Source organism: Pan paniscus, chromosome 18, assembly GCF_029289425.2.
Source record: "Pan paniscus chromosome 18, NHGRI_mPanPan1-v2.0_pri, whole genome shotgun sequence".
In the NCBI taxonomy this organism is placed as follows: domain Eukaryota; kingdom Metazoa; phylum Chordata; class Mammalia; order Primates; family Hominidae; genus Pan; species Pan paniscus.
In genome coordinates, this window is record NC_073267.2 from 68,182,067 (window position 1) to 68,253,985 (window position 71,919).

General features: G+C 43.8%; 1 protein-coding gene and 1 non-coding gene across 3 annotated transcripts; both read right to left on the reverse strand.

Annotated features, from left to right (window-relative positions):
• Nucleotides 1–8,230: 8,230 nt before the first annotated feature.
• Nucleotides 8,231–35,277, reverse strand: GOT2 (glutamic-oxaloacetic transaminase 2). 2 transcript variants are annotated; one of them, XM_003823698.5, is made up of 10 exons: nt 35,022–35,277; nt 24,592–24,748; nt 22,996–23,124; nt 20,044–20,103; nt 19,375–19,536; nt 19,044–19,148; nt 17,515–17,665; nt 16,859–17,024; nt 10,502–10,652; nt 8,231–9,393 (listed from the first exon to the last, which is right to left on the reverse strand). In XM_003823698.5, exons 1-10 carry the CDS (start codon nt 35,108–35,110, stop codon nt 9,271–9,273), a joined length of 1,293 nt encoding a protein of 430 aa, XP_003823746.2. In that variant the 5' UTR covers nt 35,111–35,277; the 3' UTR covers nt 8,231–9,270. The 2 variants fall into 2 exon arrangements, with proteins under 2 accessions (XP_003823746.2, XP_063453692.1); XM_063597622.1 differs by having other exon boundaries at nt 8,231–10,652; nt 35,022–35,250.
• Nucleotides 35,278–44,829: 9,552 nt separating this feature from the next.
• LOC112437505 (U6 spliceosomal RNA) lies at nt 44,830–44,936 on the reverse strand. The gene has a single exon (XR_003026102.1). It is a non-coding gene; the product is annotated as a U6 spliceosomal RNA (small nuclear RNA).
• Nucleotides 44,937–71,919: the final 26,983 nt, after the last annotated feature.

Genomic DNA, 71,919 nt, shown 5'->3' on the forward strand with positions numbered 1-71,919 from the left:
TCCAGCTTCCAGGTTCAAGCAATCCTCCCACCTCAGCCTCCTGAGTAGCTGAGACTATAGGCCGTGCGCCACCACACCCAACTAATTTTTGTATTTTTAGTAGAGTTGTGGTTTCACCATGTTGCCCACGCAAGTGATCCTCCTGCCTTGGCCTCCCAAAGTGCTGGGATTATAGGTGTGAGCCACCACGCCTGGCCTATATTTTTTGATTAAAAAAAATTCTTTTTTAGAGACAAGGTCTCATTATGTTACCCAGACTGGACTTAAACTCCTGGACCCAAGTGATCCTCCTGCCTCAGCCTCCCAAATAGCTGGGACCACAGGCCTATGCTACTGCATCCAGCTAGAGAATGGCCTTCCTGTCTGCAGATTCCCCAAACCTACCACCTCACTGGGGACTTGACAGCAAGTTTTTACTGTTTTAAAACGAAACCATGTGGTTTTGTTTTTATCTTCTGCTTATTTCCTAAGCTCTGCCAACTCACTTATTCTCTTTTTATTGTTTTTTTTTCCTTCCTCGATCTCTACTTTACATAATTGTCTTTCAGTGCTTTCAACATATGTGAGAATCTGTGGCCAAAATTTCTATTTTCTTTGTGGCATTATTTTGCTTTCTTTGGTATGCTCATTTGCCTTGTTTCTCCCACTCCTTTTTTTCTCCTAGTATTTTTTAAAGCTTATTTTAGGGCCGGATGTGGTGGCTCATGCCTGTAATCCCAGCACTTTGGGAGGCCGAGGTGGGCGGATCATGAGGTCAAGAGATTGAGACCATCCTGGCCAACATGGCGAAACCCCGTCTCTACTAAAAATACAAAAATTAGCCGGGCATGGTGGCACACGCCTGTAACCTCAGCTACTTGGGAGGTTGAGGCAGGAGAATCGCTTGAACCCAGGAGGCGGAGGTTGTGGTGAGCCAAATTGTGCCACTGTACTCCAGCCTAGCAACACAGCAAGATTTCATCTCAAAAAAAAAAAAAAAAAAAAAAAAATTGAAGGGTAAGACACATATAGCAAAGTGACTAAAATATACTAAATTCAGCACATCCTGATGAATTTTTACTTATGTATTCACTTTTGTAACCATGACCCAGAGCAAGATTTAAAACATTTCTAGCACAGCTCTTATAGCTTTTTTTTTCTTATCCCTATGACAGATTAAGCAATTTTTTTTCTTTTGGAGATGGGATATCACTATGTTGCCCAGGCTGGTCTTGAACTCCTGGGCTTAAGCAATCCTCCTGCCTCATCCCCTCAAAGTGCTGGGATTACAGGTGTGAGTCACTGAGTCTGGCCAGATTAAGCATTTTTAATAGATTTTGTGCTGGTTCTTTAAAAAAATATATTTACTTTTATGTTAGGAACAACTTTACATGTAATAAATTTTAATTGAAATTTTTACAAGTGTTTATACATACATGCAACCACCACTCAGATTGATACAGAACGTTTCCAGCATCTCAGAAGACTCTCTTGTGTCCCAGGTAATATCCCCCTCTAGAAAAGGCAACCACTAGTCTGGCTGATGTCACCATAGATTAGTTTTGCCAGTTCATGAACTTCATATAAATTAAATTATACAGTATTTGCTCACTGGAGTCTAGTTTCTTTTGGTCAATACTATGAGATTCATCCAGGTTGCTCTAAGTAGCTATACATATATACACACACATATAAATATAGCAATATATATACACACACACATATATATAGCTATATATATATACATACACACACATATATACATATATATATATATTCCCCCCATGACTGTGAATTTTAAGAAACTATTCTTTTTTTTTTCTTTTTTTTTTTTTTTTTGAGACAGAGACTCGTTCTGTCGCCCAAGCTGGAGTTCAGTGGCACAATCTTGGCTCACTGCAACCTCCGCCTCCCAGGTTCAAGTGATTCTTCTGCCTCAGCCTCCTAAGTAGCTGGGACTACAGACGTGCACTGCCATGCCCAGCTAACTTTTGCATTTTTAGTAGAGATGGGGTTTCATTGCCATGTTGGCCAAGCTGGTCTTGAACTCCTGACCTCAGGTGATCCACATACCTTGGCCTCCCAAAGTGCTGGGATTATAGGCATGAGTCACTGTGGCCAGCCAGAAACCCATTCTTCTAAGAGAAAAATTCATTCTTCTGTTGATGAATACTTGGGTTGTTTTTAGTGTTGGCAATTGATATAGTTTGGTTCTGTGTCCCCACCCAAATCTCATCTCGAATTGTAATCCCCATGTGTCGAGGGAGGGAGGTGACTGGATCATGGGGGTGGTTTTCCCCATGCTGTTCTCGTGAGAGTGAGTGAGTTCTCATGAGATCTGATGGTTTTATAAGCGTCTGGCATTTCCCCTGCTTGCACTTCTCTCTCCTGCCACCATGTGAAGAAGGTCCCTACTTCCCTTTCAACTTATGCCACGACTGTTAAGTTTCCTGAGGCCTTCCAGTCATGTGGAACAGTGAGTCAATTAAACCTCTTTCCTTTATAAATTACCCAGTCTCAGGTATTTCTTTTTCTTTTTCTTTTTTTTCTTGAGACAGAGTCTCGCTCTGTTGCCCAGGCTGGAGTGCAGTGGCGTGATCTTGGCTCACTGCAACCTCCACCTCCCAGGTTCAAGCGATTCTCCTGCCTCAGCCTCCTGAGTAGCTGGGATTACAGTCGTGTGCAACCACGCCTGGCTAATTTTTCTATTCTTAGTAGAGATGGGGTTTCACCATGTTGGCCAGGATGGTCTCGATCTCTTGGCCTCATGATCCGCCTGCCTCAGCCTCCCAAAGTGCTGGGATTACAGGCGTGAGCCACCGCGCCCAGCCAGTCTCAGGTATTTCTTTATAGCAGTGTGAAAACAGACTATACAGCAATTAAGAATAGGTATTGTGTATGTTCTCATTCATGTCTTTGGGTTGACATATACAAATTTCTCTTGAGTGTATACCTAAGAATGGAATTGCTGGGTCATAGGATAGGAATATGCCATGGTTTTGATATGTGACTCCTCCAAATTTCATTTTGAAATTTGATCCCCAATGTTGCAGGTGGAGCCTAATGGGAAGTGTCTGGGTGATGGAGGTGGATTCCTCTTGAATGGCTTGGTGCTGTCCTCATGGTAATGAATTCCCACTCTATTAGTTGGCAGAAGTTTCCTTCACAGCTGACTGTTTAGAGGAGCCTGGTACCTCTCTTCCCCTCTCTTGCTTCCTGTCTCACCAAGTGATGTCTGCCTACACCAGCTCCCCTTTGCCTTTGCCAAGAGTGATAGAGGCCGGAGGTCCTCACCAGAGCAGATGCTGGTGTCAGGCTTCTTGTACAGCTTGTAAAACCATAAGCCAAATAAACCTCTTTTTATAAATTACCCTTGTCTTGTTTGCTCCGAGAATACTCACTGGCAACGCTTGTGGCTGCAGCATTTACCCTGAGATAAATTTGCCACGAAATATCTCGCTTTTATTATTTTTGTATTGTTCTAGTATATCAGCTTTGGAAACAAAAGACATCGTTCTATTTATAGCATTGTGTTTTTAGCAGTGGTATTTTCATTTACTACAGTAATTGCCTATCATTGAAAATGTCAAATCCTAGAAAATGTAGCATTCCTATGCATGATGTTAACATCATTCTCAAACAGTTGTTGGCCAAAGATTCATTTGATGAATCTGATTTTTCAAAAATAGACAATTCTGATGATTCTGATGTTAGTTCTTTTTAGAAATAACTCCAAGAACAGTTTTTATGTTTTCACATTGAAAATCAATCAGATTTGGTTCAGCCTCAAAGAGTGTGTTTATGTAAAATTCAAATGAGCGCTGGCAGCAAGCTGCGTTTTTTTTTTCTAAATGGGAAAGGGTTAATAGCGACACAAAAGGACTAAGACAGCCTATGTGTAGCTTTAGTAAATTCCGACAGTATTTACTCCACTGGCAAAGTGAGAGTTCTAGTTACACATCTTCACCAATCTTGGTGGTGTTTGTCTTAATTTTAGCCATTTAGGTGGGTGCGTCTAATAGTGGTTTTGTGTTTCCCTGATGAATGATACTGAACACTTTTTCATATGCTTTGAATATGCACAAATTCAAATTTGTATATCCTCTTTTGTGACTTGCCTGTTCAAGTCTCTTGCTCATTTTAAAAACTGGATTGTCTTATTGATTTGGAATAGTTCTGGATATATCTGGATTCTAGTTTTATTTTTTTAAGACAGGGCCTCACTCTGTCGCCCAGGATGGAGCGCAGTGGCACAATCATGGCTCACTGCAGCCTCGACTTCCTTGGGCTCAAGCGATCCTCCTACCTCAGCCTCCTGAGGAGCTGGGACTACAGGTATGCACCATCACTTCCGACTAATTTTGTATTTTCAGTAGAGATGGGGATTTGCCATGTTGCCCAGGCTGGTCTCAAACTCCTGGGCTCAAGAGATCCACCTGCCTAAGCCTCCTAAAGTGCTAGAATTACAGGTGTGAGCCACCACTCCTGGCTTGGATTTTGGTGTTATTTATATGTGCTGTCAATATATTCTCCATCTGAAGACTGCTTTTTCACTTTATTGGTTTCCTTTGTGGAACAAAAATCCTTGATTTTGATGAAGTCTAATTATGGTCAGTGCTTTTTATGTCTTGTTTAAGAAACATTTGCCTAAAGTTTTGAAGATTTTTTTTTTTTTTTTTTTTTGAGATGGAGTCTCACTCTGTTGCCTACGCTGGAGTGCAGGGGCACAATCTTGGCTCACTGCAACCTCCGCCTCCCGGATTCAAGTCAAGCAATTCTCCTGCCTCAGCCTCCTGAGTAGCTGGGATTGCAGACGTGTGCCACCACACCCGGCTAATTTTTGTATTTTTAGTAGAGATGGGGTTTCACCATGTTGGTCAGGCTGGTCTTGAACTCCTGACCTCGTGATCCACCTGCCTCGGCCACCCAAAGTGCTGGGATTACAGGAGTGAGCCACCGCGCCCAGCTCCCCCTTTTTTTTTAAGACGGAGTTTCACTCTTGTTGACCAGGCTGGAGTTCAATGATGGCGATCTCGGCTCACTGTAACCTTCATCTCCTGGGTTCAAGTGATCCTCCTGCCTCAGCCTCCTGAGTAGTTGGGATTACAGGCACATGCCACCATGGCCCGGCTAATTTTTATTTTTTTTTGTAGAGACGGGGTTTTACCACATTGGCCAGGCTGGTCTCGAACTCCTGACCCTCAGGTGATCCGCCCGCCTCGGCTTCCCAAAGTGTTGCGGTTACAGGCATGAGCTACTGCATCTGGCCCTTTTTTCTTTTTTTTAGAGACAGAGTCTCACTATGTTGCCCAGTCTGGTCTTGAACACCTGGGCTTAAGCAACCCTCCTGCCTCAGCCTCCCAAAGAGCTAGGATTACAGGCATGAGCCATGGTGCCTGCGCCTACTTTTTTTTCTAGAAGCTTTATTGTTTCACTTTCCACATTTAAGTCTGTGATGCATCTTGAATAAACTTTTGTATATGTTGTTAAGTAGGGGGTCAAAGTTCATTCTTTCCATTTAGATCATAGTTCACTGCAGCCTCAAACTCCGGGGCTCAAGTGATCCTCCCACCTCAGCCTCTTGGGTAGTTGGGTACAGGCCCAAGTCACTGTGCTCAGCCAAAATTATATTAGTAGTACAATCTCTACCATGTAAATATTTGCACAGAAAAACCAAGGGAAGACAATTCAATACAAACAACTGTTATCTCCACATGGTAGGCATTTGAGGAATTTAAAATTTTCTAAAATGAGCATACCCTACTGTTATCAATAAAAACTACTGTTTTCAACATTTTTATAAGATATCTTGAAAAAGAAACAATTGGTCTTTCAGTTATCATTAGGTATAAATAAACCAATAGGCCGGGTGCGGTGGCTCACACCTGTAATCTCAGCACTTTGGGAGGCCAAGGTGGGTGGATTGTTTGAGTGCAGGAGTTTGAGACCAGCCTGGGCAACATAGCAAGACCTGGTCTCATAAAAAAACAACAAAAACAAAAACAAAACAAAACAAAAAAACCCCCAGTAATTTCTATGAAAAAAAAAATCCAGAAAAAAGGCTTAGAATAAACTCTCAAGTTGGCTGAGTAAGTTGGACTTTGGTTGTTTAGATATATACCTGAAACAGTTCAGGCTGATAGTTCCCCATGGCTGATCTATGGGTGAGCTATATTTGAATCAACTGCAGTTTTTTTTTTTTAATTAAAAGAATAGATTGTCAAGCTTTCTCTTAGACATGCTGAATCAGAATGCCTAAGAGGTGAGGCCAGAGAACCAGTACTTTAAATAAATGATCTAGATTTGGGAACTATTCTACCTTGAATTATAATGAAACCAAGGTATGACTATTCTCTCTGAGCAGGCAAACTACTATCAGATTGGAGAATGTTAACATTTTAGACCCAGACTAGGGAGCTAGGAAAAGGCTGTGGGCCAATGTTCTGACCTTCTCAGTAAACCATCAAGCTGCAGACACCACATGATGAATGGGACTTAGTCCAGTGTAAGGTGGTAGTACCCATGTTTAAAAATAACAAGGTCAGGCCGGGTGCAGTGGCTCATGCCTGTAATCCCAGCACTTCAGGAGGCTGAGGTGGGCGGATTACGAGGTCAGGAGATCAAGACCATCCTGGCCAACATGGTGGAACCCCGTCTTTACTAAAGATACAAAAAATTAGCTGGGCATGGTGGCACACGCCTGTAGTCCCAGCTACTTGGGAGGGTGAAGCAGGATAATTGCTTCAACCCGGGAGGTGGAGGTTGCAGTGAGCCGAGATCGCACCACTGCACGCCAGCCTGGGCGACAGAGTGAGACCAGGGGGTGGGGGTTAAGTTCCTTTCACAATTAGTTGAGGTCTTGGCAACCAACTTTCAACCATTTTTGCTCCAGACAGGGAGAACTTCAGTTTCTCCTAACGTAGGCAGTCAGTACCTTTGCAGAGCAGCGGACTAATATGTCTATTGTTTCCCCTTTTCAGATAAAGACATCCAGTGAACCAGTCCTTTCACATATCCTTTCACCACCTTGGAATGTCCACTAGTAACAGGAACACAGAGAAGCAAAGAGTCAGAGCGACCCCTGACCTGCCATGCAGTGTGTCCCTCAGGAGAAGGCAAGGGGGAAAGAACAAGTTGAGCCTGCTTGCCCATCCCAGCAACCATGGGGACACTGTGGAGGGTCCCTGGGCCTGGCTCCTGCTCCATTGCTTATCTGGGTGGTCACTCTCCCACAATGAAAGGCTCCTTGCACTGAATGAAAGGGACAAAATACCGTAAGCAGGACTGATGCCACACAGGTGCCAGTGCTGGATGTCTGCTGACAGGGGCATGTGACCTACATCAGAGGACACAGACTTGCAGTCTACCATCTGCACCCTGCTTCCAAATCATTTTTTTTCCTTTTTTTTTTTTTTTTTGAGACAGAGTTTCGCTCTTGTTGCCCAGGCTGGAGTGCAATGGCACGATCTCGGCTCACTGCAACCTCCGCCTCCTGGGTTCAAGCGATTCTCCTGCCTCAGCCTCCTGAGTAACTGGGATTACAGGCATGCGCCACCACACCCAGCTAATTTTATATTTTTAGTAGAGACAGGGTTTCTCCATGTTGGTCAGGCTGGTCTCAAACTCCTGACCTCAGGTGATCTGCCCACCTCAGCCTCCCAGAGTGCTGGGATTACAGGCGTGAGCCACCATGCCTGGCCCAAATAATTTTTTAAAAATTGAACCAGTTGCCAACTTTTAAGCACCAACAGATCAACCATAGAAATCAAGATTTCCATTTTTCTTGAAAAATGTAAGACCTACCACCTTGGGCGTTCATCCTCACAGCTCCTGTCACTTCACTACTGCTCCTCAATGCTGAGGATGAGGGTTGATCACCACTGATCATCTTAAATCCAGTTCACAACACTTTTTTATTTACGTTACCTTCTTGGCTCCTATAGACCACTGAAGTTGTCACTTCTCCTCCATCCCTTCTACCCCTTGCCTATATCCACAGGATCCTTCATGGGACTCCACTTGTTCCCCACAAGGTCCAAGGGATTACACCCACATTCTCAGCATCTTCGGACTGGACAAACTGAATGGCAACATGAAGAAAACGACGAATCTTCAGCCAATATTTGGAATAGTGGATACATCTACTGGCTTATGATCAGCTACACGATTCCAAACTCCTACCCCTTTATTTATTTACCCACTCCTACCCCTTCCTCCCATTAAAGAAAAAAGATAACTTAGTAGACAGTAGTTGGGTCTACAGTAATTTTATTGTAACAGAGAAACCAGGCCGCAATAAGTCTACATGGTTAGAGCAGATGGTGGTTCTTTCCAGTGGGTGAAGCCTGAACCCAGCTAGCAGCACACAAAGCCTAGAATATCCTCTTTCCTGGTACCACCCTGCGCCGCTGGACTCACAGTGTGAGATGAGTGGCTGCACACCACATTCAACAAAGGGAGGAGGTTCAACCGGGCAGAGACAACATCCCAACTGGAGAAACTTGCACTATCATTCAAGAGGATGCCGAGATAAAGTACAGTTTCCTACTCTCCACTATTCTTTGCTGAAAAGGGTGAGGGTACAGCATCAGCAGAAAATTATGTTCTTCATTCTTAAATAAATCTCGATAGGATGGAGTTGATGGTCAATCAAGCAGTAGAATGGGATGAAAATCTGCAATAGTTAAAAAATCTTTGTGTGTAAGGAAAAGAACGGCAATGACAAGGGAGAAAAGAGAGCCTTCTCTTTTTCTTAAATAAGACAGGAAACTGCATTATTTCCCTTGCTGGAGTGGCAGCAGCCTCATTGGTTTTCATAAAACATCATTTCTGCAGTGCGGCCTGTTGATAAGGTTGTTCCAAGATGGGAGGACAGACACGAGGCCGACTAATCATGACAGAAGTAGGCCTTCTCTCAAAGCCTCTAACGTGTGCTGTTTCTCACGAGGAACCTGACACTTCAGTTAAAGCTTCTGAAATATTGCAATGGCATAATTGACAGGTTTTTTGGTGCGATGACTTTCTTGCACATGTAAACTCTTTGAGAAAAGTTGGAGAAAAAAGGACAGGGGAGAGTTTGGTTTAATGTTCCAGACGCCAGCCATGGATGCCTCTGCCCTGTGTCACTACACGTTCTTTTCTGAGAAACATTCAAATGCTGAGTGTTACACACTGTGGCTGAAAGAAATGATCCACTCACCACCATCCACCCTCTCTCATTGTCTGTGTGAAGCTCTCAATAGCAGAGGCTGAAGACAGAAAGGTTGTCTCTGTTTCCTCGCACCAGGGACATTACTTGGTGACCTGGTGAATGGCATGGGCAAGGTAGCCCACGTTGCTGGAGGTGACCCCTGCCACAGAGATGCGGCCATCTTTTGTCATGTAGATGGAGAACTCCTTGATCAGCCGCTCCACCTGCAGAGAGGAAAGAACTTGGGTACCTCTTCCCGGTACAGGGGATTCTCCCTGGCCTGACATGGCACAGTAGCCAACTTACCAACGCTCTATTTCCTCGCTTAAAACCTGTTCCCAGAATTTGCTGTTAGCTTGGAATAAAATAAGAATAAAAAGCTACTTTAAGGCTGGGGGCAGTGGCTCACACTTGTAATCCCAGCTATTCAGGAGGCTAAGGCAGGAGAATAGCTGGAACCTGGAACCTGGGAGGCAGAGACTGCAGTGAGCCGAGATTGCGCCAATGCACTCCAGCCTGGGCGACACAGTGAGACTCCATCTCAAAAAAAGAAAAAAAAAAAAGCTACTTTAAAGTAGGATGATGAATTCTGAGGCATAAACAGATGGGGAAAAAGACACCTTTAGATTCAGCAGAGCCAGGATTCAATTATGAAACAGCTATTTCTCCTGTTGCTCTCTTGGGAGAAGCAACAGTGATTATGAACATGATCAAAACAAGCTCTGCTCTTTAGAAGTTTGTGAGTTCATGGGGGATACAGAGAGGTAAACAACTAAAAAAAAAAAAAAAAAGCAAAATAAATGCTAAAAAGTATTACAATACTTTTACCTAAAAGGGCTCCAAAATAACTGTTTTAACTGTTTTTAGGGTAATTTTGAACAGGTGGGTGATCTATGAAGAATCCTTCTGGGGCTGGGCTCAGTGGCTCACACCTGTAATCCCAGTAGTTTGGGAGACCAAGGCAGGCGGATCGCTTGAGTCCAGGAGTTCAAGACAAGCCCGGGCAACATGGCGAAACTATGTCTCTACAAAAAATACAAAAATTAGCCAGGTGTGGTGGCACTCACTTCTAGTCCCAGCTGCTCGGGAGGCTGAGGCAGGAGGATCACTTAAGCCCTGGGAGGTGGAGGTTGCAGTGAGCTGAGATTGCACCACTGCACTCCAGCCTGGGTTTCAGAGCGAGACTGTCTCAAAACAAAAACAAAAACAAAAACAAAACAAAACAAAAAACCCGAAAACATTAAATAAAAAAGAAAAAAGAATAAAAAGGAATCCTTTGGGTTTGCAAAGACTGATCAGCTGGTCTGCTGCAGAGAAATCAGAATCACTCACCTGCTCAGGCTTTAGCCCTGTGAAACAGAACATGCCAATTTGGTCGGTGATGTGTTGCCAGTTGTGGGTGGAACCCTCCTTCTTGAGGTTGGAGACCAGTTGAGTCCGCATGCCAATGATACGGTCGGCCATGCCTTTCACTTCTTGCAGCCTGTAAAGAAACCCCGAGATGCAGCTCATTCTGCCTAAGCACTGACCGATATGCTGGAGTTCACTGCATTTTTACCTCCCTTGAGCAGTCCCCTAGTGTGCCTCAATTCTCAGGTCACGAATGAGTGACACGCTGTCACTGGCCAGGGAAGAAAGCTATTTTATAGCATTCTGTTTTATATTGGAACACTATTTCCATCAGGCAACTGAAGCAGTTAACACACTTGAGTAGAGACAGTCCTTGACTTACAATTTTTCAACTTCATGATGGCACAAATGCAATATACATTCAATAGAAACCATACTTTAAGTACCCATACAGCCATTTTGTTTCTTTTAGTACAGTATTGAATAAATTACATGAGACATTCAGCACTTTGTTATAAAATGGCTTTGTGTTAGATGATTTTGCTTAACTGTAGTTTAATACCTGTTCTGAGCATGTTTAAAGTATGCTAGGGTAAGCTATGATGTTTGGTAGGTTAAGTGTATTAAATGAATTTTCTTTTAATGTAGAGATGGGGTTTTGCCATGTTGCGCGGTTTGGTTACAAACTCCAAGGTTCAAGCAATCCTCCTGCCTAGGCCTCCCAGAGTGCTGGGATTACAGGTGTGAGCCACCACGCCTGGCCCATTTTCTTTTTCTTTTTCTTTTTTTCAGATACAGTCCATCACCCAGTCTCAGTCTATCACCCAGGCTGGATAGTACAATGGTATGATCATGGCTCACTGCAGCCTCAATCTTCCAGGCTCAAGTGATCCTCCTGCCTCAGCCTCCCAAGTAGCTGGGACCACAAGTGCATTCCACCATGCCTTGCTAATTTTCTTTTCTTTTCTTTTTTTTTTTGTAGAGACAGGTTCTCCCTATTTTGCCCAGGCTGGTCTGGAACTCTTGGGCTCAAGTGATTCTCCCACCTTGGCCTCCCAAAGTGCTAGGATTACAGACATAAGCCTGGCCTTAAATGCATTTCTGACTTATGACAGGCTTATTGGGATGTAACCCCATCATAATTGCATCTGTATTAAGAAAAGTGGGCGGGGCACGGTGGCTCACGCCTGTAATCCCAGCACTTTGGGAGGCCCAGGCGGGCGGATCACGAGGTCAGGAGATCGAGACCATCCTGGCTAACATGGTGAAACCCCGTCTCTAATAAAAATACAAAAAAATTAGCCGGGCGTGGCAGCGGGTGCCTGTAGTCTCAGCTGCTGGGGAGGCTGAGGCAGAAGAATGGTGTGAACCCAGAAGGCGGAGCTTGCAGTGAGCGGAGATGGCGCCACTGCACTCCAGCCTGGGTGAGAGAGCAAGACTCTGTCTCAAAAAAAAAAGAAAAGTGAATGAATCACTCTAAAACCTACTAAGATTAAGGTAAAAGCTGTGGGTTAAACAAAAAAAATGACCTTATTTTTGACATGGATGAAATATACATTCCCATCTTCACAATTGAGACAATGTACTATGAATCTACAATGAGCCAAGCTATTTTAGGTGGTGAGGACTGAGACATAGTCCTTGCCTTCAAAAGCTTGCAAGGGGTGCTGGTAACCAAACCTGTAAACCAAGTATGGAATATGGCCACAAAATGTAAAACACATAGGACACTGCTATGCTAAAAGCCCCAAGGAGAGTAAATTCTGTCTGAGGGACTGGAGAAGGTAGTCCTCTGACTGTGCACGGGGATCACCTGATTCTGAATACAACCTTCCCCTTCCTCAGAATCTACCCTTTCCACTCCATTCCCATGGCTCTGGGACATTCTTGGCTCTCACCAATGACATTCCCATTTACAGTTTATCTCCCTGTTCTTAGGTGTTCACTTTCCTAAACCATCTCTCTATAATGATGTTATGCACAGTTAGAAGAGAGATCACAAACTGCCAATTAAAGACCAAATATGGGACCTAGTAATGTTTTACTTCACCCAGTGAAACATTTTTAAATTGGGCACTTGTGCCTAAAAGCTTAAACCTGTAGTTTCTCTTGAAAAATGAGAAACTGATAGCACTGTATTAGCAAAATAATTACTGGCTGGAGCTGAGGAGCCCCTGGCCCCTCCAGTTATGGCATCTGATTTTAAATTTCCTACAGTTTCCATCGTCCAGCTTCATTCACTTTGAGGCCTGGATCCCAAAGATATTGAGTGCATGAACAGGGCTAGATGTGAAGCCATCTTAGCCAAACCCCTCCATCCTCCTTGTTGCCTGGAGAATCAAGTGTTGACTTCCTACAGTATCAACCAGGGTGCTTCACGATCTGCTCCACCTTCTCAGCTTGGCTGCCTCCCACAGTCCTCCTCACATTCGTGTTTTCATCACGAAAACAACTTGGGGCTTTCTACACAAGTTCTGCATAATGCACGTCCCACGCCTATGCACTCACTCAGATCTCTCCCCAGTTTCCTTGTCCGTTTCATTTCCTTTGCAAAAAAAAAAGCCCTTTCCCCTCTTTAACGCACAGCTCACATGCCGCAGTCCTCATTACATCTTCTCTAACTCCCCACTAGAATCAACAGCTCTCCCTTTAGTCATCATTTATTCCATTCTGTCTTATATTAAATATCATGTGTGGCCAGGCACGGTGGCTCACGTCTATAATCCTAGCACTTTGGGAGGCCGAGGTGGATGGATCCATTGAGGTCAGGAGTTTGAGACCAGCCTGGCCAATGTGGTGAAACCCAGTCTCTACTAAAAATACAGAAATTAGCCAGTCGTGGTGGTGGGTGCCTGTGATCCCAGCTCAGGGGAGCCTGAGGCAGGAGAATTGCTTGAACCCAGGAGGCGGAGGTTGCAGTGAGCCGAGATTGTGCCACTGCACTCTGGCCTGGGCCACAGAGCAAGATTCTCTCAAAACAACAACAAGAACAAGAACAACAACAACAACAACAAAAACAAGAAAGTCATGTGTGTATCTTTCTCATCAGATTATAACCACCCTGAGGGTAGTCATTAACACAGTCTGGCATCTTTGTCTACTACAGACTCTCAAATTGTGTATTGAAATGCATGCATTAAAAAAAATCTTCGTAACCAGAGAATATGAAAATATTTTTAAAAACATTGAAAATATTAAGTAAAACAAGCTTAGTATAATTCTAAGTGACAAAACCAAAACCAGTCCTGCACATACATATATAACAGTATGTCACAACTACAGATAACAATGGGTGGCTGGGCGCGGTGGTTCACACCTGTAATCCCAGTACTTTGGGAGGCCGAGGTGAGCAGATCACCTAAGGTCGGGAGTTCGACACCAGCCTGACCAACATGGAGAAACCCCGTCTCTACTAAAAATACAAAATTAGCTGGGCGTGGTAGCACATGCCTGTAATCCCAGCTACTCGGGAGGCTGAGGCAGAAGAATCGCTTGAACCCAGGAAGCAGAGGTTGCAGTGAGCCAAGATTGTGCCATTGCACTCCAGCCTGGGCAACAAGAGCAAAACTCTGTCTCAAAAACAAAAAAACAAAAAACAAAAAAAAACCCACACACACAAACAAAAAACAAATAAACAAAAAACAAACAAACAATGGGTAAGGGAAAAAAAAAGCTGAGTTAGAATAGCTAGAGTTATGGTTAATTTTTTCCCTTTCACAAACTTTCTGAAATATACTTACATGTTAATATCATGCTGCAAAAAAATATAACTTAAAAAGTACTCAATTTTTTGGTAGGTCTAGCATGAACCTATTATACCATAAAGAACTATCCTGAGCTGGGTGCGGTGGCTCACAGCTGTAATCCCAGCACTTTGGAAGGCTGAGGTGGGAGGATGACTTGAGCCCAGGAGTTTGAGACTGGCCTGGACAACACAGTGAGACCTTGTCTTTATAAAAAATCAAAAGGAAAAAACAAAACAAAACAAAACAAAACAAAACAAAAAACAAAAAAAACTATCCTGAACCAGACTCTTAGTATTTACTTTAATCTTCATGAGACAGAGAGACAGAAAAAATAGTTGTCACATGATGACTAGGGGAGGTACATATCAAGTTTCTTAGAGATAGCAAATTTAGCTTTTCTACCCAAGAGCTGCTCAGAGATGTGACCTCTCAACTAAGCAGCTCATATAACAAATATACGATAAACTCATATAACAAATCACACCTTCCACAGGCATCATGGTTTTATGAACTCATAGAGTAGGGTTGGCATTCTTTCTGTAAATGGCCAAACAGTAATTATTTTAGGCTTTATAGGCCATATGGTCTCTGCCTTCTACAACTGCTCACTCGGCCATGGCAGCAAAGAAGTAGCTATACAAAATTCATAAACAAATGGGTACAGCTGTGTTCCAATAAAACTTTATTTACAAGAATAGGGGGCAAACTGGATTGACTCTCAGAACAGTTTGCCAACCCCTTTCTACAGCAGTGTTTTCTAAATTATGTGTCATGACCCATTGGTAGGTTAATTTTTTTATTTTTTATTTTTTTATTTTCTTTTATTTTAATAGAGACACAGTCTTGCTATGTTGCCCAGGCTGGTCTCGAACTCCTGGGTTCAAGGGATCCACCCGCCTTGGCCTCCCAAAATGCATGCTGGGATTATAGGTGTGAGCCACCTTGCCTGGCTTAGTATGTTAAATTCAACTTAGTAAGATGCAGTTGGCATTTAGAAAATATTGGAGTGGAGGCTGGGCTTGGTGGCTCACGCCTGTAATCCTAGCACTTTGGGAGGCTGAGGCAGGTGGTTCACTTGATGCCAGGAGTTTGAGAACAGCCTGGCCAACATGGCGAAACCCCGTCTCTACTAAAAATACAAAAAAAATTAGCTGGGTCTCGTTGTGCACACCTGTGATCCCAGCTACTCGGGAGGCTGAGGCACGAGAATTGCTAGAGCCTAGGAGGTGGAGGTTGCAGTGATTGTGCCACTGCACTCTAGCCTGGGTGACACAGCAAGACTGTTTAAAAAAACAAAACAAAACAAAACAAAACAAAAAACTCGAGTAAAGCACATGAAGCCTTTAGTATTGAGTCTGGAAGACAGTTTCAGTTATATACACATATAAGTATATAATATGTTCAAGGTCATGATGTAAAATATATATTTTTAAAATTTTATAGATGGGGTTTCAGTATGTTGCCCAGGCTTGTCTCAAATGATCTTTCCACCTCAGCCTCCCAAAGTGTTGGGATTACAGGTGTGAGCCACTGTGCCCAGCCTTAAATATATTTCTTATGTGGATTGTGGTCAAAAAGATTTAGTAACACTAATTCAGAGAACAGATGTTGAGAGTCAGATAGTACAGATAATAAAAAACAGGCTGAGTGCAGTGGCTCACACCTGCAATCCCAGCACTTAGGGAGTCCGTGGTGGGAGGATCATTTGAGCCCAGGAATTTGAGGAGACCAGCCTGGGCAAGACAGCAAGACCCTGTCTCTACAATAAAATACAAACATATGCAAAAATACGGATTCAATGCTAGCAATTATTAGGACACAAACAAAAATATGATGTTTTAAAGGAAGTTTTCCTATGTAAGGTACTTAATTTGAAACTGATTTTAGGGGAAAGCAGGTTCTACCTAACATGGAGATGACGGAATAAAAGGAACTACCATTTAAAAATTATGACGGCCTCTTACAGAGAAATACCAATTAACTTGGTTCAAAGTGCTAACAAATACTCGGGAGGCTGAGGCTGGAGGACTGCTTGAGGCCAGGAGTACAAAGTTACAGTGAGTTAGGATTGCAACACTGCACTCCAGCCTGGGTGACAGAGCAAGACCCTGTCTCAACCAATCTATCTATCTATCTATATATATAGATTGAGACGGAGTTTTGCTCTTGTTGCCCAGGCTGGAGTGCAATGGCACAATCTCGGCTCACTGCAGCCTCCGCCTCCCAGGTTCAAGTAATTCTCCTGCCTCACCCTCCCGAGTAGCTGGGATTACAGGCATGCACCACCACATCCGGCTAATTTTGTATTTTCAGTAGAGACGGGGTTTCTCCATGTTGGTCAGGCTGGTCTCGAACTCCCGACCTCAGGTGATCCACCTGTCTCGGCCTCCCAAAGTGCTGCAATTACAGGCGTGAGCCACTGCGCCCGGCCTTAATTTTTTAAAAAAGGAATGCACATTTTTTGCTTCCTTCCCTGCCTTCCGCATATGGAATCTATGGGGTACTGTATATCACTAGAGGTCAATTAAAAACTAGCTTTGAAGGAGCAGTGGTGGGAACAGGTAGGTGGCTGGGGAGTGGCATAAACCTTTACCATTGTTTTCGCAAATCTGGGGTGTTCAGAATGGCAGCAGCAATCCGGGCCCCATTGAGGGGAGGGTTGGAATACATGGGACGGATCAAGATCTTCAACTGTGACTCTACCCTTTTGGCTTCATCCGCATCTTTGCAGACCATAGTGAAGGCTCCTACACGCTCACCTGAAAGACAAAAATGGATCTCGTCTTCTACTTCTACTATCTAATGTGCTAAAGCAAATCATGAGTGTATTTGCTACGTATTATCTGTTTCCATCCAAAGGACCCCAAAATAACTTTATTATAAATAAAAAGCTTTCAACAACCAGAGTGGTGAACTGAGGCACAAGGAAGTTTTCAGTACTCAGAGTATTCAAAGGTATTTTTTATTGTATCTATCTTCTTGGCTCACGGATTTGTTACTTTTTTGTTTAGAGAAGCAGTAATCAGTTTCCTTTGCTGGAAAAATTTAAGGACACCGAAGAATATATGGCTAAGAAAATCAGTAAAATCTACGATACTGGTCTTTCATCTTAGGGTAGGGAGGGACATGGACATGGATGGACACACACACACACACACACACACACACACACACCCCCACAAGCTCTATGCCCTCGTGGCATTCTCTCCCAGCATGAGAGCATGTGTCATGCTGGATGCTGTAGCTTACCATATAAGCCCATGTTCTTGGCATATGATTGGCAGAGACAAACATTAATGCCCTGTTCGATGAAGTGGCGCACAGCCCAGGCATCCTTATCACCATCACCACTGGCAAAGCCTTGGTAGGCCATGTCAAAGAACGCAAAGAGATTCCTTTTCTGAGAAGGAACAAAAGATCGAAGCTTTAGCAGTCTTTCTGAAGAGGCCCCAGATGTTTATAAAAGTCTGAAAGATGTTTATGTGAGGTGGGCATGGTCCCAATAAGCACAATAAGCCTTTTCTGGGGCTAACGTAATCCTGGAAGACTCATCTTATACCCAGGACTCACGAGACAACATCATTAGAACCATTTTATCTTGAAAGCACTCTCCAAATGCTGTTTCTGTCTCATTCTGTTTGCAGCTTAGATTTGACAGAAGTTAAAGAAAGGGAAACTGGCCAGGCATGGTGGCCCATGTCTATAATCCCAGCACTTTGGGAGGCCAAGTTGGGAGGATCGCTTGAGCCCAGGAGTTTGAGATCAGCATGGGCAACAAAGTGAGATGCTGTCTCTATGAAAAATAGGAAGAATTAGCCAGGCAGGTGTGGCACACATGTCTGTAGTCCCAGCTACTCAGGGGCTGAGGTAGGAGGATTGTTTGAGCCCTGGAGGTAGAGGCTGCTGTGAGCTGTGACTGTGCCACTGTGTTCTGGCTTAAGGCGACAGAGTGAGACTCTGTCTCAAAAGAAAAAAAAAGAGAGAGAAAAGAAAGAGAAATGAAAAGGAGTGAAAAGGGAAAACAGGGACATGAGACAACAGGAATAACATTTTCCTCCCTAGGAATTTTGACTAGTGTCTTCTCTGACAGCTGGCTACACTTTGAGAGTGATCATGGCAATGCTGCCAAGGAGAGGACATGAAAAAGTGTTTAAAAAGATCAATAAGCAACCACTGACCAGGGCGAATATAGGCATCAACAGCAGACATCCTGGGGCCAGTGGACAGGTTTTATCAGAGTTCCCTACATCCAGGATGAGGAAAAAAATTATTTTCTTTTTTTCTTTTTTAGAGACAGAGTTTTGCTCTTGTTGCCCAGGCTGGAGTGCAGTGGCACAATCTCGGCTCACCACAATCTCCACCTCCTGGGTTCAAGTGATTCTCCTGCCTCAGCCTCCCAAGTAACTAGGATTACAGGCATGGGCCACTACGCCCAGCTAATTTTATAGTTTTAGTAGAGATGGGGTTTCACCATGTTGGCCAGGCTGGTCTCGAACTGACCTCAGGTGATCCACCCGCCTCCACCTCCCAAAGTGCTGGGATTACAGGCGTGAGCCACCATGCCCGGCCAAAAAAAATTACTTTCAAATACTCATGCGTCATCAATCCCAGAACTGCTAATCACGCAAATGGGGAGCCCTTTTCTGGCAGCTTATCCACCTGTGTGGACATTTCACGCAGGTTCAAGGTTAAGACTCTCTGTTGAGACATTGCCAAATTAAGCCTCCAAAGCTGGTTACTAAACACAGAACTGTCGCCAGTGAGTTCATCGTCCTCACCTTCACCACTGTTGCTATTTCCTTCCACTGTTCCGGACGCGGGTCCACTCCTGTGGGATTGTGGGCGCAGGCATGCAGAAGAAGAACACTCTGCTCTGGTATTTTCTAAAGAGAAAAACAGTCAAGAGACGACTTTGCAGCTTTAAAGGAAACGGTTTATCTGAAATGCCACAGGATCGTCATCATTTGATAAGTAACAAAGGTAACCAGAAGCCTGGGAATCAGCTCTTCCCCAGTATTTTAACTCAGATACTGGGACACGGTGGGAGACATCAAATGTCCACAAGCAAGGAGTTTTATTCACCTCTCTCACCCTGAAAGCCACACTTACTGAAATATCCTCCACAGCGCCTGTGAAGTCAAAACCGCAAGTCTTGGGGTCATAATACCGATAACCTTGTAGCTGCATGCCAGCATCCCTGAAGATGGGTGTGTGGTTTCCCCAGGTTGGTTTGGGCAGAAAGACATCTCGGCTGAACTTAAAAAATCTTTGCTAAAAGATGGGACGAAAGGAAACAGAAAAATGAACAAAGGAGAGGCAAAAAAATGTTGATGTGTTTTATTGAGAGAACATTTTTCTCCGCTGAAACCCAGTTTCTCTCTATGGTTGAGAAGCAGTATTGACTCAGCAGTAAGACTGCCTGGGTTGGAATAGTCTCTGACAGTTATACTGGCCATGTAGCCAAGGACCTTTCTGGGTCTTGCTTTCTTCACTTGTAAAGGGGGTTAATTGTACCTCTCTCATAGGGATTAAACAAATTAAAATGCAAAAGCTCCCTAGTAAATAGTAAGTTCCTAGTGAACTGAATTTATCATCATCACTAATGTATCTTTACTGTAATTTCTTCAAAGTCCTTTCATTTTTTCATGAGAATAGGACATCTGCAAACTTCACGGAAAGAAGAAATCTACTTCTGCATCAACAGTCAAATACACACACAACAGGAAGCCCTGTCATCTGGAATTTATAGTTCTTTCCTGAAGAAGCTTCCAGACTCACCAGAAAACTGGCTCCGATCCTTAAGGCTCCAGTTCCAGAAATGGTCTGCACAGTGACAAACTGAAGGAGAGATACCCACGGTCAGAGATGTGCAACACTCTCTATACAGGCCCAGACCCAGGGCCACTGCTTTGTCCAGGACCTTTCATACTTCAGAAGCTCATTCTTTATGGCCTGTCAGTATCATTTCATGTTACACGGGAAACTTTCAGAACACAAAAATTCCTCCTCAATATGAAAAAGGGGTGAATTATATAAAAGATATAAAAAGACACTGAGAGGCTGGGTGCGGTGGCTCATGCCTGTAATCCCAGAACTTTAGGAGGCCAAGGTGGGTGGATCACCTGAGGTCAGCAGTTCGAGACCAGCCTGGCCAACATGGCGAGACCCTGTCTCTACTAAAACAAAAATTAGCCAGGCATGGTGGCGCACGCCTGTAATCCCAGCTACTGGAAAGGCTGAGGCATGAGAATTGCTTGAACCTGAGAAGTGGAGGATGCAGTGAGCCGAGACTGTGCCATTGCATTCTAGCATGGGCAAAAGAGTGAGACTCTGTCTCAAAAAAAATAAATAAATAAAATAAAAAGACACTGAGAACAGTCACTACATTAAAACATTACTTTAGAACTATACAAAGTAGAATGACTCTCTAAACATCAAAGTTCCTTGAAAAGCAAGTCAACAAGTATACAAGGATAACATTACAACATTTTAAAGGTTTTCTGGCCGGGCGCAGTGGCTTATGCCTGTAATCCCAGCACTTTGGGAGGCCGAGGTGGACGTATCACCTGAGGTCAGGAGTTCGAGATCAGCCTGACCAACATGGAAAAACCCTGTCTCAACTAAAAATACAAAATTAGCCAGGTGTGGTGGCGCATGCTTGTAATCCCAGCTACTCAGGAAGGCTGAGGCGGGAGAATTGCTTGAACCCGGGAGGCGGAGGTTGCGTTGAGCTGAGATCGTGCTATTGCACTCCAGCCTGGCCAACAAGAGTGAAATTCCATCTCTAAATAAATAAATAAATAAAGGTTTTCTAAGAGGTCCCCTTCTATGTGTTTTCATAATCTGAAAATATTCATGTTTTGGGTAATAGGAAGATGCCTGAGGTGAATCTCCTTATTCAAATTGGTCAACTTTAAGGGACAAACAAGAAATTACCGTAGGTTTAAGAGATTTTTGTTTGTTGTTTTTAAAGGCGTTATAGAAGTACAAGGCTCTACAAAGCACAAACGTATTTTTCTGGACTGGGGTGGTAGTAGATTAAAGAGGGAAAAACCCAACTAAAAAATTATTTTAAATAGTTTGTCCTGCAAGCTTTGGCATGATGGAAATAAAAACCTCACTGTAGGTCCGATGATACTATGATTCACAAAGGCACAACAATTTTTTTTTTTTTTTGAGATAGGTTCGTGCTCTGTCACCCAGGCTAGAATGCAATGGCATAAACTTGGCTCACTGCAACCTCCACCTTCTGGGTTCCAGGATTCCTCCCATGTCAGCCTCCCCAGTAGCTGAGACTACAGGCGTGCGCCACCACACCTGGCTAATTTTTGTATTTTTAGTAGAGATGGCGGGGGGGGGGGTCTCACCATATTGGTCAGGCTGGTCTCGAACTCCTGACCTCAGGTGATCCACCCGCCTCGGTCCCGGAAAGTGCTGGGATTACAGGAGTGAGCCACTGCGCCCGGCTGAGGCACAACAACTTATAAAAGACAAGCTGATGTTATTTTAAGGTAGGTCAGTTTCATACTTAGGTTGTTATTTAGATGGAGCAGAGACTAGGCAAAAAAACACATGAATTAAAAAGTACAGAAATTTCCAGGAGGGGCTAACAGGCAGTTGACTGTATGGACAGAACTAAACAAAATTCTATTTGACGTAGGATAATTACTACATAACCCTGGGGTTAAGGTTGTGTGCTTTACTCTGAGTTAACGAATTCATGTGTGGACTTAGACCAGTCTTGTAAATAAAGTGTATTTATTCTGGCTTTTCAGAGGGGGAAGGGGAGAAAAAATGTTGACTTAGTTTTGCTAGTTTGCATGTTTCTTCACTCCCCAGGCTTACCCAGAAAAACATACAAATGCACTCACTAAAAAACATGTTTTTTTCAAAAGAAAGTGAACCACAATGTGCACGAGTTCACATGTGGGGAGCGTGGTCTTCTTTCTGTGTCCATGTGGGCTGTGAAGGGACAGCAGAGGGCTGCCAGACTGGTCCAGTCCCCACAGTCCACCCATGGCTTGTTTCCTGCTTGCTGCTTCTGTGCAAGTTGGAAGCTTAGGACATGAGGGTGTGGGCTAACTGCAGGCTTAAAACTTGGCATAGTTAACATTTCTAAAGCATATTCGATGTAAAATGAACATAAGCAGGTAGAGACTAACAGCAAAAGTAACATCAAATCTATCAGTCAAATGACTACCGCATTTTCAGGATTACTACTAGTACATTTTTGGAATTGGTGTCATGTAAATTATTTTATTTAATGATGGCAATTTACTATCAAATAAGAATTATTAGAAATAGTGTGGCCTCCTCAAAACAATCATTACACACAAAATGAGTTATCTTTTCATATTTCTTAAATTTTTTTTTTTTTTGAGATGGAGTTCTGCTGTTGTTGCCCAGGCTGGAGTTCAATGGCATGATCTTGGCTCACCACAACCTCTGCCTTCCAGGTTCAAGTGATTCTCCTGCCTAAGCCTCCTGAGTAGCTGGGATTACAGGCATGCGTCACCATGCCCAGCTAATTTTGTATTTTTAGTAGAGATGGGGTTTCTCCATGTTAATCAGGCTGGTCTCGAACTCCCGACCTCAGATGAACCGCCCGCCTTGGCCTCCCAAAGTGGTGGGATTACAGGCGTGAGCCATCGTGCCTGGCCTAAAATTGTTTAAATAATTACAAATTTGTTAAAACAGACCTGGGATGATGCCAGAGCCTGCTCAGCTTACCCGGCCACTCTTCAAGACTTCGCTGTTCTCACCCAGGGCTAGTTCTGCAGATGCCTTGCAAAATTCAGCCAGTCCCCCAATGGGCAGGTATTCCTTGTCCAAATTTTTTGCGGCAATCTGGGCCTCTGCCTAGACAAGAGAAAATACATCCATTGAATTTCTTCTCCTTACTTGGAATTACTATGATTAATGTTTAAAGTTTTATTAGTTAAGTTTTGGAGGTAAAGTCTTTTTTTTTTGAGATGGAGTTTTGCTCTGTCACCCAGGCTGGAGTGCAGTAGTGCGATCTCGGCTCACTGCAACCTCCACCTCCCGGGTTCAAGTGATTGTCCTGCTTCAGCCTCCCGAGTAGCTGGGATTACAGGCGTGCACCACCACACCCAGCTAATTTTGTATTTTTAGTAGATAAGGGGTTTCACTATGTTGGCCAGGCTGGTCTCAAACTCCTGACCTCAGGTGATCCACCTGCCTCAGCCTCCTAAAGTGCTGGGATTACAGGCATGAGCCACTGCACCCGGCCAAACCTTTTTTTAAAATTTGAAGTTACTCTCTGAGAAGAAGAGTAGGTAGAATGCTTGATAGTTTATATTGCAGAACAGAAATACTTTCTTTTTCAAATTGTATTTTATTGTTTAAGTTAGGTTTTATGTGAATGGGTATAGTCTCTCTTGGTTACAATTTAACATAAAATGAGATTCTTGGAATGCACAAGACCAAGGTTTAAGAGCAACACCTAAAATAGATATAAGATGATTAAATCAAACTAAATACAAAAGAGAAAGCATGTCAAGCTATATGCCAGTCTAAGAACTTCGAAGTGTTAACAGTAATAGCCACACATCTTCGTGCTTTGGCATTGGAAGCCTGGCTGTCCCTTACAAGTTGTGTTACCCTAGGCAAGTTATTTAGCCTTCCTGAGCCTCAGTTTCCTCCTCTGTTAAATGGAGGAACTATTTCTACCTCTCACAGTGTTGAGGTGAAGTGTGAATGAGGGAATGTACAATAGTGCTTGGTAGTGATGCAGGTTGCAGTAGCAAATACTTGCTGAATAACTTAAAAAATTATTCTAAGGGGATTTGTTATATTATTTAGTTAACAAATAAAGATGCTACTAATAAAAATATAACAAAAGAAAGAGGTGAAAATTGCATAGCTCAGCAGGAAGAAAGGACAGAGCATGCCTGTGTACAAAGGTTTGATTAAAGTAATCACAGTTAGAGAAATGGAAAATAAAAATAGTAATCCACGAAGAGCTATTCCTCTCACCAAGAGACAGCGCTTAAAGTCTTGGTCCTCTTATGCAACTTCAGGATTAAACTAGGCATAGCTAAGCATTTCTAAAGCATATTTAATGTCTGTTTTACAGATGATCACAGAACCATAGAAAGTTCAATCTTGGGAAAAAACAGGTGGTTCCAACCTCTCACCTTTACAGTCAAGGAGACTACAGCCCAGAAAACCCAGGTGATTCATGCCATTAGTGCCAGAACTAAAGCCCAGGGCTCCTGATTCCCGGTCCAGCACTATTCCTGCCACTCTCCAGGGCTCTCTTCAGTTTATTCATCCCATTCAAAAGGAGATGAACAGCAAGCTCACCTTGCGGACGCTAGGCAGCACGTAAGGCTTTCCGTTATCATCCCGGTAGGCACCAACTCCCAGATTCATCTTTTTGCTATTGGTGTCCCTCTTAAAGGCTTCAGTGACTCCCAGAATGGGATCTGGAGGTCCCATTTCCACATGGGTCCACCAGGAGCTGAAATGAGAAATACATTAGCTCAATCCCATTAGCTAGATCCAAGATCCATTTTACTTATTTATTTATGAGATAGACTCTTGCTCTGTTGCCCAGGCTGGAGTGCAGTGGTGCTATCTTGGCTCACTGCAGCGTTTGCCTCCTGGGCTCAAGTGATTCTCCCACTCCAGCCTCCCAAGTAGCTGGGATTACAGGCATGCATTACCACGTCAGCTAATTTTTGTATTTTTAGTGGAGATGGGGTTTCACCATGTTGGCCAGGCTGGTTTTAAACTCCAGACCTCAAGTGATCCACCGCACCTGGCCATATTACTCTTATATATTTAAAATTATGAAAAATACAAATTTGTGTTAAACAAAATTGAATTGCTATTCTGACAAACTTTTTTTTTTTTTTTGAGACAGAGTCTCGCTCTGTCACCCAGGCTGAAGTACAGTGGTGCAATCTTGGCTTACTGCAGTCTCTGCCTCCAGGGTTCAAACAATTCTGCCTCAGCCTCCGTGAGCCAAAACAGTATTGATTTACAGAAAATTGAGCAGATAGTACAGTCCCATATACCCTTACCCCCAGGTTTCCCCTATTAACATTTTACATTGGTATGGCACACTTGTTACAATTAATGAATCCATACTGATACATTATTATTATTATTTTTGAGACAGTTTCCCTCTTTGTCACTCAGGCTGGAGTGCAATGACGTGATCTCAGCTCACTGCAACCTCTGCCTCCCATGTTCAAGCGATTGTCCCACCTCAGCCTCTGGAGTAGCTGGGATTACAGATGACCGCCACCATACCCAGCTAATTTTTGTATTTTTGGTAGAGACGGGATTTCGTCATGTTGGCCAGGCTGGTCTCAAACTCCTGACCTCAGGTGATCTGCTCGCCTTGGCCTCCCAAAGTGCTGGGATTACAGGCGTGAGCCACCATGCCTGGTCCATACATTATTAGGTCCACACATTATTTAGATTTCCTTAGCTTTTACCTATTTCTGTTCCACGATTCCACCTAGGACACCACATTATGCTTAGTTGCATGTCTCCATAAGCTCCTCTTCGCTGTGACAATTTTGGGAATGCTAGTCAGGTATCTTGTAGGATGCCCCTCTACTGGAATTTGTCTGATGTTTTTCTTATTAGACTGGGGATAAGCTTTTGGGAGAACAGTAATTGTATTTTGTAATATGCCAGTTTGACAATTTCTTTCTTTCTTTTTTTTTTTTTTGGAGCTGGGGGATGGAATCTCACTCTGCCACCCAGGCTGGAGTGTAGTGGCATGATCTTGGCTCAGTGCAAACTCCGCCTCCTGGGTTCAAGTGATTCTCCTGCCTCAGCCTCCCAAGTAGCTGGGATTACAAGTGTCCGCCACTACACCCAGCTAATTTTTGTGTTTTTAGTAGAGATGGGGTTTTACCACGTTGGCCAGGCTGGTCTCGAACTCCTGACCTCATGTGATTTGCCCGCCTCAGCTTCCCAAAGTGCTGGGATTACAGGCGTGAGCCACTGCGCCTGGCCTTGAAGACAATTTCTAAGATCTTTAGGGTAACTTACACTTTTGGTCTAATATTACAATGAATTGATTAACAGATTATTATTCATTGTATACCTAAATAATTTCTAAGATAGACTACAGACACATTGATTACCAAGCATAATTTAAAATTTATATACCTTTGTTTATTTTTACATGCTCGAGAGGCTATAGCTTTGAGTCATTAAAATAAAAAGGTCTTTCTTTGTTGCCACTTTAAGGAGGTATAAAAGGGATATATGTGGCTGTAGAAGTTGTACTGCGTGTGTTCACGAGTTTTGCCAGTCTGTTTAGAATGCTTGTGTAGGACTGACATCACCACCCTCTCTTCTTAATTTTCTCTGGGAAATAGAAGCTACTTTGGTTAAAAGATAAGCAATGAGTGTTGAGACCACACTAGGATCAACAGTGACAAATAAATACAACTGTGTGTTTTTAAGGAAAAAGAGTAGTATTGGTCTAAAGCAGCAGTTCTCAAACTTTGTCATCTTTAGATCCTGTTGTACTCTTAAAACTTACTGAAAACCCCAAAGAGCTTTTATTTATGTGGGGTATAACTATTAATACTTACCGTATTAGAAAAACTGAGCAGCTTGTTATACTTATTGATTCATTTGACAATAGCAATGATGGAAACACATTGCATGCTAACATAACTAACACAGAACATGTTCCCAGGGAGAACTACCATCCTAAAAGACCAGTTTGTTTTAAATATGAAAGAGCATATGAGGACAAAACTTAGTGAATTTTGTTTATTTTTTATTTTTTTGAGACGGAGTCTTGTTCTTGTCGCCCAGGCTGGAATGCAATGGTGCGATCTCGGCTCACTGCAACATCCGCCTCCCGGGTTCAAGCGATTCTCCTGCCTCAGCCTCCCAAGTAGCTGGGATTACAAGCTCCTGCCACCATGCCCGGCTAATTTTTGTATTTTTAGTAGAGACGGGGTTTCGCCATGTTGGCCAGGCTGGTCTTGAACTCCTGACCTCATGATCCATCCACCTCGGCCCCCCAAAGTGTTGAGATTACAGGCGTGAGCCGCCCCCGGCCTGCTTTATTTATTTATTTATTTATTTTTGAGACGGAGTCTTGCTCTGTCACCCAGGCTGGAGTGCAGTGGCACGATCGTGGCTCACTGCAACCTGTCTCTGGGTTCAAGCAATTCTTCTGCCTTAGCCTCCCAAATAGCTGGGATTACAGATGTGTGCCACCCCGCCTGGCTAATTTTTGTATTTTTAGTAGAGACAAGGTTTCACCCTGTTGGGCAGGTCTCTAACTCCTGACCTCAAGTGATCCACCCACCTTGGCCTCCCAAAATGCTAGGATTACAGGCGTGAGCCACTGCACCCGGCTGTGAATTTTGTTTTGATTTATAGTAAGTGAATCTGAAAAGAAGCTGAGTTAACTTTTTTTTTCTTTTTTAAAGAGATGGGTCTCGGCCGGGTGCAGTGGCTCACGCCTGCAATCCCAGCACTTTGAGAAGCCGAAGTAGGTGGATCACCTGAGGTCAGGAGTTTGAGACCAGTCTGACCAACACGGTGAAACTCTGTCTCTACTAAAAATACAAAAATTATCTAGGCAAGGTGGCGTGCGCCTGTAATCCTAGCTACTTGGGAGGCTGAGGCATGAGAATCGCTTGAACCCAGGAGGCGGAGGTTGCAGTGAGCCGAGAATGCACCACTGCACTCCTGCCTGGGCAATAGAGCAAGACTCCGTCTCAATAAACAAACAAACAAAGAGATGGGTCTCACTCCATCCCCCAGGCTGAAGTGCAGCCTTGACCTCCTAGACTCAAGCCATCTTCCCACCTCAGCCTTTCAAGTAGCTGGGACTACAGGCGCACACAAGTTAACATTTTAACAAAGTTTGCCCAATCTTGATGGCCTAGTTTCCTTGGTTTAGTGATTAATGACTTCCCCTACAATATAAAAGTTTTTTTTTTTTTTTTAAAAAGAAAAAACTGTGCAATCAGTTTAGAGTGTAGAGATTCTCTGCCTTGTCAGAACACTTTTCTAGGCTTTATGATCTTCTAAAGCAATCATTAAGAACATTATGCTAAGGGCTGGGAATGTAAAGAAGAGTACAACACAATCCCTTACCACCTGACTAGTCCACTGTGGTGATCAGCAGAGATCTGCACGTAATGCAGGCTGGGCACTGCAGGGAGATGATGGATAGTGATACACACCTACCCAGGGCATTATTATGGGATATGACTTATGGGAGCCCTGAGCAGAGGACCTAATAGCTTGGAGAAGGGAAGGAAAGTACTGCACAAGGTTAGGAAGGCTTCCCAGAGGACGTGACTTAGCAGCTGAGTGCTAAGGCTCAAAGGAGGAGTAAAAGGGCTTTCCAAGAAGAGAATTAAGAATAAAGGCTCACGGTGAGAAGGAGCTGGGGGTTGTTGCAGGAGAATCACTCAAGTTCTCCTAGTAATCACTCATCCACTGTGAATCAGCCACATGTTTCAGTATGGTACCATGGAAGTTCTCTGTGTTCACCATGCTGATAAACTCGTGAATTACCTCATTAACATTTCTTTCCCAAAAAAGGTTCTCTTAATGTACTTGTGGCTAGTCAGCACTCATACACCTCACTCCTCCATGGGGCACACTTGATGGCAGTACAGAGTTTAATTCATGCTCCCTTGACAAGTTAAAGACTGCTGCAGTCTCAATCGTTGTAATTAATTACTGTGTACAGTCAATTCTCTGTTATTAAAGGGCAGATTATTTCCAGTTTTTTGGATTTCCCAGGCTCTTATTTCTTGTAATGTTTCTTTTAATAGTTTGCCTTGGGTAATTTCAGTACTGGGCAAACTGTACGGATTCAAATAATAGCTCAGCCACCTGCCAGCTGTGTGAGCCCTGGCAAGTAAATCAAGCATCAACTTTCCTTATCTGTAAAATGGGGCCATAAAACTACCTATCTCACAGGGCTGGTCTAATGATGAAAAAACCACTCAAAACCTAGATTGGCAGAGTGCTTGATGTTCGCTAATAGTCATCGTTACTAAATTATTATCACTCCACTTTTATTTGTAACCATCCTACATCCCAGTACAGAGCCTGGTGAGGCCAGTATGTAGAGAATTCAAGGAGCATATACAGCCGTAAGACCTTGTGACCAAATGCAGGTCCTTTTCTGCTTTTCTTTCTCTTTAAATACAAAGCGAATCAAGCATGGCTGTGGGGGGAGACAATGTTAATCAGTTTAACAATAACCCACAACCCTCCAACCAACTAACCTTTTCTGCTTTTCTTTTTTTTGAGACAGAGTCTCACTGGGTTGCCCAGGCTGAACTGTAGTGGCACGATCTCAGCTCACTGCAAGCTCCAATTCACGGGTTCAAGCGATTCTCCTGCCTCAGCCTCCCAAGTAGCTGGGATTATAGGCACCTGCCACCACACCCGGCTAATTTTTTTATTTTTATTTTTAGTAGAGATGGGGTTTTGCCATGTTGGCCAGGCTGGTCTTGAACCCCTGACCTCAAGTGATCCGCCCGCCTCAGCCTCCCAAAGTGCTGGGATTACAGGCGTGAGCTACCGCACCCGGCCCTTTTCTGCTTTTCAATTACTACTGCATAGTTTTTTCTAGAGAATCAGGAGACACTGCCATTATCACCCTTCCCCCTCACTAGTGTTGGTGCCAGTTCTTTTAATAGCTTGCCTCTCATTTTGTGTTGTCGTGGCTCTAGGTTGCTTGGCTGTTCCTAGTACCTAGGCAATAGTAAGAAGCACAGATACCTTAAACCAGCTTCTGAACTGGGCCTGAAGAAAGCTTTCATTATTACTTATCCACAATTCAGACCCTGAAAACATGCAGCCACCTGTCTATCTACATCACTGTCATTAACTGCCGAGTGAAAGGAATACCCTGAATGTCAAGGACATACTAGATTATAAAAGAGAACACTTCTGGAAAAGTTTTCATTTTTCAAAAGATGGTCTGGCTGGGCATAGTGGCGCTTGCCTGTACTCCCAGCTACTCAGGAGGCTGAGGTGGGAGGGTCACTTGAGCCTAGTGTTTGAGACAAGCCTGGGCTACATAGAGACCCTGTCTCAGGAAGAAAAAAAAAAAAGAAAAAGAAAAAGAAAAAGAAAACAATGGTCTGTATCCTCCAAGACCCTCAATCATAACAAAGCCACTGCCCACTGCTCCCTACCACAAGGAGAGAAAGCATCATTCTTGTTAAATGGTGTGAAAAGCACTTATTTTTCAAGTTCTTTAAAATGTTAAGCATAGAAACTCAGAAACCATAGACTTGTGTCTTCTGGTATACCTTTTAAGAATTCTTTTTTTTTTATTTTTGTTTTTGCTTTGGAAAATGACATGTTTTTATCGCTATGTTTGCACAGTAAGAATGTCCCCGCAGGCCCACCACCCTCCCTCAGCCCCAGCCCTCCAGCCTCTGTCTTTTAAGAATTCTAAACACAATTTCAAAATACTGAATTTTTAAACAATCTAAATATAGGAGCAGGGATAATCAATTTTTTTTTAAAAAAATGTAATAAATTATGTACATTTTACAATTACAATGCTAGTTTTGAGATTGAAAATGAAGTACAGATTAAAGAACACAGGTATGAAAACCATGTATCTATTGCTTGAGACAAGTTTATAATCCAGATCACAAGGAAAGTTATTCTTAGCCAGAGAGAGAGGAAGGGGTTGCCTAGCTAGGGAACACTGACAATTTATGGAGACATTTCTGTTTGTTGAAACTCTGGGGGAAAGCAGGTGCTACTAGCATCTGAAAGGCAGAGGCCTGGGAGGTTTTTTTAACTTTTATTTCAGGTTCACGGGTACATGTGCATGTCCTGGGGGTTTGGTGTACAGATAATTTCATCATCTGGGTAATAAGCATAGTACCTGACAGTTATTTTTTCTGATTCCCTCCCTCTTCCCATTCTCTACCCTCAGGTAGGCTCCAGTGTCTGTTGTTCCCCTCCTAGAGGGATACAATTTTTTTTTTTCGAGACAGGGTCTCACTCTGTCACCCAGGCTAGAATGCAGTGGCGTGACCACGGCTCACTGCAGCCTCTACCTCCCGGGCTCAAGTGATCCTCCCCGAGTAGCTGGGACTACGGGTGCGTGCCACCGTGCCTGGCTAGTTTTTTGTAGAGATGGGGTTGTGCCATATTGCCCAGGTTGGTCTCCAACTCTTGAGCTCAAGTGATCCTCCTACCTTAGCATCCCAAAGTGCTGAGATTACAGGTGTGAGCCACGGCACCTGGCCTAGAGGGAATACTCAATTTGATTAGCCCCACATTAGTAACCATCTTTCAACTCCTCCATGCCTTTCATTATTCCATTTCTTAAAATGGTAAAGACTACACACATATTGTAAAAACTCTGATGTTTTTAAAGGAATCGAGTAGATGAAAATAGGAGTGTTCTAGGGGCAAAACTCATGCTGATAACCTGTGACCTAGAAAGTGATTTCTATCAGTACATTTTGGATACAGGCACAAAGCCTCAAACATTGAGCAATATTGACTGGTCATCCAAGAGAGGTTAGGTACAAAGTATTCAGGTAAGCCTTTCCAATCGAAACGCACTGTAATTTCCCTGGAGCTTAAGCCTACTTAAAGTTTTACAGTTTTTAAACTGCTTTTCCTCACATTCTTCTTACTTTAAAATCAGAAGGGAAGTTAATTAGCTTGCCCACAATCACAGAGCTAAAAATGGCAGAGACAATAGCACAGCTGTGATCTTTTTTTTTTGAGACACAGTCTTGCTTTGTTGCTCAGGCTGGAGTGCAGCGGCGTGATCAGCGGGCTCACTGCAACTCTTCACCTCTCAAGCGATCAGGCTCGAGCGACCCTCCCACCTCAGCCTCCCAAGTAGCTGGGACTCCAGGTGCACATCACCATGCCCGGCTAATTTTTGTATTTTATGTAGAGACGGGGTCTTGCCATGTTGCCCAGCTGGTCTAGAACTCCCGAGCTCAAGCAATCCACCTGCCTCAGCCTCCCAAAGTGCTAGAATTACAGGTGTGAGCTACTGTGCCTGGTCTGTGATCTTTTAACCAATGGTTATGGTACCACAGTTGCACACTGCATTTTTAAAGTCTCACGAGACCTGCTCAGTTATTTCACCAAAAAGTAAATAATCAGAATTAAATAATTAAAAGCAAATCATTATAAATCAAAATACATTAGCATCTTTTTTTTCTTCATTGAACTGCAACTATGTCTGATCTCATGTCACTATACATTTACAGTACAAGTCAACAAGAGAAAGTTTTATTCGCAGTGTTTAGCTAAATGATACACTTGAACTTACAAAGAGTTCCACATATTTACAAAGAGTTCCAAGTATGCCATTGGATAAATCCTCAGTTCTTCAGAATAACAACAGACAAGGTTTTATTGTATTAGAATGAGCCATTTAAATAGAAATGTCGATGAATTCAGTTTAAGTATTTTCCACTTTTACCATTTGGAGCTAGGTAAAGATCACTTCCACAGTGTAAGGAGGGAAGTCTGATCTTGCCTGAAGAGTTAACCTTCATGCCAAATATGGCATCTGATTCTGTCACCTAATCAGGTATCATTATTTAAATCTGAAGAGTAATTCCTCAACATTAGGTGCTCAACTATTTCAAGAATTTATTTTCTGGTCAGGTGGGGTTGCTTAGCCTATAATCCCAGCGCTTTGCGGGGCTGATGTGGGAGGAGTCTGAGACCAACACAGGGAGACTCTGTCTCTACAAAAAATAAAAAATTAGCTGGGTGTGGTGGTGTATGCCTGTAGTCCCAGCTACTTGGGAGGCTGAAGCAGGAGGACCACTTGAGCCTGGGAGGTCAGGCTGCAGTGAGCCATGATTGTGCCACTGCACTCCAGCCTGGGCAACACAGTGAGACCCTGTATTTAAAGTAAAAAAAAAAAGGGAATTTTTTTTGGTACATATTTTGCAGCACTGTGGTTCCCCTGTGTAAGATTAGTCGAGAGAAGGAACAATAAAATCTGTAACTGGTTATGATCAATTAGTTGTAAACACCATTACACTTGGACCAGCCTATGTTCAGATTTTGATCTAAGATACAACATTAAAATGTCATACTGTATTTGTTTCCGTTGCATTACGTGAAAAATCAGGGCTTAAAATAAAAATATCCAATATAAGAGACATGCCAGCAACTGTTAATAGTGCTGAGATGTAACAGTGAATATAAAGTAGGTAAAGTCTCCGCTCTCATGGAACTTACATTCTAGTAAGAAAAATACAGAAAAGAAAAATGAGTCAGACTCTCAAACTGAAAGAATGACTAACCCTGACCCCAAGGGATTTTCACCAAGCACTAGAGCGTCAGGTGATCTAGCCAAATCCATAAAACAAGGTATTATTTTAAGATTACTGCAATAGGGAAACATACTTTCTCTTGCCGGAAATTTAAAGCACTCCTTTGGTTTTCCAAATTTGTTGCATAAATAACTCCTCCTGGCTCTGGCCCACTAGGTAGGCAGACTTAAAGAGCACACGTTGACAGTGGGCCAGGAAGGAGCCGAGTCAGGAAGAGAAGAAAGTGCGAAGCCTGGGCAAAACTGTACTGCCAAGGCTGTGGGGCCTTGGAAAGGACAGATAGTTCTGCTGGCTGAAAGACACAGAGCATACATTCAAACGAAAGGCCAAGCTACGCTTTGCTCCTTGCAGTTAATACCTGCTTGGGGGTGGTTTTAAAACTCAGTTCCTTATTAAGGTAGTGCTTAAGGAGAGTGCTCCAAATCGGCTTCTTGAGTTGAATTAATCTTCTGGCTCCGGTCTCCATTGGGAATGAATTACTAGAGCTCGTTTCAAGCTCTGAAATTTCCCTCCATACTATTATACACGCCACAGTACGAAATTACGTTGTCATTTTTTGAGCAATGACCATTTGTCATTGTCCTTCCCTCGCCTTGTTCACAGTTGTATCGTTGGCATCTGGTCCAGAGCCTGGCTCTGAGAAACTGCAGTTACGAAATATTTACTGAATGAAAGAGCACAGGGAGATGGAGAGGAAGATTGATAGCCTCCCTGCAACCAGACCTCCTTAGGGGCAATAAGGAAAAAACAAAACAAAACAAAAAAAGAGACACACTACACCTCGACCCTTTCCCAAGCAAAGGCCAAACGGGCCCCGGGGTCACAGGGACCTCGGGGGGTCGCAAGGTCAGGAGAATGCCGCACGCCAAGGTCGTAGGTGCGGGGAGGAAAGCGAGGCCCGAATGCCGGCGCCCCGGAAACCTCCCTCTCGCGCTCTTCCCGCCCAGGGCACACACGCGGCAGCCAGCCGCCGCCGGCCCACCGACTCGGGCGGGCCGGGGGCCAGGACAGGTGCGCCCGCCGCCCCCTGGGCACCCTATCAAGGGCACGGTCGTTACCCGGCGCCGCTGCCTCAGTACTATCCGCACCCCTCCCACTGAATGGGAGTCCGGGAACCGCCGAGGGCCACACTTCCTTTCCCTAGGGATTGCGTTGCCCGCCTTCCTGCAGGGCCCAGTGCGGGGACCAGAGGGATGTGGGATCCTGAGGATCACTGTGGGGCACGGACGCTCAATCCTCAGTCCCCAGTAAGGGAAAGCCGAGGGGGTGGCAGAAAAGTGTGTGTGTGTGTGTGTGTGTGTGTGTGTGTGTGTGTGTGTGTGTGTGAGTGACAGTGTGTATTTGGGGGCCGGGAGGGGTGAATGTCCTGGGGTGCTCGCAGCTCGGCGGGGCAGGGCCATCGCCCTGGTTCCATCTCCGTTTCCCTTGGCTTACCTGGCTCTGGCAGAGGCCGCGGCGGCGAGGCCCGGGTGGAAGGCGGCGGCGATCCCGGGGAGGACGCGGCCGGAGTGCAGCAGGGCCATGGTGGACCGTAGGAGGGCAGTGGGCAGCGGCAGGACGGAGCAGAGGGCGAGCGGACACACAGACAGGGAACCGGCTCCTGCTGAAGGTAAGGACAGGGACTTCCCCGGGCCAGAGCGGCCGCGTGCTGGGCCCGAGCCACGTCACAGCGATCCCTGGCGGCCGGCGGGCGGAGCGGCGTGGGCTCAGCGGAGGTCGTGGAAGAGGATGACTGCATAGTTTACCTACGCCCAGCCCTTGCTGCGCTTCATTCATTTAATCCAGCCGGGACAGGCCTGGCCGGCCGAAGAGGTGGCTGCTGTTATGGCAGTTTGAAAGATGAGAAAATGTAGGCTGACATAGTTGACGTATTTTGTCTGATGCCTTACAGCCATTAGGACCCAAGGTGGCCTTACTTTCAACCCTAATAGTTTCCGTAAGCACAAGTCATGTCACGTAGTTCCTGAATGTTTCCTTATCCCCCACCCTTTTTTTTTTGTTTGTTTGTTTGTTTGAGATGGAGTTTCACTCTGTCACCCAGGCTGGAGTGCAGTGGCGTGATTTCGGCTCACTACAACCTCTGCCTCCCGGGTTCGAGCGATTCTCCTGCCTCAGCTCCCCGAGTAGCTGGGTTACAGGTGCCACCACCACGCCCGGCTAATTTTTGTATTTTTAGTAGAGACGGGGGTTTCACCATGTTGACCAGTCTGGTCTCAAACTCCTGATCTCAAGTGATCTGCCCGCCTCAGCCTCCCAAGACTGCTAGGATTACAGGCATGAGCCACCGCGCCTGGCTTCCTTATCCCTTTTATGGAGAGGGTCGCATGTGTATTTTGTGGGGCAGTTGTGAGGATTAATAAGATTAGCAGATTATGTCTTAAAACAGGGCCTGATTTAGTAAGCACAAAATAACCCATGGTCATTAATGACAAACTCGTGAATGTCAAATCCTGATAACTGTTTGTGGAAGGAAATGAATCGGTTTTGAAGGAGATGAATCGGTTTTAAAGGAAAAAGCAAATGAATTTCAGACACATCCACAAGTCAAACGAGTCTTTCTCATGTGTAGTCTATTTCTCTGATACTCGTCTCTTAAACCCAGGTAGGGGCCCGGTGTGTTGGCTTATGCCTGTAAACCCAACACTTTGGTAGACTGAGGCAGGAGGATAGCATGAAACCAAGAGTCTGAGACCAGCCTGGGCAACAAGATGAAACCCCCATCTCTTAAAAAAATAAAAAAAATTAGCAGGATGTGGTGTTGCGTGCCTGTTCCAGCTACTCAGAAGGCTGAGGAGGGAGGATTGCTTGAGCCCATTAATTCAAGAGTCCAGTGAGCCAGGATTGCGCTACTGCACTCCAGCCTGGGTAACAGAGTGAGACGCTGGCTCTAAATAAATAAATACATACATAAATAAAATAAAACCGAGATAGAACTGTGTACCTTGGCAATTTAATATCTCCTCTGTGGCTCCACGTTGCCTGAATGGTAAAGTCTAAACCCCTACTTAGGGCCACATTCTAGGTCCTTCCGGCCCAGCTCCAATTTACTGTCTCAGACCCTTATGCTCTCATATGACCTTGACCTATGTGCCTATAGGCCATGACTTGGGATTCTACCTGTGAAAAGTAAAGTAGAGATTCTTCTTCAAAGACTTTCCTCCCTAATTAGAAATAAATAGTAACTTCTCTCAAAAACAAAATGTATTCAAAGACCTGTACTAACATTCTTAAATATCTGCTAGCCATAATAAAGAAATCAATGTACTTTATGTTCCTAGCTGCCACCATTTAGCCTAAATATTTGCCCTGGCATGCTTATATTGGTCCAAGCAAGCATTAGGTCATAGCCTGTTCCTCTTCCTTATTTGAAGGTGTTTTTACCTTTCTCAGCATTCCACAAGTTACTTCCTCCTTCCTTTGCTCTCCTCTGCCTTTGCCTCTTTTAAAAAGTTCTAAGTTGCTAGCCAATCAGAACAAATACAAAATGTGAGGCCCTGTTCCAGCCAATGAAAACCAGACACAGCAGCAAGGTGGATGCATCAGGTTATAAGTGACCCTGTCTCCTTTGTTTGGTGTACTCTCGTGGCAAAACTGCTGTCGAGTGTACCCTTTCTGCAGAAAGTATAAAAATGGCCTTGCTGAGGAAATTAAATTTATGTTCAAGTGCTATTTCTTTACAGCACCAAGAAACAAGCATTTCAAACATACCAGTACATCAGTTTGCTCAGGCTGCTGTAACAAATCCCCATGAATTGGGTGGTTTAAAACAACAGAAATTTATTCACTTACAATTCTGGAGGCCCAAAATCAAAAATCAAGGTGTTGGCAGGGTTTGTGCCTTATGGGGTCTCAGAGACTCTGTTCCATGCTTCTCCTAGCTTCTGGCAATTGTCTGCACTCCTGGGCATTCGTATGCTGTTAGAGGCATCACTAATCTCTGCCTCTGGTGTCACACAGTGTTCTCTCCCTGTCTGTCTCTTCTCTTCTTTTAAGGACACCAATCATATTGGGGTAGGGTGCATCTCAATTGCCTCATCTTCCCCTGATTACATCTGTAAACACCCTATTTTCAAATAGATCACATTAATGGGTTCCCCAGGTTAGAACTTAAACGTACCTTTTTTGGGGGCACATTTCAACCCATAACAACTACTATTCCCAAAACAATTACACGTCCAGGTATAAACCCTAGAGATCTTCTCACACATTTTTAAGGCTGTCAGTAAAGCATTGTTTATAAAAGCAAAACAGGGAACAACCTAGTCGCCCATCGGTGGAGGAAGAGATGGATGTTCTGCTACAGTCTCATGATGGAGCATGACAGAACTACTAACGTGAATGAACTCAATAGATGTCACCATGGATAGACCTCAAAAACATAAACATGCTATAGAATTATACATATAATATGGTGCCACTTAGACAATATTTTTAAAATACAGGAAACCATAACATACATTTATTCATAAATGTATGTAAAAGTTTGAAAAAATATGCCAAGGATATGGTTCAATACAGGATTAGGAGGGCATGAGCGTATTTGCCCTTGTGGAGGGAAGGAGACAACTTTGTCATATTGGCTTCATAAAAATTATAGATAAGAGGCAGGCGTGGTGGCTCACGCCTGTAATCCCAGCACTTTGGAGGCCAAAGCGGGCGGATCACCTGAGGTCAAGAATTAGAGACTAGCCTGGCCAACATGGTGAAACCCCGTCTCTACTAAAAATACAAAAATTAGCCAGATGTGGTGGCGCGTGCCCAGCTACCCAGGAGGCTGAGGTAGGAGAATCGCTTAAACCTGGGAGGCAGAGGTTGCAGTGAGCCTAGATTGTGCCACTGCACTCCAGCCTGGGCACAGAGCAAGACTCTGACTCCAAAAAAAAAAAAAAAGAAAAAAAGAAAAAAAGAAAAAATACAGATCAGATTAACAATTGTCACCATTTTGGGGTTGAGTATTTGTCACATTGGATTCCGTACTTTTCTGTGTGTGTGTGTGTGTGTGTGTGCATATAGTTTTTGTGTGTGTGTGTGTATATATACACATATACATATATATACACACATATAAATATATATACACATATACATATATACACATATAAATATATATACACATATACATATATATATACACACACATATACATATATATATGCTAATTTGAGTTCCTGATGTGAAAGGTGGATTGGAAGGAACAACCCTACAGTGGGGAGACTAGGTAGAAGGAAGGTTTACACAGGAATCCAGGCAAGAAATTCTGATTGCCTGAGTTCAGGTAGAGGTAACAGTGATGGAGAAAAGGTTACAGATCTGGGGCATATCAAGGAGGTAGAATCAGATGGATTTGGTGATTAGATGCAGAGAAAGGTAGAAAAGGAGTCAGAAATAATTCCCAATGCTTTAGTTAAAATTGGGGTTGTCTGCAGTTAACAGAGACCCCGAATAATTGACTTAACATAAAATATATCTTTCTCACATAAAAATCTGGAGATAGGCAGTCCAGGGTTGGGGTGGCATTTCTGACCCAGAGTCCTTAGGAAGTCAAGTCCTTCCAGATCCTTGCCCCGCCCTCCCTAAAGTGTGGTTGACTCCCAGTGGTCCAAGATAGTAGCCATAGCTTCATCCATCACATCTCCATTCAAGGCAGCTGGAGTGCAAAGGACGTACACCAGTTAACTTTTAAAAGAGTTAAAATATGGGCCAGGTGCAATGGCTCATGCCTGTAATCCCAGCACTTTGGGAGGCTGAAGCAGGAAGATTGCTTGAGTCCAGGACCAGTCTAGACCAGTCTAGGCAACATAGTGAGACCCTGTCTCTACAAAAAAAAGTGCAAGAATTAGCCAGGTGTGGTGGTGTGCGCCTGTAGTTGCAGCTACTTGGGAGGCTGAGGTGGGAGGATTGCTTGAGCCTGGGAGGCAGAGGTTGCAGTGAGCCGAGATTGTGCAACTGCACTCTAGCTTGGGCAACAGAGTGAGACGCTGTCAGGGGGCGAGGGGTGGGGGGGAAGTTAAAATAGGAGGAGGCGGAGTGTGGCAAAGATCAGATGGAGGAGAGAGTGAGCCAGGGGAGCACAGAGGAGGAAAGGCTCAATGTCAGCTGTGGAAATCAGGGAGGCCTTCATGGGGGAGGTGACATTTGATCTGAACTTTAAAGGACAGAGGTAATGTGGTATGTGGAGGAGGAAGGAAGGAAAAGACATGGCCTATGCCGCTCCTGATTGTCTTCCTTGTCCTGGCTGTCTACCTCCCCAGTCTCCCTCCACCCCCCTTTTCTGTGGACCTGCCCCTTCTGGGATTGCCCTGGGCTTTTTCACCCATGCACCTCATATTTCCAACCCTACTATTAATTACTTGGATTCATGAATCCTGCATTTCAGGTTTTGGTCCTGAGCCACGGGTCCTTTAAGCTGTCCACCTGCTCTGACAGTCTCAGGAGCAAATGACAGCACTCCTTCCCCCTCAGGGTCAACCGCCATGTCTCCATTTCTCTGTATTTTACAATATGGAGTAAATGCTCATTTAAACAAATCATCAGGTTTTTGATTTTTGAGTAAGACTCCATCTCAAAAAAAATCATAAACTTTGTTAAAACATTATGAGTTTTTTTGCGATTTTTTTTTCCTTTAGCTCTTCAGCTGTCATCAGTGTTAGTGTATTTTATGTGTGACCCAAAACAGTTCTTCTAGTGTGGCCCAGGAAGCCAAAAGATTGAATACTCCTGTCTTACACTGTCACCTCGGGACATCTATAAAGCTTAGATGTTGCAAAACAATGAACTTTGTCCTCAAGAAACACAGGTAATTTACTAAAAATGCACATGTAGACCTATGATTTTAATTTAAAACCATCTTCTAGATATTTACCGAAGAGCCCTTCCCTCCACCCTTTCTCTTCTCCTTCCACCATTCCAGGGACTAAGTACAGGACTATGTCTAGCTCCAAGAAGTCTAGGGACAAAGGTCTCTCCCAGAAGACAGGCGTTTGTAAAAACGAACAAGAGTACATTTATAAAGGGATTATTTTACTTCCTCTACTTTAACATACTTTGAACATTATAACTTATTTTATTATTTAATGCGTGCAATAATAACGAAAATGTGCATATAGAACAATGGTGAGGCCATCTGAACTAGTCTCACTCATGGGCATAGAACCCTTCTCTCTGCAAACTTCCTCCTCCCCATCACCCACCACCACCCAATGAGCAGTCAGCATACCCTCCAAGACATCAACTTCAACAATTCTGTCCCCAAAATGCAACCACTCCTATAATGTTTAAAAAAAAAATGAAGGGTATTACTTTAGCCCTTTTAACATATTTTTGTGCATTTTTAAACATCTAGGAAGATGAGCTGTTTCAAACAGGACTTAAGTTTTTCACTATACACGCAGTACCTTTGAGTAAATGGTGCACATACATAACAAAGGCTATAATTTCAATATGTTTTCTAACTAGGAACATTCTGGCCTAGAATCCTTCCCCTTCCTACCTCTATCAACTCAGGGGACAAGTATAAGTATCTGCAATGCTTAGAAGGGATTTTTTAATTTTAATTTTTATTTATTTATTTTTTTAAGACGGAGTCTCGTTCTGTTGCCCAGGTTGGAGTGCAGTAGTGCAATCTCGGCTCATTGAAACCTCCGCCTCCCAGGTTCAGGCGATTCTCCTGCCTCAGCCTCCTGAGTAGCTGGGATTACAGGCACATGCCACCATGCCTGGCTAATTTTTTTTTTTTGTATTTTTAGTAGAGATGGGGTTTCACCATGTTGGTCAGGCTGGTCTCGAACTCCTGACCTCGTGATCCGCTCGCCTTGGCCTCCCAAAGTGCTGGGATTACAGGCATGAGCCACTCCGTCCAGGCTGGGATTTTTTTTTTTTTCTTTTTTGAGACAGAGCCTTGCTCTATCGCCCAGGCTGGAGTGCAATGGTGCAATCTTGGCTCACTGCAAACTTTGCCTTCCGGGTTCAAGCCATTGTCCTGCCTCAGCCTCTGGAGCAGCTGAGATTACAGGCACCCACCACTATTCCCAGCTAATTTTTGTATTTTTAGTAGAGATGGGGCTTTGTCATGTTGGCCAGGCTGATCTCAAACTGCTCACCTCAGGTGATCCACCTGCCTGGGCCTCGTAAAGTGCTGGGATTACAGGTGTGAGCCACCATGCCTGGCCTTACAAGGGATTTTAAAAATTTCACTTCCATCAGTGTTTTTTAAGAACAGTCTTTCCTATGAATTTTAATGTAAAGTGTACTCAGTGAATTAGTTTACTAACTTCACTTTTGTCATATGCTGGCAAGCTCTTTAACATCTTGAAAGACTAGATGTTGTAAAGCAGGACTCATTTGACCCTTATATACACTAGCTACACAGCAAAGTAAAATTAAACGCACAGACGTAAGGGACAACGGTCAAATGTTGTTCACCATAAACACTCTTGTATAAAGCCCTTTGAACTTTCTTCTCCTTCCTCCCTGAACTAGCACAAATATAATAATGTGTACTGCTCAGAGAAATCAATTTCTAAATTGATCAATTTCTAAAAGACAATATTTCATATGAATTTTAACAAAAGGATACCTACAAAATGTGCTATTTACTACCTCTACTTTTAACACACTTGGTCCACTTCTAAATATCTAGAAAGAGTAGATGTTTCAAATAAGGACTTAGGCTGGTGCAGTGGCTCATGTCTGTAATCCCAGCACTTTGGGAGGCCGAGGTGGGCAGATCATGAGGCCAGGAGTTCAAGACCAGCCTGATCAACATAGTGAAACCCCATCTCTACTAAAAGTACAAAAATGAGCCAGGAGTGGTGGCATGCGCCTGTAGTCCCAGCTACTCGGGAGGCTGAGGCAGGAGAATCGCTTGAACCCGGGAGGTGGAGGTTGCAGTGAGCCGAGACTGCACCACTGCACTCCAGCCTGGGTGACAGAGTGAGACTCCGTCTCAAAAAAAAAAAAAAAAAAAAAATTAAGGACTTAAGTTTTCCACTATATACACAGTAATATTAAATAAATGGCACATGTAGCAATGGTTATATCTGAAAGTATCTTCTAAATAGGAACATTCTGGTTTCTTTTCTTCTTTTCTTTTTACTTTTTCACTTCCTCGTCAGTGCCAAGGAACATTCTGGTTTGAATCCTTCATTTCTTCCAACTCCTCTCCACCAACAATCTGGTGGATATAGGGACATGTGTCACTTAGAAGAGATGTTATCATTTCACTTCCAAAAGTCCTTTTCAGAAGACAGCTTTTCATGAATTTTAACACAAACTGTACAAAATGTGTTATTTACTAATATTTAGAGACTAGACATTATAAAATTAGGACTCATTTGTCCAGTATATACACAATACATACAGTACAGAAAAGTTAAGTGAAATGCATGTAACATATAGGGCAATGGATAGACTGAAATTTTCTATTTATTTATTTATTTGAGATGGAGTTTTGCTTTTGTCGCCCAGGCTGGAGTGCAATGGCAAGATCTCAGCTCACTGCAATCTCTGCCTCCCGGGTTCAAGTGATTTTCCTGCCTCAGCCTCCCAAGTAGTTGGGATTACAGGTGCCTCCCACCTCACTCGGCTGATTTTTGTATTTTTGGTAGAGTTGGAGTTTTGCCATGTTGGCCAGGCTGGTCTCGAACTCCTGACCTCAGGTGATCCGCCCGCCTCAGCCTCCCAAAGCGCTAGGATTACAGGCATGAGCCACTACACCCATCCAATAAGCTGAAATTTTCTAGTACACAGTAACAAAACACACTTTGCAATTTCTTCCCTCTTATCTCCCTCAACCCAATGAACAACTACAGAGATTATACTGTTCTCAGAGGTGTTTCATATTAGAACTTGTCCACTGTGTACACGGCACTGTTAAAATTGCACACATGTGGGCCAGGCGCGGTGGCTCATGCCTGTAATCCCAGCACTTTTGGAGGCCAAGGTGGGTGGATCACCTGAGGTCAGGAGTTCGAGACCAGCCTGACCAACATGGAGAAACCCTGTCTCTACTAAAAATACAAAAATTAGCCAGGCATGGTGGCGGGCACCTGCAATCCCAGCTACTCGGGAGGCTGAGGTAGGAGAATCGCTTGAACCCAGGAGGTGGAGGTTGCAGTGAGCCGAGACTGCACCATTGCACTCCAGCCTGGGCAACAGAGCGAGACTCCGTCTCAAAAAAAAAAAAATTGCATACATGTAACAATTGTTATAGGTTGGTGCAAAAGTAATTGAGGTTTTTGCATATAATTTGAGGTATCTTCTAAGTATGAGAACATCGTGGACTTGAACCATATGCTCCTCACTTCCTTCTCTCTGTCATCAATCCAGTGGACTAGTACAGGCATGTGTAATGCTTACAGAGGTTGCACAAACACATATCCAAAAGTCATTTACAGAGGACAGCGTTTCCTATGAATTTCAATACAAACTGTACAAAATGAGCTAATTTTACTAAGACTTGGTCATACGCCGGCAGCCTCTTTAACATCTAGAGACTAGGTGTTGGAAAATTAGGACTCATTTGTCCATTACATACACTAGATACACAGCAAAACAAAATAAACAAAATGCGCAGAAAAACAGTGTCTGAAAATTTCCAAGTGTGAATGCACTAGCATATTACCTTTTGCAATTCCTTCCCTCCCACCTCCTGCAAACCATTGAACAAGTATAGATGGTACTATCCTGCTCATAGAGGTGGTTTAACAATTTTATTTCCAAAAGATAATATTTCTTATGAATTTCAGCAAAAAGATATTTACAAATTGATATTTTACTACCTCTATATTGAACATGTGTTGGGTACTTGTAAACATCTACATAGACTAGATGTTTCAGGTAAGGATATTTGTCCTCCATAGACACAGCAGTACTGAATAAACCTCACACATGAAACAATAGTTGCAGTTTTTTTTCTTTTCTTTTCTTTCTTTCTTTTTTTTTTTCCTGACACAGAGTCTGGCTCTGTGATCCTGGCTGGATCTCAGCTGACTGCAACTTCTGCCTCCTGGGTTCAAGCAACTCTTGTGCCTTAGCCTCCCAAGTAGCTGGGATTACAGGCATGCGCCACCATGCCTGGCTAATTTTTATATTTTCAGTAGAGAGGGGGTTTCACCATGTTGGCCAGTCTTGTCTCAAACTCCTGACCTCAGGTGATCCACCCACCTTGGCCTCCCAAAAAGCTGGGATTACAGGCATGAGCCACTGTGCCTAGCCTGCTTTTTTTTTTCTTTATTTCTTATTAGAAAATAGGGGATGCTTCATGAATTTGCATGTCATCCTCACACTGGGGCCATGCTAATCTTCTCTGTATCATTCCAACTTTAGCGTATATGCTGCCAAAGTGAGCACAATAGTTATCATTTAACAGTGTCTTCAAAATATGAACATTCTGGCCTAAAACTGTTCCCTTCTACACCAACACAGTGGGCTATAATGCTCAAATTTTCAGATGACAATCTTTCCTAGGAATTTTAAAACAAAATGTACAAAATATATTCATTTAACTAACTCTACTTTTGCTTTTGTCATATACTGGCAACCTCTCTAACATCTAGAAAGAGTAGCTGTTGTAAATTAGGACTCGTTTATCTTTTATGTACACGATATACACAGATAAGTAAAACAAAATGCACAGACAGAAGGGCTAGTGGTTAATCTCGCTTCATTATAAGCACAGTGGTGCAGAGTTCATCACACTTTGAGAGGCTATAGTGAGCTTCCTTCTTCCCCTGAACCGGTGCACAAACACGACGTGTACTAGGCAAAAACATTTCACATGAATTTTAACAAAAAGACACCTGTAACCCCAGCACTTTGGCAGGCCTAGGCCTGCGGATTGTTTGAGGTCAGGAGCTCAAGATCAGCCTGGCCAACATGGTGAAACCCCATCTCTTCTAAAAATACAAAAATTAGCCGGTTGTGGTGGTTCATGCCTGTAATCCCAGCTACTTGGGAGGCTGAGGAAGGAGAATGGCTTGAACCTGGGAGGTGGAGGTTGCAGTGAGCCGGGATCGCGCCACTGCACTCCAGCCTGGGCAGAACGAGACTCTGTCTCAAAAAAAAAAGTTTTACAAAATGTGATGTTTTACTACCTCTACTTTTAACATATATCAGGCACTTCGGAACGTCTAGAAAGACTAGTTATTTCAAAAAAGTACTTTGCACTGTCAACTATATATAAAGTAGTGAAGAATAAAATGCACGCACAAAACAATGATTATGATATGAAAACATCTTCTCCATATGACCTGCCTGGCATAGAACCTTCTCTTCCTTCTCACAGACTTCTGTTTCACGTCCTCTAACCCCCTGTACAAACGTGGACGTGTGTCACTCTTGGTGCTTCTACATTTCAAAAAGTCATTTCCAGTGGGGGTGGCGGGGTTGGGGTGGGGTAGCTCATGCTTGTAATCCCAGCCCTTAGGGAGGCTGAGGTGGGAGGATTGCTTGAGGCCACGAGTTCTAGGCAAGCCTGGGAAACATAGCAAGACCCTATCTCTACAAAAAAAATTAAAAATAAAAAATAAAAAAATTAACTGGTTATAGTGGCATGTGCATGTAATCCCAGCTACTCAGGAGGCTGAGGTGAGAGGATTGCTTGAGCCCAGGAATTTGAGGCTACAGTGAACTATGTTCGCATCACTGCATTCCAGCTTAAGTGACAGCAAAATCCTGTCTCAAAAAAAAAAAAAAGAAAAAAGTCATTTTCAGGAGACATATCTCTATGATTTTTTAAAAAAACAAATGGATGTTTACAAGATGTGTGATTTTCTAACTCTGTCATAATTGGCAACCTCTTGACATCTAGAAGGACTAGATGTAGCAAATGTTTTGTTTTGTTTTGTTTTGTTTTGTTTTTGAGATGGAGTTTCACTTGTAGGCCAGGCTGGAGTGCAATGGTGCAATCTTGGCTCACTGCAACCTTCCTGGGTTCAAGCAATTCCCATACCTCAGCCTCTCAAGTAGCTGGGATTACAGGTGCCCGCCACCACACCCAGCTAATTTTTGTATTTTTAGTAGAGACGGGGTTTCACCATGTTGGCCAGGCTGGTCTCAAACTTTTGACCTCAGGTGATCTACCCGCCTCGGCCTCCCAAAGTGCTGGGATTACAGGCGTGAGCCACCGTGCCTGGCCGCAAATGTTTCCTTTTTTCTTTTTCTTTCTGTTTTTGAGACAGGGTCTCGCTCTGCTCTGTTGCCCAGGCTCTAGTGCAGTGGCACACTCATAGCTCACTGCAGCCTCTGCCTCTCAGGCTCAAGTGTCCTCCCACCTCAGCCTCCTGAGTAGCTGGTACCACAGGTGTGTATCACCACACTTGGCTAATTTTTAAATTTTTTGCAGAGAAGGGAGTCTCACTATGTTGTCTAGGCTGGTTGTGAATGTGCCTAGGCTGATCGCTGAAGCGATCTTCCCGCCTTGACCTCCCAAAGTGCTGGGATTATAGGCATGAGCCACCAGCCCAGCCAAATTTTTTCTTTTAAAAAGTTGGGGGGCAAATCGAGATTAGCTTTTTCATATTATATACACAGGCCTTCTGTGTATTATACACACAGCCAGTAAATCTTTTCAAAGGGTGGTAGGCATTCCCAGTTGGCCAAATGTGGTCTCTTTTTCTACTATTTCTCTCTACCTATATTAAGGTCTGGTAGATTTGTCTGATGGCTGCTGACTCGTCCATCTGTTGTTGTCCTGGGCTCCCTCATCTCCTGGCTGGTTCAGGCCTAGGGAGGTCTTGTCCAATTGGGACAGACCGGGCAACCCAGGATCCAGATCTGCACGGCCCCGTGGCCTACAGAGGTGACCAAGCCTGTGTCAGTAGACCTGCCTTTTCGCCTGGTCACACCCATGCCACTCAAGGGCACTGTGTCCTAGCAGCTTGCAGGGGCTTTGCCTGGGCCTGGCAGGACTGGGCCAGGAGACCTCGTGGCTGGTATGGTCCAGGCTGGGAGAGGCTGTTACTGCCATCAAGTCACCCAGGTGTGGAGGGGAGAGAGGTTCCCTGCTGCCTGGGCCCGGCCGGAGGGCAGCCACGGTGAGAGCTCTGGGCATCTGCAGCGCAGAGGCTGCAGCCTGTCCTGGGGACCCCCAGTTCATCTGCCAACCTGGAAGAGCTGGCCTCGTTCCGCTTCTCACCCGGCTTTCTGCTGGAACGTAAAATCAGTTTTTTTTGTTTTGTTTCGTTTTTTTGGAGATGGGGTCTTGCTTTGTCACTTAAGCTGATCTTGAACTCCTGGGTGACTGTGCCCAGCCAGAATCATTTTTAACAAAACAATGTGCAAGTCCTTGGATTAGGCAGTCTGAGTGACCTTTGGGTTCAGGCGTTCATGGCGCCAAGTTCCATCACTTAGAACTTACTAGACACCATGCTCTGTTCTGCTGCATCCAGAGCTTCTCTGGGCCTCTCCCATTTGTTTCCTGCTGGCTCCCAGACAGACCCAGAGGAAACATTTCCAGAATGACCTCAGAAATGATTGCGGGGATCCTTTTCACCCAGGGATCCAGGTATATATATATATATATACACACATATATATACATATATACATATATATACATATATACATATATACGTGTATATTATATATATATATATGTATGTATATTTGATTCTCCTGGGAGGGTTTGGGAAGGTCTAACAGTGAGGGGGGTCCTGAGTCAAAGAAAGGTCCTGTCTTCACCTACTTGCTTACATCATCATTTGTATTGTTATTTAATATTAATTTTTATTTTAGAGACAGGTTCTTGCTCTGTCACCCAGGCTGGAATGCAGTGGCACAATGATAGCTCGCTGCAGTCTTGAACTCCTGGGCTCAGGTGATCCTCCCGCCTCAGTCTTCCTATAGCTGGGACTATAGGCATGTACCACCATACTCGGCTAATATTTTATTTTAATTTTTTGTAGACACGGGGTTGCACTGTATTGCCTAGGCTGGTCTTGAACTCCTGGCTTTAAGTGATCCTCCCATGTCAGCCTCACAAAGTGCTGGGATTACAGGCATGAACCACTATGACCAGCTGTATTGTTGTTTTAAAATTACTTTGACCACAGCCGGACATTCTGCTGAAATTATGAAAGCTGTTCTGTGGTCACCAGGGATCAATACGGACAAAGCTTTCCTGCTAAGTAAGTAACACTTCTCAACCAAAAGCCTCATGCTCCCATCTCAATCTTTTTTTTTTTTTTTTTTGGAGACGGAGTCTCCTCTGTTGCCCAGGCTGGAGTGCAGTAGCGCGATCTAGGCTCACTCCACCTCCCGGGTTCCAGTGACTCTCCTGCCTCAGCCTCCCAAGTAGCTGGTGGGACTATAGGCGCATGCCACCACGCCTGGTTAATTTTTTGTATTTTTAGTATTGATGGGGTTTCACTGTGTTAGCCAGGATGGTCTCGATCTCCTGACCTCATTATCCGCCCGCCTGGGCCTCCCAAAGTGCTGGGATTACAGGCGTGAGCCATGGCACCCGGTCTTTTTTTTTTTTGAGACGGGGTCTCACTGTGTTGTCCAGGCTGTAGTGCAGTGGCGCCATCTTGGCTCACTGCAACCTCTGCCTCCTGGTGAGAGATGACAGCATGCTGGCAGCCCTCGCTCACCCTTGGTGCCTCCTCGGCCTCGCGCCCACTCTGGCCGCGCTTGAGGAGCCCTTCAGCCCGCCGCTGCACTGTGGGAGCCCCCTCCTGGGATGGACCGACGCCGGAGCCGGCTCCCTCAGCCTGTGAGGAGGTGTGGAGGGAGAGGCACAGGTGGGAACCGGGGCTGCGCAGGGCGCTTGCCGGCCAGCTAGAGTTCCGGGTGGGCATGGGCTTGGCAGGCCCCGCGCTGCGCTCGGAGTGGCCGGCCAGCCCGCCGGCCCCGGGCAGTGAGGGGTTTAGCACCCGGGCCAGCAGCTGCGGAGGGTGCGCGGGTTCCCCAGCAGTGCTGGCCCACTGGTGCTGCACTCGATTTCTCGCCTGGCCTTAGCTGCCTCCCCGCAGGGCGGGGCTCGGGACCTACAGCCGGCCATGCCTGAGTCTCCTCCCCACCCCGCCGTGGGCTCCTGCGCGGCCTGAGCCTCCCTGACGAGCACCACCCCCTGCTCCAGGCCGCCCGGTCCCATCAACCGCCCAAGGGCTGAGGAGTGCCGGCACACGGTGGGGGACTGGCAGGCAGCTCCACCTGCGGCCGTGGTGCGCCATCCACTGGATGAAGCCAGCTGGGCTCCGGAGTCTAGTGGGGATTTGGAGAACCTTTATGTCTAGCTAAGGGATCGTAAATACACCAATCAGCACTCTGTATCTAGCTCAAGGTTCCTAAACACACCAATCAGCACCCTGTGTCTAGCTCAGGGTTTGTAAATACACCAATCAACACTCTTATCTAGCTAATCTAGTGGGGAGGTGGAGCACTTTTGTGTCTAGCTCAGGGATTGTAAATGCATCAATCAGCATCCTGTCAAAACGGACCAATCAGCTCTCTGTGAAACAGACCAATTGGCTCTCTGTAAAATGGACCAATCAGCAGGATGTGGGTGGGGCCAGATAAGAATAAAAGCAGGCTGCCTGAGGTCGCGGTGGTAACGTGTTCCGGCGTCCTTCCACACTGTAGTGGCTTATGTTGTTTTGCTGTTTGGGGTTTGCACTGTCTTTTTGAGCTGTAACACAGCAAAGGTTTGCAGCTTCGCTCCTGAAATCATCGAGACCACAAACCCACCGGGAAGAACGAACAACTCCAAACGCACCACTTTAAGAGCTGTAATACTCGTCGGGAAGGTGTACAGCTTCACTCCTGAGTCAGCGAGACCACGAACCCATCAGAAGGAAAAAACTCCGAACATCAGAAGGAACAAGTTTCAGACACGCCACCTTTAAGAACTGTGACACTCACCGCGAGGGTCCGCGGCTTCATTCTTGAAGTCCGTGAGACCAAGAACCTACCAATTCTGAATACGTTGGGTTCAAGTGGTTCTCCTGTCTCAGACTCCCGAGTAGCTGGGATTACAGGCGCCCACCACGCCCAGGTAATTTTTTGTATCTTTAGTAGAGGCGAGGTTTCACCATGTTGGCTAGGTTCGTCTCAAAATACTGACCTCGTAATCCGCGCCGCCTCAGCCTCACAAAGTGCTGCGATTACCTGCGCCCGACCGCTCCCACCCCAATCGTGTTGAAATTGTGTAGTATAGAATAATATAAATTTGAAAAAGCTTTTAGAGGTTAGTTGGAGCAGTGCTTCTCATGTTGCACATCACCTTGAGAACTTGTGAAATTGCAGGTCCTGAGTCAGCATGGTGTTGTAGGGTGAGGGGAGTGACTGTGCTTCTGTGTTTTTCGAGACGGGGGCGGGTCTCACTTTGTTGCCCAGGTGGGAGTGCAGTGGTGCAAACAAGGCTCATTGCAGCCTTGATCTCCGGGGCTCAAGCTGTCTGTTCACCTCAGCCTTCTGAGTAGCTGGGACTTCAGGCGTACATCACCACACCCAGCTAGTTTTAGTATTTTTTCGTAAAGATAAGATTTTGTCATGTTGGCCAGGCTAGTCTTGAACTTCTGGGCTCAAGCAATCCACCAACCTTGGCCTTTGAAAGTGCTGGGATTACAGATGTGAACTACAATGCCTGGCTGCTTCTGTATTTTTATTTTTTATTTCTTAAAATATTTATTTGAGATGGAGTCTTGCTCTGTTGCTCAGACTGGAGTGCACGGTGGCACGATCTTGGCTCACTGCAACCTCTGCCTCCCAGGTTCAAGAGATTCTGCTGCCTCAGCCTCCCGAGCAGCTGGGATTCTAGGTGCCTGCCAACATGCCTGGCTCATTTTTGTATTTTTAGTAGAGATGGGTTTCACCATGTTGGCCAGGCTGGTGTCGAACTCCTGATCTTAGGCAATCCACCCACCTTGGCCTCTGAAAGTGCTGGGATTACAGGCGTGAGCCACCACATCCGGCCTTTTTTTTTTTTTTTTTTTTTTTTTGAAACAGGGATCTTGCTGTGTCACCCAGGCTGGAGAGCAGTGGCACGATCATGGCTCACTGAGGGGATTCAGACAAACCCCAGGCCTGAGCTTGCAGAGTATGGAGAGCAGGGAGAGGGGTGCAGTCATTGACTTCAAAATCAAGACTTGAGGCTTTACTGGGGAGAGATTCTCTGTGCTCAATAGTAAGGATTTTTTTTTTTTTTAGTTTTATTTTTAAATGTTTATTTAGAGGATTGGGTTAGGAAACTGGCTAATTTTTGTATTTTGGTAGAGACGAGGTTTTGCCATGTTGCCCAGGCTGGCCTCGAACTCCTGGGCACAAGTGATCCCTCTCCTTTCCAAAGTGCTGGGATTACAGGCGTGAGCCACTGCACCTGACCAATAGTTAGGATTTGTGCTCTGCCCTCCTAACCACAATTTGGAGAAACAAACCAGTATACAAATTCACAGTACTTAATTCCTCCAAATAGTTCTGTTTAAATCATGCTAATGTTAGTTAAAGGAAAAACATCAAGCTTTTAAAGAATTAAAGATAGTTTTATTTAGAAGTCTTACTGAGGGTTAGAAACCGAAGCCTACAGCCTGGGAGTGGCCTGTTAGAGATGTCCTATCAGACTGTTCCGGAAGTGCCCACTGCTCGTACACAGGTGGCAGAGGTTCAGTATGTGTAAAATCACATCCAGGCCAGGCACAGTGGCCCATGCCTGTAATCCCAGCACTTTAGGAGGTCGAGGCAGGTGGATCACCTGAGGTCAGGAGTTTGAGACCAGCCTGGCCAACATGGCAAAACCCCATCTCTACTAAAAATACAAACATTAGCTGGATGTGGTGGTGCACTCCTGTAGTCCCAGCTACTTGGGAGGCTGAGGCAGGAGAATCGCTTGAACCCTGGAGGCAGAGGTTGCAGTGAGCCAAGACTGCACTCCAGCCTGGCGACAGAGCACTCCGTCTCAAAAAAAACAAAACAAAACAACAACAACAACAAAAAAAACTGGTTGTAGCTTACAGAAGCATAACCACTAACCCTACTGGACATTATCTTATGTGTAAGAAAAGGCAAGGCAAGGATCATTTACCTTAAAAATAAAAAAAAAAAAAAAGATTTTTGAGAATGGGTCTTGCTATGTTGCCCAGGCTGATCTCTAACTCCTGGTCCCACAATTCTCCTGACTTGGCCTCCCAAAGTATTGGGATTACAGGCATAAGCTGCTGCACCTGGCTTCAATTGATCTTTTAAGGAATGTATTGACTCAGGCGAGAGATGTGGGAGGCTGTGCGCTCTGTCCTCTTCTGACTTCAAGACATTCTTCCTGAGAGCTGTATTTTATCAGAGTCGGGGTTTCAAACAGAAATGAGCAAATAGGGCCTCTTAGCACTTGCTGCTATGTCTCACACTAAGCACCTGAAAGAGCCGTGAAAGTAAGAAGAAACTTTAACTTCAAACTGGAAGCTATTCTCCTGCCTTAATCTAACTTACGGTGTCTGGCCCACTTCCAGGCCCAGGGCTAGCTCTCTCCTTGCTTTTGTGAATTTCAACTTCAGTAAACCCTTTCACATAATTCCATGTAACCTTAAACGAAGGTTCTTGTGGATGTTTTAATTATTAAAGAAGACGGCCAGGTGTGGTGGCTCCTACCTGTAATCCCAGCACTTTGGGAGGCTGAGGCGGGTGGATCACCTGAGGTCAGGAGTTTGAGATCAGCCTGACCAACATGGTGAAACCCTGTCTCTACTAAAAATACAAAAATTAGGCGGGCGTAGTGGCGTGTTCTGGTAATCCCAGCTACTTGGGAGGCTGAGGCAGGAGAATCCCTTGAACCCCAGAGGCAGAAACTGCAGTGAGCAGAGATTGTGCCACTGCAATCCAGCCTGGGTGACAGAGACTCCATCTTTGAAGGAGGTGCTAGAAAACTGGGAAGGAACAATTTATTTTTTAAAGATGGAGTCTCACTCTGTTCCCCAGGCTGGAGTGCAGTGGCATGATCTCAGCTCACTGCAACCTCCGCCTCCCAGGTTCTACTGATTCTCCTGTCTCAGCCTCCTGAGTAGCTGGGATTACAGGTGCCCAACACCACACCTGGCTAATTTTCGTATTTTTAGTAGAGACGGGTTTCACCATGTTGGTCAGGCTGGTTTTGAACTCCTGACCTCAGGTGATCCACTTGTCTCAGCCTCCCAAAGTGCTGGGGTTACAGATGTGAGCCACCGTGTCTGGCCAGGAACACTGTTTTTAGGGGGAAAATCCTCTCATTCTATCTCTTTTATTCAATTGATTCCCAGTTACTGTTTAGGTCTCAAATTAGGTAACCTTTGGGAATCCTCCTCTGCCTTCCCTGCCTACCCAGAGACAGAGTTAAGTGCTTTTTTGATGGGCTTCTTAAGACAGTTCTTATTAGAATACGTTTCTTACTTTATAATGATAATTCCCCATTTTTTTCTTGTCTGTTCTCTCTGTGAAGGCTTGTGAGGGCAGAGACAGAGCCCACCTATATTTTCTGTGCACCTAGAACCTGGCATAGCACATCACATATATATTATAGAATGGTATTCTGTTTATGGATTTCATCAGTTCGATGCAGGATTTTTCTTGGACACTCTGCCAGCCAGAGACCTCTGGTGGTGACACCCTCGTTCAGGCCTTACTTGGGCCTGGGATTGCTGTAGGAGATGCCCCATCTACTCAGCCCACCAGGCCACACCTGGCTTGCACTCTGGCACAATCCCATGGCTGCTGCAACTGCGTGCTCAGCTCCTGGCAGAAGTGGATCTGTGAGCCAGCAAGTGTAGGATCTGGCTGGCTGTTCCAAGTGCTGGCACAGGAGCAGGCTCCATGTGGGTCTTGCAGCTGGACCAGGTATGTCGCACTGAGGGGAACACAGTGGCGCCCAAGCAGGGGTGCCTGAGACCCGGAAGCCCCAGAGGGGGTGTTACAGCAACGGACGGACAGGTGTGGCCGTCCACAGCCTGACAGGTGGTGGCGTGTTAATAGCTCTGTCAGTCCTGTCGTCCTGCTCCGGCCAGCAGCTCTGGGGCTGGCTCTGCCCTGCCCCTGCTTCCCCTCAGGGCAGCTGCTCTCCGCCAGCAGAGTGTGGAGGGTCATGGTGTTGCAGCCTTCTTTGTACCCACGTTCAGTGGGTCCCAAATTCTTGTCCTGCATCCAAGAAGAATGAGGTTATGCTGACAATTGAAGGGTGAGGAGGGTGGAGAAGAATTTTACTGAGTGACTTAACAGCTGTCAATGGAGAGGGGATGCGAGGGTGGTCCTCCACCCAAAGTCGGGTGGCTTCTTTCTAAGTGTGGCTGGGTCTGGGACTTTTATGGGCTCAGAATGGGGAGTGCACGCTGATGGTTTGTGATTGTGCAGAAAAGGCTAAAACAAAGGTACCAACCAAGGGTGGGCACGACAGTGTATATAAAACCAACTAGGGAAGGGTAGGTATATGTAAAATAAGTAAAGTGTGGGGATCAAGCGGAGGAAAGCATGCCAAACAGGAAGAGGTTCTCAATCTCATCTATGGATTTACCTGGGACTTGTACCTTGATTTTCAAGCTTTAGACTGTCTTTGGTTTGAAGGTCGGGTTTTCACTGGGGACCTGCTCATGTCTGCCTAGGGATTTGTCTGCCTCCTGCTGCTGTCAAGTTCATCAAATATTTATTGATGGCCTCACCAGGCCACCCATTTCATTGTGAGACAGTGTTGGGTGTGACGGTGCTCTACCTTATGGTGAGATAAACTCTATCTGTACCTTCTATTCATAGGCCTGTATCTGATCATTAGAGCCAGGAGAAAAAAAGAAACAAAACCCTGCCCATTTGAATACAGGTGTTAGTGTTTTAATAATCTCTTATTTAGCCCATGGCATGAGAAACAGCTGAGGACCTGGAGCTATCTGGTCTGTAGCCCCTGCCCTCCTAATTTCTCTTCTCTGGCTAACAAAACATTAAAATGTCATGATAAGAATTTAGAACCACATCGCTGCTGCTTGTTTGGTTTTAAAAAAATTAAATTAAAAAAATATAAAAAAGAATTTAGCACCACGGAGATGTCTGACCTAGGCAAGTAGAGTGAGATGATCACTTCCATTGTTTCGAACTTTATCCTTTTATTAATACAACTCAAGCACATATTGGTGTGTTGATGATAATGGCCTGTGGCCAGCAGTAGCATATGTGAAAAAGGAATCCTGGCCGGGCGTTTTTTACAGGCATGGTGGCTCATGCCTGTAATCCTAGCACTAGCACTTTGGGAGGCTGATGTGGGTGGATTGCTTGAGGTTAGGAGTTTGAGACCAACCGGACCAACATGGTGAAACTCTGTCTCTACTAAAAATACAAAAATTAGCTGGGTGTGGTGGTGGCAGGCTCCTATAATCCCAGCTACTTGGGAGGCTGAGGCATGAGAATTGCTTGAACCTTGGAGGTGGAGGTTGCAGTGAGCTGAGATCGCACCACTGCACTTCAGCCTGAGCGACAAAGCGAGATTCTGTCTCAAAAACAAACAACCAAACAACAACAACAACAAGAAACCCCTAAGAGTGCACAGTTTATTAACCTTTTTGAGAGTGTGGCAATTTTTATATAATTTTTAAAAAGTATATGTGGGGTTGAGGCATTTTAGGCACTATTGTGATTACAGAAAACGCAATTTTATGCAATACCTTTGAGAATTCACGTTGACTAGAATTCGATGTTCCACTCAGCTATGGCTTGTCTTTCGTAGGACAATTACTATTTAGCACTTGGCAAAATTCTTGGTGTAATTTGACTGGATTATTGGTAAAAAGAAGAAAAATTGCAAGTGACACTAAATTCTTCTCAGATAACTGGACATTCTTGGTTTTCCAGTATTTTAGAAAATGCTGGAGCAGGAGAAAGAATGGGGTTTGGAATTAGACACATTTGGCTTTGAATCTCTTTTCTACCACTAGGTAATTGTATGACAATGGAGAGGTGATTACTGCGCTGAAAATCAGTTTCCTGAAGTGAAAAAGGGAATCAAGTTACGTCGCAGAGCCTGGCGTGAGCGGCGCTCAGTCAACACCAGCTCTTCATGGGTTGTGGTTTCCTCCAGTTCCTGGATGTGCGGAGTTCATCCTCCACTGACTGGCGCCCCGATTGACAATGAGGTCTGGTAAGTCCTGCCACTAAAACTGTTACTGAATGTGCTCGATCTCCAGTGACTTCTGTGTTTAAAATAGGAAGTAAGGAACAGATAGATGCAAGATCCCTCTGAACCTTGAGATCTGGTAGTTCAGGAGCGTTTTCTCAGCTTGGACATCTTGTGCAGGGTGGTTATGTGCATGTGTATGTGTGCGTATGTATAATAGGCACAGCTGTGTGGAAGATAACAGCCTTGAAGTGAATGAGGGCGGGAGTGTGTACCTGTTGTTGCATGGGGAGGACGGCCCCTGACCAGGAGATGTTTTCGGATGCAGCCCCTGCCCCTACCAACAGTTCTCAGGGCCCTCTAGTATTCTGTGAGCTTATTGCGAGGTGTTACGGAGGTGGCCTCGGCTGGTTGTAGCATCTCTAGGCAGCGGCTGCCATCTCGTGGTAGAAGTCTCAGGATGCTTCCTGCAGAATGCTGGCTTCAAGGGCTGAGCCTTTTATCTGGCTTCTCAGCAGGCCAGATTCTGCTTTTCAAAGAGAATTAGGTGATTGCACCAGAAAGCAATTTAAAAAATGTATAAACTGAACAAAGGTAGATGTATTCTGGAGTAAAATGTATGTCATGTTTATTTGTTTATTTTTATTTTTATTTTTTTTGAGACGGGATTTTGCTTTTGTCCCCCAGGCTGGAGTGCAATGGTGAGATCTCAGCTCATTGCAACCTCTGCCTCCCGGGTTCAAGCGATTCTCCTGCCTCAGCTTTTCGAGTAGCTGGGATTACAGGTGCCCACCCCAACACCCGGCTAATTTTTTTGTATTTTTTAGTAGAGACGGGGGTTTACCATGTTGGCGAGGCTGATCTCAAACTCCTGACCTCTGATCCACCTGCCTCGGCCTCCCAAAGTACTAGAATTATAGGCATGAGCCACCGTGCCCGGCCCTGTCGTATTTATTTTTAACTTTATAGAAACTTTACACAATGCCAAGCCACTTAAGGTCGTCTATCCAAGCCCTTGATAAACCCGTTCACTCTGCTCTACATTGTTTACTTAGGGAAAAAAATCCAGATCTTTATAACATAGACTTTTATACTTACTGAACCAAAAAAGGTCCAAATCCACTCTCCTGTTTACATTTTTAAATTTAGAAATTCTAACATGGGTATATGTTAATTGGTAAGGGCATAAGATAAAACGAAAAGAAGAAAACATCTTCTCACATCATGTCTCTCCAAAGGGAACTAATATAAATGGTTCCTTCTCATTTTTTTAAAATTTATTTTTATTATTTATTTTTTTTGAGACGGAGTCTCCCTCTGTCACCCAGGCTGAGTGCAGTGGCACAATCTCGGCTCACTGCAACCTCCGCCTCCTGGGTTCAAGCGATCCTCCTCCATCAGCTTCCCTCCTACCTCAGCTTCCTGAGTAGCTGGGATTACAGGCCCATGTAACCATGCCCGGCCAGTTTTTTTATTTTTAGTAGAGATAGGCTTTCACCATGTTGGTCAGGCTGGTCTCGAACTCCTGACCTCAGTTGATCCACCCACCTCAGCCTCCCAAAGTGCTGGGATTACAGGCATGAGCCACTGTGCCTGGCTTTAAATGTTTAATTTACATATTTAATCAGGCTGGGCATGGTGCACCTGTAATCCCAGCACTTTGAGAGGCCGAGGCCAGTGGATCACTTGAAATCAGGAGTTTGAGACCAGCCTGACCAACATGGCAAACCCCGTCTCTACTAAAAATTCAAAAATTATCCGGGCGTGGTGGCACATGCCTGTAGTCCCAGCTACTCGGGAGGCTGAGGCAGGAGAATTGCTTCAACCCGGGAGGTGGAGATTGCACCACTGCACTCCAACCTGGGTGACAGAGTGAGATTCTGTTTCTTTTTTGTTTTATTGTTAGGTGTTTTTTAAAAAATTTTTAATAGGCTTTTTAAGAACAGTTTTAGATTTACAGAATAATAGAAGATAGTACATGAACAGAGAGATCCCACATACCACACATGTGGCTTCCCCTCTTACTAACATCTTACCTCAGTGTGCTACGTTTGTTTTATATATATATATATATATATATGTATATATATATATATATATATATAATTATTTATTTATTTATTTTTTTTGAGATGGAGTCTTGTTGCGATGCCCAGGCTAGAGTGCAATGGCACGATCTCAGCTCACTGCAACCTCTCCTTCCCGGGCTCAAGCGATTCTCCTGCCTCAGCCTCTGCAGTAGCTGGGATTACAGGCGCCTGCCACGATGCCTGACTAAGTTTTGTATTTTTAGTAGAGATGGGATTTCACCATGCTGGCCAGGCTGGTGTCGAACTCCTGACCTCGGAGGCGATCCACCCACTTCGGCCTCCCAAAGTGCTGGGATTACAGGTGTGAGCCACTGTGCCTGGCCACATCTTTGCTTTGTGATGGTTCAACATATGAACTTTGTTTCGTGAACAAAATTATTAGAAATGTTGTATAAAATTACCCACAGGGTATGTGTATACAGTGTATATGAAACATAAGTGCTAAGACTTGGGTCTCATCCAAAGGATATCATATGTATATGCAAATATTCCAAAATCTGAGAATATCCAAAATCTAAAATACTTCTTCATATCTTTCATTCTTATTTTTATTTTTATAGATTGAGGGGGTACAAGTGCAGTTTTGTTACATGGATATATCACATAGTAATGAAGTCTGGGCTTTTAGTGTACCCGTCATCTGAATACTGTACATTATACCCAATAGGAACAGTCTCATTCGTCACCCTCCTCCCATCCTCTCACCTTTTAGAGTCTTCACCGTCTATTATTTCTCTGTATGTCCGTGTATACTTATTGTTTAACTCCCACTTACAAGTGAGAACGTGATATTTGACTTACGATAATGGCCTCCAGATCCATCCATGTTGCTGCAAGACATAAATTCATTCTTTTTCATGGATGAGTAATTTTCTCTGATGTATATATCATATTTTCTTTGTCCAGTCATCTGCTGATGGACACTTAGGTTGATTCCATCCCTTTACTATTGTGAATAATGCCGTGATAAACATCTGAGTGCAGGTGTCTTTTTTATATAATGATTTGTTTTTCTTTGGGTAGGTACCTAGTAGTGGGATTGCTGGATCAAATGGTAGTTCTATTTTTAGCTCTTTAAGAAATCTCCGCATGGCTTTCCATAGAAATCGTACAAATTCACATTCCCACTAACAGTGTATAAGTATTCCCTTATATACCTATACACTTAAAAGTGTTCCCTTTTCTCCACATCCTCACCAACATCTGTTGGTTTTGTTTTTTTGACTTTTTAATAATGGCCATTCAATTGGTGTAAGATTGCATCTCATTGTAGTTTTAATTTGTATTTCTCTGATGATTAGTGATGTTGAGAAATTTTTCATGTTTGTTGGCCGCTTGTATGTCTTTTGAAAAATGTCAGTTCATGTGCTTTGTCCACTTTTTGATGAGGTTATTTGTTTTTTTTTTTTGTTGAGTTCCTTGTACATTCTAGATATTAATCCTTTGTTGGATGCCTAATTTGCAAATATTTTCTCCCATTCTTTGGGTTGTTTGTTTACTCTATTGATTATTTCTCTTGCTGTGCAGAAGACTTTTGGTTTAATTAAGTCCCATTTGTCTATTTTTGTTTTTCTTGTATTTTCTTTTGAGGTCTTAGTCATAAATTCTTTGCCTAGGCCAATGTCCAGAAGATATTTTCCTAGGGTTTCTTCTAGTTTTTTTTTTCTTTTAAATAGTTTCAGGTCTTACATTATACTAGTCCGTTTTCATACTGCTGTAAAGAAATACCCGAGGCTGCTGGATAATTTATAAAGGAAAGAGGTTTAATTGACTCACAGTTCTACATGGCTGGGGAGGCCTCAGGAAACTTACAATCATGATGGAAGGCGAAGGGGAAGCAAGAACCTTCTTCACATGGCGACAGGAAAGGGAAGTGCAAGCAGGGGAAATGCCAGACACTTATAAAACCATTAGATCTTGTGAGAACTCAGTATCAGAAGAACAGCATGGGGGAAACTGCCCCATGATCAAATTACTTCCCTCCCTTGGACATGTGGGGATTACAATTTGAGATGAGATTTGGGTGGGGACCCAGAGCCAAACCATTTAAGTCTTTAACCCATCTTGAGTTAATTTTTGTATATGGTGAGAGACAGGGGTCCAGTTTCATTCTTTTGCATATGGCAATTCAATTTTTCCAGAACCATTTATTGAATAGGGTGCCCTTTCCCCAGTGTAGTGTATATTTTTGTGAGGTTGGTCAAATATCAGTTGTTCGTAGGTATGTGGATTTACTTCTGGGTTCTCTCTTTTGTTCCATTGACCTATGTGTCTTTTTTTTTTTTTTTTTTTTTTTTTTTTGAGAAGGGCTGCCTCTGTTGCCCAGGCTGAGGTGCAGTGGCATGATCTTGGCTCACTACAGCCTCGACTTCCCAGGCTCAAGTGCAATCTTCTCACCTCAGCCTCTGAGTAGCTGGGATCACAGGCATGTGCCAGCATACCCGGCTAATTTTTGTACTTTTTTGTAGAGAATGGGGTCTTGCTGTGTTGCCCAGGCTGGTCTCCAATTCCTGATTCAAACAATCTTCCCACCTTGGCCTCCTAAAGTGTTGGCATTACAGGTGCGAGCCACTGCACCCAGCCTATGTGTCTAATTTTCTACCAGTAGTGTGCTGTTTTGGTCACTATAGGCTTGTAGTATAATTTAGAGTCATGTAATGTGATGTCTCCAGATTTGCTCTTTGTTCTTAGAATTGCTTTAGCTATTTGGGCTCTTTTTTGATTTCATATGAATTTTAGGATTATTTTTACTAATTCTATGAAAAATGATGTTAGTATTTTGATGGGAATTGCACTGAATTTGTAGATTGCTTTTGGCAGTATGGTCATTTTCACAATATTGATTCTACCCATCCATGAGCATGGGATGCGTTTCCATTGTTTGTGTCGCCTATAATTTCTTTCAGCAGTGTTTTCTCGTTTTCCTTGTAGAGGTCTTTTACCTCCTTGGTTAGGTATATTCCTAAGTATTTTATTTTATTTTTGCAGTTATTGTAAAAGGCGTTGAGTTCTTGATTTGATTCTTATCTTGGTCGCTATTGGTGTGTAGCAGAGCTACTGATTTGTGTACATCTCTCTCTCTCTCTTTCTTTCTTTCTTTCTTTTTGGTGACAGGATCTCGCTCTGTCGCCCAAGCTGGACTGGGGTGGCATGATCATGGCTTACTGTAGCCTCAGCCTCCTGGGTTCAAGCAATCCTCCCACTTCAGCTTCCTGAGTAGTTGGGTCTACAGGTGCACACCACCACACCTGGCTAATTTTTCTGTTTTTTTTTTTTAAGACATGGGGTCTCATATGTTGCCTAGGTTGATCTCTAACTCCTGGCCTCATGTATGCCTTCTTTTGAAAAGTGTTCATGTCCTTTGCCCACTTTTTAATGGGGTGGTTTGTGTTTTGCTTATTGATTTAAATTCCTTATAGATTCTGGATATTAGACATTTGTTGGATGCATAGTTTGCAAGTATTTTCTCCTGTTTTGTAGGTTGTCTGTTTATTCTGTTGATAGTTTCTTTTGCTTTGCAGAAGATCTTTAGTGTAATTAGGTCCCATTTGTCAATTTTTTGTTTTTGTTGCAATTGCTTTTGGTATCTTTGTCATGAAATCTTTGCCAGGGCCTATGTCTAGTTGTAGGTTTTTAAAAAAGAATTTTTTTTAGTGATGGGGGGGGTCTCACTGTGTTGCCCAGGCTGACCTTGAACTTCTGGCCTCAAGCCATTCTCTCGCCTCTGCTTCTCTGAGTGCTGGGATTATGGACATGAGCCACTGCACCTAACTCACACCATTTGTTAATAAAGCCATCCTTTCTGCATTCCTGATATTTCTTTGTAAAAAATCAGCGTTAATTATATGTGAATTTTTTTCTGGATCCTTTATTCTGTTTGTCTATTTTTATGCCTCTGCCATGCTGTTTTTATTATTGTATCTTTTAAATAATTATTGACTGGACACAGTGGCTCATACCTGTAATCCCAGTTCTTTGGGATGCCAAGATGGGAAGATCGCTGGAGCCCAGGAGTTCAAGGCTGCAGTAGGCTGTGATTGCCCTACTGTACTCCAGCCTGGATGACAGAGCAAGACTCTATCTGAAAGAAAGAAAAAAAAAAAAAAAGAAAATCATAAAAAATTCTTGAAATTAGGTAGGTTAGTTCTCCAACTTCATTCTTCTTTTTCTGAATTGTTTTGGTTATTTTAGGTCCTTAGCATTTGCATATGAATTCTAGAATCACCTTGTCAATTTCTGCAGAAAGTCTGCTGGGGTTTTGATTGGGATTATTTTGAATCTATAATTTGCGGAAGAATTGACACCTTACCAATATTGAGTCTTTTGACCCATGAACAAGGTATACTTTGTCATTTATTTAATTCTTTTAAAATTTCTCTAAACGTTTTATTTTTAGTGTATGAGTCTTTTCCCATTTTAAAAAAAGATTTATCTCTAAGTATTTAACATTTTAGAATGCTATTGTAAGTGGTATTATAAAATTTTCTATTTCCCAGCCGGGCGTGGTGGCTCACACCTGTAATCCCAGCACTTTGGAGGCCGAGGCGAGTGGATCACTTGAGGTCAGGGGTTCAAGACCAGTCTGGCCAACGTGGTGAAACTCTGTCTTTACTAAAAATACAAAAATTAGCCTGGCATGGTGGCAGACACCTGTAATCCCAGCTACTTGGGAGGCTGAGGCAGGAGAATCGCTTGAACCTGGGAGGCGGAGGTTGCAGTGAGCCGAGATCACGTCATTGCATTCTAGCCTGGGCAACAGAGCCAGATTCCATCTCAAAAAAAAAATATATATATATATATATATATTTCCAATTGTTTGTAGCTAATATAGAACTATATTAGATTTTTGTATATCGATATTGCATCCTACAACTTTTCTATATTACTTATTAGTTCTACTAGCTTTTTGGATGATTTCACTTTTTTCTATATAGGTTTTTGTGCTATCTGTGAGAAGACCATGTACTTCTTTTCCAATCTGGACGGCTTTTATTTTTCTTGCCTGATTGCACTGTCTAGAACTTCCAGTATGATGTTAAATAGAAGTGGACATCCTTGACTTGTTCTTGATCTTAGGGGAAAAGCATTTAAGTCTTTCCCTATTAAGTATGTTAGCTGTGTGTGTGTGTGTGTGTGTGTGTATGTGTGTATGTGTTTGTGTGTGTGAATGGCTTTTACCAGGTTGAGGAAGTTCTTCCCTGTTATTTGTTCACTAAGAGTTTTTATCAGGAATGGATGTTGGATTTTGGCAAGTGCTTTCTCTTCATCTGTTAAGATAATGTTTTTTCCTTTAGTTAATATAGTAAATTACATTGATTGAATTTTGAATGTTAAACTAACCCTGCATTCTTTGAATAAATCTCACTTGGCCCTGGTATACTATTCTTTATATATATATATAATTTAGCATTTGACAGGCTAAAATTTTGTTTAGAATTTTTATGTCTAAGTTCAAGAGGATTATTGATCTATGTATTTCCTTGTAATGCTTTCTTTCTGGATTTTAGTGTTAGAGTACTATTAGCCTCATAGAATAAGTTGGAAAGTATCCCCTTCTCTTTAATTTTTGGAGGAGTTTGTATTGAATTAGCATTATTTCTTCTTTAAATATTTGGTGGAATATACCCGTGAAGCTATTTGGACTTGGAGTTTTCTTTGTGGGGATGTTTTAAATTATAACTTCACTTGCTTTTATAGATAGATCTTTTCAGTTTATTTTTTCTTTAATGAGCTTTGGTAATTTGTGTTCCATAAGGATTTTTTGTTTTCGTTTTACCTAAGTTTTTGAATTTGTTGCCATAAAGTTATTTACTATATTTGCTTTTTATCTTTAATATCTGAAGAAATTTAAATGATGTAACTCATTTATTTCTGATATTAGTGATTTGTGTTAGTCATTCTGGCTAGAGATTTGTTAATTTTATTAATCTTCTCAAACGACCAGCTTTTGGTTTCATTGTTTTTCTCTATTGCTTTTCCATTTCATTGATTTCCACTTTGATCTTTATTATTCTTTTTCTTCTGCTTAACTGAGGTTTAGTTTTTCTTCTTTTTTATTTTTTAATTATACTTTAAGTTCTAGGGTACATGTGCACAACATGCAGGTTTGTTACGTAAGTATACATGTGCCATGTTGGTGTGCTGCACCCATTAACTCGTCATTTACATTAGGTATATCTCCTAATGCTATCCCTCCCCACTCCCCCCACCCCACAACAGTCCCCAGTGTGTGATGTTCCCCTTCCCGTGTCCAAGTGTTCTCATTGTTCAATTCCCACCTATGAGTGAGAACATGTGGTGTTTGGTTTTTTGTCCTTGTGATGGTTTTCTGAGAATGATGGTTTCCAGCTTCATCCATGTCCCTACAAAGGACATGAACTCATCCTTTTTATGGCTGCATAGTATTCCATGGTGTATATGTGCCACATTTTCTTAATCCAGTCTATCATTGATGGACATTGGTAGTTTTTCTTCTTATCCTAGTTTCTAAGGTGGAAGCTGAAGTTATTGATTTGAGACCTTTCTTCTTTTCTAATATAGGCACTAATTTCTGTTAGCATTGCTTTATGGCACTTTATAAATTCTGATACTTTGTGTTGTCATTTTCATGCTGCTTGGAAAACTTTCTAATTTCCCTTTTGATTTCATCTTTGACCTGTGGGTTATTTAGATGTGTACTATTTAGTTTCCAAATATTTTGGGATTTTTCCAGAGCTCTTTCAGTTACTGATTTCCAATTTAATTAATTTGTGGGCAGAGAATATACTTTGTATGCCTTGAATTCTTTCGAAATAATTGAGACTCGATTTCTGTCCCAGAGTAGGATTTTTTTTTTTGTAACTGTTTTTTGTGCATTTGAGAAGAATGTTTATCCTGCTGTTGTTTGGTCGAGTGTTTTATAAATGTCAACTAGGTCAAGTTGGTTCGTAGTTGTCAAGTCTACTATATCCTTGGTGATTTCCTATCCACTTGTTATATCATTTTTTTTTTGTGTGTGTGAGACAGGGTCTAACTCTGTCACCCAAGCACTGGAGTGCAGTGGTGTGAACATGGCTCACTGCAGCCTCGACCTCCTGGGCTCAAGTGATGTGCTTGCCTCAGCCTTCTGAGTAGCTGGGACCACAGGCTCATGCCACTATGTCCAGCTACTTTTTACATTTTTTATAGAGATGGGGTCTCACTTTGTTGCCCAGGCTGGTGAAGAACTCCTGGGCACAAGTGATCCTCCCATCTCGGCCTTCAAATGTGCTGTGATGACAGGTGTGAGCCACTGTGCCCAGTGTTCTATCAATTCTTGAGAGAGAGAGAGAGATACTGAAATTTCCAAGTATAATTGTAGATTTATCTATTTTTATGGACCACATTTTGAGTTGCAAGAATCTGGGTATTCCCTGCTTCTTACTTCTCTGGGAAGCTTTTTCTAACCTCTCAGCTCACCCTAGAATGAAGTATACTCTACTTTTGCAATCAGAGCATTTAACAGTGTTTAATTACCTGTTCATTATTCTGTCCCCGCACTAGATCATTATGTGTTAGATAACAGTGATGGGGTTTTGTTACATTCATATATGAAGGACTTGAGAAATATATATATATTTTAATCGAGACGGGGTCTCGCTCTGTCACTCAGGCTGGAGTGCAGTGGCGTAGTCTTGGCTCATTGCAGCCTCTGCCTTCTGGGTTCAAGCAATTCTCCTGCCTCAGCCTCCCGAGTAGTTGGGACTACAGGCATACGCCACCATGCCAGGCTAATTTTTGTATTTTTAGTAGAAACAGGGTTTCATCATGTTGGTGAGGCTGGTCTTGAAATCCTGTAGTCAAGTGATCCGCCCACCTTGGCCTCCCAAAATGCTGGGATTACAGGTGTAAGCCATCATGCCCGGCCAACTTGAGAAATATTTGATGATATAAGAAAGATATTTAGGACTCAGTAAATGAACATATGGCATAACTAAAATCAAATCAGAATTCAATGGAGTTAGGGAATTGCTGAAAGGAGTGGCAATGAGAATATAAAGATCTTAGAACTGAACAAAAATTATTGGGGAGGGCATGACTTTTCACATGATGCAAAACGGAGAGTGAAAGCTGAAGAGAACATCTGTTATTGTTTTTCTTTTTTCTTTCTTTCTTTTTTTTAAACATAGTCTTGCTCTGTCACCTAGGCTGGAGTACAGTGGTATGATCTCGGCTCACTGCAACCGCTGCCTCCTAGGCTCAAGTGATTCTCCTGCCTCAGCCTCCCAAGTAGCTGGGATTACAGGTGCCCACCACCATGCCTGGCTAATTTTTTTTTTTTTTTTTTTGAGACGGAGTCTGGCTCTGTTGTCCAGGCTGGAGTGCAATGGCGTGATGTCGGCTCACTGCAACCTCCGCTTCCTGGGTTCAAGTGATTCTCCTGCCTCAGCCTCCCGAGTAGCTGGGACTACAGGCACGTGCCACCACGCCCAGCTAATTTTTTTTGTATTTTTAGTAGAGACGGGGTTTCACCACATTGGTCAGGCTGGTCTTGAACTCCTGACCTCATGATCCGCCTGCCTCGGCCTCCCAAAGTGCTGGGATTACAGGCGTGAGCCACCGCACCCAGACAATTTTTTGTATTTTTAGTAGAGATGGGGTTTTGCCATGTTGGCCAGGCTGGTTCAAACTCCTGACCTCGGGTGATCCACCCACCTCAGCCTCCGAAAGTGTTGGGATTACAGGTGTGAACCACCATGCCCGGCCTGTTATTGGGTTTTATTAGCATTTACTGAAATTAAGAGGGTCATATTGCTGATCCTTTTTGTTTCCCTTCCTTCCAAAGGATCCAGGTAAAATGTTGATCAACGTGCAGGAAGTGGGCATCAGTCAAGAGCTCATGTGAACATCCAGGGATCACAGAGATTACAAGGGCCTATCCTGGGTATTGTGGCCCAGCTGTAGGGAACGAGGGATTTACTTTGTTTACAGTAACCAGAAGTAGGAAATTAACGGGAAAATTAGGCATTATGGTTGGTGAAGAGAACCACTGGTGTACGGTAATAGTCTGAGGACACATGCCAGATTCTAAATGGAAAAGAGGTGAAAAAAGAAAAAGCAAGAGGGGGGATGGTTCAGGATGAAGCTTGAGAATGAAAGCAAGCTGCCAGAGATGCCTTCATTTTAGTCTTGTAATGTGGGGATGGGGCAACAGGCTTAACGGGACAGGGCTGGGCTCTGCTAGACCAGGTATAATCTTTAGAAGTGGTACATTCAGTGTCATTTTGCAATAGTGACAGAATGAAGCTCTTTCAATGCTTGAAGACCCAACTTACAGAGCCAAGACAGATGGTGAGCAGCAATCACTGAATGAATGTATAGAAAAATGTAAACTTCACAGAGCATTTTATCTCCCATCTGTTTCCCTCTGCAATCTCAACCTGGTACCATAAATCCAAATTCTGTACTTTCCCTCTTCAGGCTACCCAGGTTGCCTCTGTCTTAGAAGGTTGCAGGCAGCTAAGCTGTTTTGGAAGTGACCTGTTTGCCCAAGATGTTGAGTTTAGAGTTTTTAAAGGGGGTCCCCTTGCTTATGTTGTCAGACTGTATTAATGTATTCCTACACTGGGATTTGATTTTGCATATACAGTATCTTCATAAAGAGACCAAAATAGTTCATTCAGTAGCTTTGTGTTCAAATGCTCTGCCTTAGCTACTCACAGACTTACTCCACTGGCATATTGATATATGACTTTATTCAGATCTCTGTCTAGGAATTGGCAATACAGATATAATTTGATATGGTCTTTGCCCTTAAGGAGTGCATGATCTAATAGAAAAGAAAATGAATGAATATTGCTTAATTATCTATACAATAATTTATGATTTCCCATAAATCTGTGGGTTGTCTCGCCTGCTGGGGCTCAGCTGGGAGGTTCTTCTGCATGTCTTGCTTGGTGGCCTCTTACGCAGATGCATTCAGCTTGCAGTTGGGCTTGACTGGAAGATCCTACTTGGTTTCATTCATATATCTGGTGCCTGAATACTTTTCCCTGTGGTCTTTCTCTTTCTTTGTAGTGTCTCATCATTCAGTAGTCTAGTCCAAGCTTCTTTACAGGAAGGTGAGTGGCTTCACCAGGGAGAAAGTGGAGGTTTCTGGGCTTTTTATTTATTTATTTAGAGACAAGGTCTTGCTCTGTCACCCAGGCTAGGGTGCGGTGGTGCAATCTCGGCTCACTGCAGCCTTGAACACCTGGGCTCAAGCAGTCCTCCCACCTCAGTCTCCTAAGTAGCTGGGACTACAGGTGCATACCACTTCACCTGTGTAATTTTTATATTTTTGTAGTGATGGGGTTTCGCTACACTGCCCAGCCTGGTCTCCAACTCCTGTGTGCAAGCGATCTGCATGCCTTGGCCTCCCAAAGTGCTGGGATTACAGGCATGTGCCAGCATGCCTGGCCTCTGCTGGGTTTCTTAAAGGAGAAGACCAGAAATAGCATCCATTCTGCTGCATTTTATTGGCCAAGGAAAGTCACAGTGCCAGTCTCGAGTGAAGAGAAAAGGTAATGAACTTAATGGGTGAAGTGGCACACACTTATAGGCAAGGAGGGGATTGACAGCAACCCTTTTTGGAAAGTATCTCCCACAGATACAAATAAATAAACCATAACTAAAATTTAGTGAGCACTTCTGTGTCAGACAGCAGGCCAAGTACCTGACATGTATTATCTCATGAAATCCTCATACATGAAGTTCCCATATCCAGTGAAGTAGGAATCATTCTTATCCCCATCTTATAAGCAAGTGGAAGCTGGCAGAGATTAAATAAATAACCCCAGGTCAAATACCTGATCAATGATGATGCCAGGATTCAAGTCCCTTGGAGTTGGATTTGTTCTCTGAGAGGGAGCTGAGTGCACTGGTTAAGAACTCAGTCCTGTAGGTCGTCATACTGTAGTAAATGCTATGAGAGAGGGTTCAGAGAATAAAGATCTCTTCTATTTGGGGGTTCAGAAAAGTCTTCAGGAAAGGTGCCATTTGAGTTGCATGTTGATGTTTAGGAACAATTTAGACCTGAACAAATTTGGGAATTAAGGATTTCTCGTAGGCAGAAAACATATAATATATATGTGGGGAGAGGAAGCAGAGGCATGCACTGAGACTAGCAATCAGTTCAGCTTGGGTGGCCTCTAGAATTCAAGGAAGGAGACAGCAAGAGCTGTTGGAGACGGGAAGTTTGGGGTCAGATTATGAAAATAGTTGAATACCAGGCTGAGATATTTGGGCCTTTATTTAGTGGAAACTAGGGAGACATTTAGTGTTTTGGAACAAGAGCTTTATTTTTAAAGGTTAAAATCCCTGGCTGGGTGCAGTGGCTCACGCATGTAATCCCAGCATTTTGGGAGGTTGAGGTAGGCAGGTCAGGAGTTCGAGACCAGCTTGGCTACTATAGTGAAACCCCATCTCTACTAAAAATACAAAAATTAGCCGGGCATGGTGGCATGCACCTGTAGTCCCAGCTACTCAGGAGGCTGAGGCAGGAGAATCGCTTGAAACCAGAAGGCAGAGGTTGCAGTGAGTTGAGCTCGTGCTGCTGCACTCCAGCCTGGGCAACAGAGCGAGACTCCATCTCAAAAAAAAAAAAAAATCACAGGGTAGACTTGAAACACTGAAATGGAGATACTGGAGGCAGGATGAACAAAGCGAAATGCTTTTTCAATGTCAGTTGAGAGGGAAACTTTATACTGACCATCCATTGGAGTGGTGAAGAGATACGGAATAGTAGAGATATTGAAGAGTTTGGTAGTTGAGGAAGGAGTCAAAAATAGATCTAGAATATCCAGCCTGAGTAACCAAAAGAATAGAGATGGGGCAGACTTGGAGAACATATAATTATTTAAATTTGAGGGCTACTGAATTGACTTCAAACAGCGCTGTTGACCTTGCGAGGGGCCAAGGTGGACTTCTGGGAGTTGGTCCAAAGGTGAGAGCCATTTATAATGAAGAAACATGACACTTTTCCTTTTAATTAATTTTGCAAGATATTGCAGACCAGTGACCTGGTTTTCTTCTTTTCTCTTCATTACTCTCAATTATTTCCAAAATTAGTCAGATGCAGTGGCCCACACCTGTAGTCTCAGCTACTCAGGAGATAGAGGTGAGAGGATTACTTGAGCCCAAAAGTTCTGAGCTGTAGTGCGCTATGCCCATGGGTGTCCATGCTAAGTTCAGTGTCAGTATGATGACTCTTGGGAGCTGGAGACTGCCAGGCTGCCTAAGGAGGGGTGAACTGGCCCAGGTCAGTAATAGAGCAGGTCAAAACTCCCGTGCTGCTCAGCAGTGAGATCATGCCTGTGAATAGCCACTGCACTCCAGCCTGGGCAACATAATGAGACCCCATCTCTTAAAACAAACAAGCAAACAAACCTCAAAGTAACCCAAACCCAGTGATGTTTCTGGCCTGCTCCATTGGCTTTTACTATCCTCCACCCACATCCCTCTGCCTGCTACCCTCACATCAACATCATAAGAGGTACTGCCTTGTATCAGGGCAATTGGTGCTCAATGGGGCACTATGACTTGATCATCTGCTTTACATATAAAGAAAGTGAGATAGAGAAAAGTTAAATGACCAGCACAACGTAAAACCAGGATATGTGTGTTGACCTGAGTCCGTGCAGGAGGGAGGGCATTTATGACCTTTATTCACAGGGTGTGGGATGGTGGAAGGCCAAGTCATGGTCGGATGAAACAAATAGGTAGGGGAGGGATGAGTATTGCTTTGTGAACTGGCAGCATCAGCACTAATCCTGGGATAAGTAGAGCTGTGAACCGATGACTCAGTTTCCTTTGCAGAGGCTGAAAAATGCAAGGTATTTACTTGATAAGAGCCCTAATAGGTTCAGGACAGAAGATTCTGTAATGGTGCTGTGATTAAGGACTTTCATTCTGATTAGAATTACACTCTAGCAAATGAGTGTGAACTGTTGGAACTTAAGTAGCTGCTCAACAGAACGAATGCAGTCATTTCTGAAGTGGCTTGTTAACTTATTATTTCCTACCATTCTGCCTCATTACTGACACTCACCCTCATCGTTCATCAAGATTGGTAGCCCCTTGAGGAGGAGAAGAGGAGTGGGAGATTGTATAAGTTGTCTGTACCAGGTCCCATGCTGAAGGGAAAGGGCCCACATAGGAGCAGGTTTCCAAGAGCTTCTACAATTGTTAAGGACCT

Coding starts and splice junctions, on each gene's coding strand:
- GOT2 (XM_063597622.1), bottom strand. CDS start 35,110: ATGGCCCTGCTGCACTCCGGCCGCGTCCTCCCCGGGATCGCCGCCGCC. Junction 19,537..20,043: donor GGATCGGAGCCAGTTTTCTG/GTGAGTCTGGAA, acceptor CCCATCTTTTAG/CAAAGATTTTTTAAGTTCAG. Junction 19,149..19,374: donor GCGCTGTGGAGGATATTTCA/GTAAGTGTGGCT, acceptor TTTTCTCTTTAG/AAAATACCAGAGCAGAGTGT.